Source organism: Echiichthys vipera (genome assembly GCF_963691815.1).
Source record: "Echiichthys vipera genome assembly, chromosome: 20".
Classification (NCBI taxonomy): domain Eukaryota; kingdom Metazoa; phylum Chordata; class Actinopteri; order Perciformes; family Trachinidae; genus Echiichthys; species Echiichthys vipera.
Window position 1 is genome coordinate 27337041 of NC_139845.1, and position 72089 is coordinate 27409129.

Consider the following 72089-nt stretch of genomic DNA (forward strand, 5'->3'; position numbering starts at 1 on the left):
CACCTACAGTTACAGAGCTGTTAGTGTTGTAGATTCAGAACAAACACATGTGCATTTACTCTGCTATCTAGCATGAACTGTTGACTGTACATTTACTTGTATAGTAAACAGATGTATCCACTCCACTGACATGATGCTGTGTAAAATAACACCACTGAGTATAATGCAGTCAGACACAACTCTACTAGTCCCTCTAATGAAATAATGTGATGAACTCATCTCAGTAAAGCTGGACTTATAAACACCTCAAATACGATTCAACTGCAGACACATAAAAAACAATAAAGATAAAAAATAAATTAATTCAACTCTATAACAGTTTGAACAAACACATTATAAACGTCATGCATATTGAATTCATTGCAGGGCCCTTGTGTTTGACTAGATTATTTATTTATTGTCAGTGTTTAATACAAATGTTTTATCAGAGTGGTAGTGATCCCCTAATCAAAATCAGAATCAGAAAACCTTTAATGTCCCGCAGACGGGGAAATACGTTTGTCACAGCACCAACAGAATATTACAGTTACATAATACAAAATAAGATAAAAGATAAAAAAATAAAAAAAGCAATAAAGTTAAATTTAAAAAGGGAAGAAATAGAAATAGACATATATACATATTCACATGATAAAGTGCAGTTGTTCTTGTTTTGTTTGTTTTGTAATAATATAGTATTGAATAAATAAATATGACCAAATAGTGCAAAAACAGAAGTGACCTTAAAAAAATGTGTTTTGTTCTACATACTGGATTTTATTTGTATACTATAATTTTTATACTTCGGTATTTCTTCACAAATGATCACATTGTGAACTGCATTATGTGCTTTTTCTCCAGGCTTCTCTTGGCAGTCCTGCTTTTAAACCATGATGGCAGCTGAGAGGTTGATGGACCAGTGATGGTCACGTCTGATCGCCCTATCAAGGAGACGCTGAATCCATGAATGTGATCTAAAAGCATGTGTTTGCTTCCTCAGCCTTCCCGTCTGCCCTAACAGAGTCACAGAGAGGTCTACATCACATCATCACCTCATCAAAGACTGCTGTACCAGAGAGCCGTGCTGCCTGCCCTTTCCACATCCTGCCAGAACATCACCGGGGACAGCTGGACAGCCTGTCTCTCACACAACATTTGCACTTTAACACAGGACATCAGTGTGAAAGTTTTAAGCTTAAGATTATTATTCGTCTAGAAAAAGTCAGACCAAAGTCTAAAATTCATATGAATAAAAAAAATGTTTTCTAAAACATTGCAAGATGTTTGTTTTTACCTTTGTCACTATTCACGTTTGCATATTTTACTACGTTGAGAAAAAAATGTTCCATATAACTCATGATTGTCTATGTATTTTGATCAATTAAAACATTTTTCTAATAATAAAATAGTTAATTTAGGATCGTCTAGTTTTAAATGGATACATCTTTCCTTTTTTTTTTTTTTTTACTTTTGACCATTTGGCACATCCACATTCATATTTCAAAAAGATCAGTTATACTTATTTTACATTTGTATTGCAGAATGTTTCTTATTGTTTTAACTGTAGTTCCTGAATATAAAAATACATCAATAGTTTGTATATTTTGGGATGTTGGTTAATAGTTTCATTTCTGTATGCAGACCTAACATTAATGCAGTAACTGATCTAAACTGCATAAAATGTTTTTATACAGTATGACACTTTGAGTATTTTTGTAGACTGTCACCCTAACGGGACATTTCATATTCTAAAGTCCTTCTCCTTCTGGAAACTCTCTCCTGATGATGGACCTAGTGAAGGCTTTCTGTGCCGGCCACAGGCCGAGCAGACAACCTGCATCTTAGCTGTGTTATAATACTGCCTGGTTATATGGACACAATATCTACAGATAATGAGAGAAACATTTCAAAGGTAGATATAGGTAATGATGATCTCATACTTAAAAAATATATACAGACAATAACCCAGATTCAGTTTTAAAATGGTCTTAAATTTACTGGTTTATTTATAGGATACCTTTTTAATGTTACTATTCATCTATTTAGTTGTATTTGCAAGTTCAGATAAGTACATTTCATATAAAACATGAGGTTTGTTACAAAACCTCGGTTTAAAAGCTGCTGGACACTCAGCATCAGTGTTAGATTCACTTGGTCTAGAAAATGTGATAAAGTAAAAATAATAAGAGTTCTCTCTCTGTCCTCGCTCTCCTGCTGTTCGTTAAAGCCCCATACACGTAGTGTAGCAGTACATAATGAAAGTCACGTTTGAGGAAAGCAGGGTTGTACAGAAGAAAACTGTTCACATCCAGATGAGGTGAGATGTGCCGTCCTCACGGAGCTGCATGGACCGGGGCAGCTCCTCGGCTATCTGCCGTTAGCAAAGGTTTAATTTAACATGAAGCTAGTGTTTTTGCTGAAGTACTTCCCACATAGTCCAATATACTCATCCTGATGTTTAGGTTGGTTGACAACATATCATCTGTCACGCCGTACTGATGCCCTGCTTCAAAAAAAAGTATCTTCGGAAATACTCATGCTTTGAAAATGGGCTCTTTTCCGGGGTTTCAGACAGTTCAATCAGGAGGGTCCATCCTCTGATCAGAGAGACCTACCCTTTCCGGTAGAAGTTAATGTTGTTGTGGTTTGGGATTTGTCGTTGTGGTTTGGGATTTGTCGTTGTGTTTTTCTATTTGCTGTAGTGATTTGCCCCTCAGCGCCACTGTACTCCCGTGTATTGTATACACGAACATCCCACAACCATACTCCATTACAAAAATCTGTTTTACTTTTTCATAAAGAAATCTCGCTTTCTCAAACATGAATTCGGCTTTATCTGAAACAGGAATATTGACTTAGAAATTCGACTTACAACCACCACAACAGTGAGCTCTTATTTTAATTAGATTGTAACTTTTAGAACCATTGATACCGCTGTTGTTCCAATAGAGTCTATGCCTACAATGCGTAAAATACACATTTGAGGCTGGTTACGAGTCATCATTGACAACCGTCCGATGCAGTTTCACAAACTCACCACCAGGTAGGGGTCTTTGACCAGTGTGAGGGTCCACCATCTGCACGCAATACCCAAACCATACTTCCATTAATAAAAACACAAACTTTATATTTGTTTTACTTTTTTTATATAGGAATATCGACTTTCTAAACATGAATTTTGCTTTACTTAATTGTGGAGTGTAGAGTGTAAAGCATATAACCAAAACACCAAGGAGCTCCAATTTGAATTATATCGCAATTTTAACATGTAGAAATCCGAAGCGGAGGGATACTGAGTGACTGAGTGAACAACATGAGTTAAACCCCAAAACATGAGTCACAACTTATTATTAACTTTTATGTCCTTAATGTCAACTCTATCATGTTTAAACATCGATTAATCCACTAAATATACCGTTAATTGATTGTGCAGAAATACCAGAACGATACTCCATTAATAAAACCAAAACAAAACAAATAATATTTACTTTACTTTTTCATACAATAATCTCGACTTTTCAAACATGATTTTGGATTTATTTTAAACAGGAGTGTTGACTAAAACATTCGGCTTACAAACAAAACACCAATGATTGCCTATTTTAATTTTTTTTTTTTTTAAAGAAACCCTTGCAACCGGTCTAAATACACAGTGGAGGGATACTGAGTGAAAAAGAGTGTAAAACAGTTTGAACAACAAGTTGTAGTTGTACTAAAAATATAGTATATTGTTGGTTTATAATTATTTTTAACGTGTGTCGGGTGCAGCAGGCCTTGGTTCCTGTAAATCCTCGCACTTCGAGACGATGAAAGCAGGTCCATGTCTGAACGTCGCCCTTCCTTGCACAGCAGACAGTCAGCCAATCACAGCCCGATCACACAAATCGTTAAACTGTGAAAGGTGGTTCATTGACGCTGTTTTTTTTTCGCCTGTGGCGCATCACACTGATTACTGCTGCAGGTAAGTGACTCAACACCAGTCAAAATAAAAGCATAAGAGTTAAATTGTGTAAATAATCTGACACAAACAAAACAAAAATGTGAAATGTAAAACCTTTTTTTTTAAATTAAGTGCACATTTAAGTTATTTTCAAAATATGATTATACACATTTAAAAACAATTTGTAATTCATACATATTAATATATAGAACAATAAAAACATACATGGGAAAAACAAGACAATTAAAATGTAACTAACTTTATGCAAAGGAATTCCTTCATTTAATTATTAATCTAGTTAAAACTGAGGTTAACTAAGGTTTCATAAACAATTGTATTATTTACCTTTTATTTCATCATAAAATAATTGCACCAAACACCAAGGACAATTCCTTACATGTGAAAAAACTAATGGCAATAAACTTTATTCTTTTTCTATTTTAGATGTTTTTAATTTTCTCTTCTCTGGAATCTTTAATTATTTAATTTTATCTATTTAAATGTTGTTTTATCATATGTTTTTTTATTGCAATTTGTCTCGATACGTTCATTGTTTCATATACAGTATATGTCTAGGGTATTAGTCTAATCAGGAACAAACTAATAGCAGACAAACCAAAATTGTTCAATAATTTTTATAAACATTTTTTTGGCAGTGTCAAAAGGTGCCAGCATTAAAAGACAGGTGTATGTAATAATACACTTCTGGCGTCTGGTTATGGCGCGTGGCTGACAGGACACAGCAACCGGGGTTTCCGCTAACTTTCTGAAAAAATACTTGAAACTTGACTGAGGCTCGGACAACATCCTCAGGTTTCGTGGTGGGAAAGTGTAATGGTCACCATGCCACCAAAAACTGCTAAAACTGGACAACAACCAGCTAAGGGGCAGCAAAATAGCACGACCAACACCGCCATCGACAAGGCTAGCAATGATGCTAGTGAAACAGTGTTATATTGGATGAGATCTGTTCAATGAAGGAAGGACTCGCCAAACACTCCAATGAGATGCTGGAAGCAATTAAAGGTATAAAGGGAGATTTATTGTTACACTCAAGAAGAATTGGGGAAACGGAGGAGAGAATCTCAAAGTCAGAGGAAGATGTGACCACACTCCAGCAAAAAGTGGAGCAGCTGGAAGGGACCTTGGCGATGTTAAACAATAAAATCCAAGAGCAGGAAGATCGCGAGAGACACTCAGTCTGAGACAAATTGGCCTCCCTGAAAAAACCGAGGGCTCAGACATGTAACTTTTTGGAAAACTGGCTTCCCAAAGTTTTGGGTGAAGGTCTCACCCCCACCCCAGTCATTGAACGAGCTCATCAGGTAGGTCAAATTAACTCAGGCCGGTCCTCAGCACCCAGACCGATCGTAATGAAGTTTCTGAATTATGAAGACCGTGAAAAGACACTGAGAACAGCCAGGAAACAGAAGGAAGTGCGGTATGGAAACCAACGAGTCAGCTTCTTCCCGGACCTATCGGCTGAAACCCGTCAACGTCAATGACAATTTGACGGAGTTAAGACACGATTTCGGGCTATGGATATCCGTTACCGACTGCTGTACCCAGCCCACCTGGTGGTCACTCACAACGCGAAGCGTCTGGTCTTCAAGTCCATCACGGAGGCGGAAGAATTTCTCCGTAAAATACAGACAACTCCAAAAGCTTCCCCGTGAGTGCTGAAATGTAACCTACTGAACACTTTATTCTCCTTTTCACACAACCTCATGCAAATATGTCTAAAAGTTTATTGGATGAGAACCTTGAACTGAGAATAATACCTAAAATACCCTCCTTTTAGTTTACAGTGAGTCTGTAGTTTCATTCCGCCGGTGTTAGAGATCTCGATCCATATCTGATCACTCACATTTTTCCACCTTGCTGCTGATAGAGGATTGCGCTGAGCCCTTTCTCCAATATATCGATGTGCAGGACGACTGGCTCCTTGAAGTTGGGGTAGTAGTGCTGGCGCTGTAAGACACTGCTGCCTCTCCAGTAGCCCCCTGGTTTTTAGCTCTTTGACCCTATTTTGACCTTTTTCTCTCTACTTTTTTATTCTTCTTGTAAAGAGATTGTGTGTTTTATATATATCCTATGGATATTTCTAACTTTAAAATGCAATAAAGAGCCAGTTTTCTCAATTACTCAAGAGAGGAACACAAAGGGACGAGTGGGGATACGACATCCCATCCCGACGCAGCTGAGGAGGAGACCAAGGGGCTGCAAGGCCAGGGCGAGGCTAAAGTCCAAGCAAACAGAGAATCGGAGGCGCTATAAGCCATCGATTCCCTAAGTAATCATGGGGAATGTGAACTCGCTGCCGAACAAGATCGACGAGCTGTCCACCCTGAACAACCAGTGGATCTACCGTGAGAGCAGCTTGTTCATCTTTACAGAGACATGGCTAAACCGTCTCGTACCGGATGCTAAAGTGGACCTGCCGGGATTCAGTACCTTGAGAGCCAACAGGGACACAAAAGCAAGCTCCGTAAAGAAAGTCTCATGTTGCCGGGACCTCGAGCTGATAGCTGTTAGCCTGTGGCCATGTTATCTGCCGAGGGAGTTCAGTCACGTGATCACGTCTGTGTTTATATCCCGGAGGCAAGCCACTGCCTCTGACAAGATCCACTCAGTCACTGCATGGCTGCAGACACAGCACCCGGAGGCAATTATAATCATCTCTGGGGACTTTAATCATGCAACCTTGGATTGTACTTTGGCTGTTTTTCACCAGGTTGTAGACTGTCCCACCAGAAAGAACTGGACAATTGATCTCCTGTATGCTAATGAAAGGGTTGCATACAGAGCGACTCCTCTCCCCCCACTGGGGAAGTCTGATCACAACTTGGTTCACCTATAGCCACTCTATACCCCCCTGGTCCAAAAACAGCCGGTGAAAACTTGCACCATTAGGAGGTGGTCCCCTGAGATGAAAAGTGTCCTGAGAGACTGTTACAATACCACAGTCTGGGATGTGCTGATCAACCCGCACAGTGAGGACATAGAGGGGGTGACACATTGTCTGACGGAGTACCTGAACTTCTGTGCGGATGTGGTCCTGTCAAGACTGTCCGATGTTATTCTAATAACAAGCAATGGGTAATGCGGGAAGTTAAGGCTGTCCTCAACAGGAAGAAGGCTGCCCTCAGGAGAAGGGAAAGGGAGGCCATGAAGGCAGCACAGCAGGAGGTGAAACACTGTGTGAGGGAAGCTAAGGACAGCTATAGGACAAAGGTGGAGGGGAAGCTGAGGGAGAACAACATGAGGGTGGTCTGGGAAGATGTTAGAACCATCACAAGTCACTACACATAGACCAGAGTTACAGGGGGGACAATGGAGAGGGCGAATGAGCTGAATGACTTCTTCAACGTGTCTAACCAGCCCCTGTCCCCGCCACCCCCACCCTCACTGCGGCCATCTCTCCTTTTTCCCTCTACACACCTCCCCCCGACATCAAAACAACACCCCCCTCCTCCTCCACCTCAACACAATCCCTGCCTCACATCACCACAGACCACGTCAGAGGACAACTGAGGAAGCTCCTGCCCAGGAAAGCAGCAGGCCGGGATAAAGTATGTCCCAGACTACTGATGACCTGCGCTGCAGAACAGGGGGAACCACTACAATGGATCTTCAACCTTAGCCTGCAGCTAGGTAGAGTGCCTACCCTCTGGAAGACATCCTGTATCGTTCCAGGTTCCCAAGAAGAACAGGCGCAGCGAACTGAATGACTTCTGACTGGTGGCACTCACTTCACACCTGATGAAGACGCTGGAGCGGCTCTTCCTCAGCCTTCTCAGACCCCAGGTACAACATGCCCAGGACCGCCTGCATACCAGCCAGAGGTTGGTGTGGAGGATGCTATCCTCTACATGCTGCACCGAGTCCACTCCCATCTGGATAAGGGAGCAAGGATTCTCTTCCTAGACTTCTCCAGTGCCTTTAATACCATCCAGCCCCCTATACTTCAGGACAAACTGAACAGGATGGGAGTGGACACCCTATCTGGTGGACTGGGTCAGAGACTACATCACCTACAGGCCACAGAATGTCAGGCTGAAGGACACCACGTCTGACACTGTGGTCAGCAGCACAGGGGCTGGCCCATCTTCTCTTCACCCTGTACACCTCGGACTTCTGCTACAACTTGGAGCTGTGTCACTTACAGAAGTACGCCGATGACACAGCCAGCATGGGATGTAGACGCTGGAGCGGCTCTTCCTCAGCCTTCTCAGACCCCAGGTACAACATGCCCAGGACCGCCTGCATACCAGCCAGAGGTTGGTGTGGAGGATGCTATCCTCTACATGCTGCACCGAGTCCACTCCCATCTGGATAAGGGAGCAAGGATTCTCTTCCTAGACTTCTCCAGTGCCTTTAATACCATCCAGCCCCCTATACTTCAGGACAAACTGAACAGGATGGGAGTGGACACCCTATCTGGTGGACTGGGTCAGAGACTACATCACCTACAGGCCACAGAATGTCAGGCTGAAGGACACCACGTCTGACACTGTGGTCAGCAGCACAGGGGCTGGCCCATCTTCTCTTCACCCTGTACACCTCGGACTTCTGCTACAACTTGGAGCTGTGTCACTTACAGAAGTACGCCGATGACACAGCCAGCATGGGATGTATCAGGGGTGACAGAGAGGAGGAGTATCAGAGTCTGGTGGGGGACTTTGCTCTCTGATGCCACACTAACCACCTACAGCTCAACACCGCCAAGATGAAAGAGCTGGTCATTGATTTTGGGAAGTCCAGACCAAGGCCACGACCAGTCCTGCTAGAGGGTGCTGAGGTGGACGCTGTGGCTGGGGGGGGGGGGCAGCATATCCAAGAAGATCACATCTAGACTGGATTAACTGATCAGGTGGGCCGGCTATGTAGTCGGCATAAAACTGGACTCGCTGGTGACGGGGGCAGAGAGGAGGACACTGGACAAACTGCTTCTTCTTTTTTGTGCAATAAATTTTCCCACCACTTCAGTGCAATAATTTAATCTTACTGCTCATTTCTGTCATATACAGTCATACATATTTTATCTTATACATTTCCACTACATTTAACTTATCTGATTTAATTTTCCGTGAATTTTATTTGACCTGTATTCCTACATCTACCTCATATACATTTGACTAGGAGTTTATTGCTTACTCTTCTAATTTCTGAACTATTCTTATGCAGTATGAAATCTTTGGACACTCCTTGTTCAGACATTTCCTGGTTATTACCTTCTTGCTACGTGCCAATAATAGTAGTAATATTTATCTATTTTGTATCCAATTCAGATTGGTATATTTCCTAAGTATATAACACTAAAGCTGAGATCAGGCTTGAACTCGATTATTGATTTGATTGCTTCTATTATGTCTCCCCAATAAGATAAAATAATAGGACATTTCCAGAATATGTGAAAGTGGCCAGCTGACATATTACCACATTCTCTCCAACATCGTCCCTGGGCAGGGTTCTTAGTCTGTAAGCTTTTGATTCTGGGAGTTATAAAGAATCTTAGAGTATTTGTCCAGGTACATACCCTCCACAGATATGAGCTAGAGGGAATGGACAATGTCCTACAAACATTTAGCCGGTCATCTTCAGTTAGCCGTATGTTAGCTTCTTTTTTGCACCTCGATTTAATATACATTGTGGAGTGACTTCTGTCCTTCTGTAAAGCTGAATAAATCCTGGAGATCAATTTTCTGTTCTATTTTCCCTTGTAATCATTGACAAATATTCCTAACAGGTTCATTCCTTCCTCTCCGATAGATTTGATATTTCTATTTAAATAATCTCTCAATTGAAAATATCAGAAAAGATCCTGTTTCTCCATATTGTGCTTTTCCCTTAGACATTCAAAGGAGTCTATGACAGTACTAGTAGAAATTATACAGTATGAGGTAGTGTTGTTTTTGGCACCCTGTTTTACTTTTAGTTTTAGTCTAGTCTTTGTGTCAAGCTTTCATTTTAGTTTTTATTAGTTTTAGACACGGTTAAATTCTTTTTAGTCTAGTCAAGTTTCAGTCGACTAAAAGTCTGAGCATTTTAGTCTTATTTTAGTCAGAATAGTCCATGACTATGTTTGTCTAGTTTTAGTCGACGAAAACTTTTTAGTTTAGTTTAGTTTTAGTAATGCAATTATATTTAATTAATATAATAAAAGTACCTAGCAGTATTGATGAAACCAACATTTTCTTTTAGCACAACCCATGCAAATATATTTTGTTTACATGCATGTACAGGTCTAGAATAAGTTATTCAAAGTCATGTTGATGCCAAATTCAGTTCAATGTGATTGCTATGTGAAAAACAAAACTAGTGGAAGTATTTGGCCAACAAGGGATGCTTAGTGCACTTATACAGTGAGTCAGTCAGATAGGAACTAAAAACCCCATCGGTCCCTTTTTTGGTGTTAGACTTTGTTCTCATTTTTCTTTCTTAGTTGTCGTTAATGCTAACCCACAGCAGCTGCATCTTCTGAATCGAAATAATGCCGCGTGTGGGGATTGAGGAAGTGACATCACCCAGATGCGAGACACAGGAAACAGAAAAACTGCAAGATAATAATAATAATAATGTGACTAAACAAGACGAAACAACATTATTTCGCTTCGTTTTGGTCAACGAAAATGAAGAGACATTTTAGCATAGTTTTTATTTTGTAAACCACATTTAATCTTGTTTTGATTCGGCAACAACATTGCATTATATATTTAATTTTAGTTATCGTCACATGACCTGCATTTACGTTGCGTCTTGTCTAGTTTTCCTCACGTGATAAAGGTTCGTTAACGACAATATTTTGTCATAATATTCATTGACAAAAGCAACACTAGTATGACGTAATACCCAGGTTTTTTCAATGCATGAAGCTGTTTTCCAGTCTGGTCGGTGTGAAATCTGTATTAGATTCTACCCAGCATAATAGTCGAGCATTTCTTTCAATCTTAAGGTTTTTTAGAATTTTGTACCATACATTTAGAGGGGTTACGATCCAATTAGTTAGCTTATCTATCAGTAAGTACTTTTTCAAGAGGGTTTTGTCTCCCAGCACAGGTGGGAGAGGTTCACATATGAAAGTTTGTTCTAACTCCTTCCATTTCGCATCACATTCCGGATCACACCAGCTGACCAGGAAGCGCAGCTGTGCTGCTCTGTAATAATCTTCCAAACAGGGTAAGACCCTTCTGCCTTTTTCTTTGGACAACTGTAGTGTCTGATATCTAATTTGTGGTCTGTGTTTCGCCAAGATAAAAGTAGATATTGTCATTAACTGTACTGAGAACAACACAGAGAGCTGGGACCCAAACGCAGACAAGGAAACTGAGTCAGGTTTAAATGAGTCTTTAATAAAATAACTATGCACAACAATGGCCAGGAAGCGGAGGATAAAGGAGTGAGGTCCAGGTGAAGGTGCAGCTCTCCAGAGCGAGTCCAGTGATGGTGAGGAAACAAACAAACAAACGAACACGAGGTGATAACAGGAAAAACACGAACGGGTGGTAGGCAAGCAGACGGGGATGCAGACAGGGTTACAGGATCACGGTTAACTAAAACAAAAAGAAACAATGAACAACAAAAACATGGAACTGAATATCTCTGTCAAGCACAAAGTGGAGCCAACGAATGAAACACGATACCGAGTAGATGATGAAACGATCTGGTATAAATAGAAGCCGGATGTTGGACACGTCCGGCTTATTATACTGTTTGGGAGGTGATTAGTGGGATTCGATTCAGCTGGTCCAGAACCACGCCTTCTGTCTCCAAATAGACAAACACAGAGAGGGGAGACACATACAGGGGAACACAGACAGAGAGAGACAAACACAAGCACACAAGGAAAAGGGAAGGGCTGCCAAAAGAGGTCTGGGATCCTGACAAGAAATCATCCTATTCCATTCCTTAAATTGCTTTGGCGGTATCTCAATTGGCAACGACTGGAAGAGATACAGGAGACTGGGCAGCACATTAACTTTAGTTATGTCTATCCAGGTGTACATACTTGTCGGTAATAACGACCAGCTATTTAAGTCTGCCTTGATGTCAGCTGTTATAGAAGTATAATTTTGGTCATAAATGGTAGTTAAATCTTTCAGTATTTGTAGAAGGTAATTAATTACATTATTTGTTAGTTCAAATTTACATGTTTTATAAATGTTTTCATGTGGTTTTAGATTAAAGGTTAGAGTTTGGGTTTTATGTAAATTTAGTTTATAACCGGAGAATGAGCCAAATTCTTCAAGTACGTACAGTAGTTTAGGGAGACTTACTTTGGCGTTGCTAAGGGTCAAAAGAATATCGTCCGCATATTAACAAATTTTATGTTTTGTGTTTCCAATCAATACACCAGTTATGTCCTTATCTTCTATTATCACCTGGGCCAGTGGCTCAATAAAAAGGGCGAAAAGTGTAGGGCTAAGGGGGCACCACTGATGACACCTCTTCTCAAGAGGTACTGAGTTAGACAGGGATCCATTCATTTTTTTTCTGGCGATGGGGGAATTCAGACATCCAATTACCTGAGCATTGAAGCCGTAACGTTTGAGAACCAAATACAAATATTCCCATCAAACGGAATCGAAAGCCTTTTTGGGATCACGGCTAATAGCTATAGATTCCCTGTCGTCACTTCTCATCCTATTAATGAGGTGAAGAGCATGGCGCATGCTATCAAGAGTTTACCTATGTTTCATAAAGCCCGTCTATCAGATCTGGGACAATAATCTCCAATCTCTTTGCTAGTAGTGATCCACATAATTTGTAGTCCATATTTAGTACTGATATAGTACGAGCTACATTCTGTCATTCTCTTTATTTGGTTTGGAAATTACTGAAATGATAGCTTGTCTCCAGGAAAGGGGTGTCTCCCCACCCCTGAGGACATCGTTAAAGCATTTGCTTTTTTTATTTCTTCATCCGTTATGTCATGGGTCATTATTTTATTCTGCTCTGTACCTACCGACAGAAAATCTAGAGATGATAAAAACTTTGAAACAATTAATGATTCAACCACCAGGGGTTGTGAGTATACGTTTTTATAATAAGTATCAAATGAGCGTTGAATACCTTCCAGTTCATAATGCATCTGACCAGTTTGTGGGTCTTTAATTTTGTGAATAAATCTCTCTGCCAATTGTTTGCATATCCTCCACGCTAGCCATTTTCATAGAATGTTTGCGTGATAAATTGAGCTCTTTTTTTCCGATTGACTTTCATTTATGTTATTCAGAGTTTGTTTTGTATCTCTGATTTGGTTTAGGACATCAATATCATTATATTTCATATGTTTGGTTTCCAGGGACTTCAGTTTTGCAGTCAAACCATTAATTTGTCTATCTTTTTCTTTCTTCTTGCGAGCTGACCACCCCTACTAACAGCTTACGCCGCATCCCATAATGTACTGTGAGACACCAACTCATTATTATTAAACAATAAATACTATTCAAATTCTTTCTCTATATATTTTCGGCATTGTGAGTCATTTAAGAGGCTAGTGTTTAGTCTCAACAGAGTCTCTTCAAGTCTGTTATCGACATGCAGTGTCATATATACCCCTGCATGGTAGGAAATGGCTCTTACCCCTATGTCACATTTTATAATCCTGTCTGTCAGTTTTAAAGATAAAAATATAATAAATTTTCGAATACATACAATGCGAGTGGGAGAAGAAGGTAAAATTCTTATTGGTTGCTTGTAATTCTCATTCATCTTATTCTCATTCATCCAACATGCTTATTTCTTGAAGCAGTTTTTTAGTGCCTGTGAAAGAAATTCTCTGGAGTCCTCAGTGTTTCTCAAATCATGTCTTTACTAAATACTGCATGCATACAGGAGAGGTCATACCAACAGCCGGGTCTCAACAATCTCCCTCTGTCTCCAAATTTCTTCAGCAGATATACAAGTCACATCAAAGCATCTTACAAACACAATGACATTAGAATAAACAAAAACACACTACTCAATGTTTATGTGGGTGTTATCAGTGTTTACGACCCCCCTTTTGTCACCATTTGCAATCCCCATGTGACTCCTATCCACAATCCCCAGCACTCATTTACAGCTTGATTCTTATGTTAAACAAGGATTTACATTATAAACAGAAAAAAAACACTTACAAAGAAACCCCACCCCAAGCCATTGGTTCAGATATGTGGACGACACATGGGTTAAGATCAAATCCAAAGAGGTGCAAACTTTTACTGAACATATCAACTCAGTGGACAGAAACATCAAGTTCACCAGAGAGGAAGTTAAGGACAACAGCTTGCCCTTCTTGGACTGTGACGTCCATATGGAGAATGACAGGAGCCTCCACATAGGGGTATACAGAAAACCCACTCACACGGATCAATATCTACTTTTTGACTCTCACCACCCTTTGGAACACAAGCTTGGCAGCATAGAGCTGATAACGTACCCACTAGCTCACAAGCTCAAGGGGAAGAACGCAAGCACCCGAGAGGCGCCCTCACAACTTGTGGCTACCCCAGCTGGACCTTTGTTAAAACGGCCGCTGCCTCCAGAAAGAAAACCAAAGTGGTTGAGAAAGAAAAAGATAACAGGAGAAACAACATAGTCATCCCATATGTGGCTGGGGTATCGGAGAAACTCAGGAGGATTTTCAACAAACACTGCATCCCTGTGTATTTCAAACCCGGTAACACACTCAGACAGAGACTAGTACATCCGAAGGACAGAACACCACACCACCACAAAAGCAACCTGGTTTATGCTGTCCAATGCAACGAGGAATGCAAAGATCTTTACATTGGTGAAACAAAACAACCACTGCATAAACGCATGGCCCAACACAGGAGAGCTAACTCCTCAGGCCTGGACTCGGCTGTCCACTTACACCTCAAGGAGAAAGCCCACTCCTTTGATGACAGCAATGTCCAAATCTTGGACAGAGAGGACAGATGGTTTGAAAGAGGAGTAAAAGAAGCCATCTATGTAAAAGTGGAGAAACCATCGCTAAACAGAGGAGGGGGTCTGAGACACCACTTATCTCCAATTTACAATGCCGCCCTTTCATCCCTTCCCAGGAGATTCAACAATCTAACCTCAAAGGACAACTGTTCACACATGGCCCGGGTGACCCCAACGACTGTCGTTCAGACTCAATAGAGCACTAACGAAGTCGAAACCAACTGCCCACCAACGACTGTCACTCTAACGACGGGCGTGGGCACTTGGAGCACAAAGGGTGTCAGTGACATCATCGGCCTTGTGAGAGGTTAAATACCTGGATCTCCACACCAGTTAGTTGGACCAGTCCCAGCCTGGTCAGATGCGTACATGAACTGATGAAGCCTCTTGGATGAGAGGTGAAACGTCTTCCTAGACAAACAACCAGTCCAATTGTTTTTGACTGAAATTGCTTTGAGGATAACGATGACCTGGACGAATGAGAACATTCACAGGCCTTACAAAGAAAGGAAAAATCCTGGTTAATTTCCACATGCCTTTCCGGGAACCATCACCTTATCGTGGTGGAGAGGTTTGAGTGTCCCTGTGAAACTGAGGGCTGTGTTGTCAAGAGCCTAGTGCTCCTGGTAGGGTCTCCCATGGCAGAATGGTCTCAGGCGAGGAGCCGGACTAAGAATGGTTCACAAAGACTCGGACGAGGAAGAGGAAGAGAGACCCTGCCCAGAGGAAGCCCGAGGCCCCCGTCTGGAGCCAGGCCCAGTGGGGCCCAGTGGTGAGCTGTGGCCTCAAGGTCTTAGGTGCCTCAAGGGGCGCTAACCTAAGCTGTCCGACTAAGGAAGGAGACCTTCCAGGATATGTTATCCCTGAAGACTCCAGAGGCAGTTGCCGATGGTACCGATGGGCCAGAAGGGCTGCAGCCTCTGCTGTGTCAAAGGCAAAGCAGCGGGTGTGGGAGGAGTTTGGAGAAAAACTTTCAGGCGGCACCAAGGTGCTTCTGGAAAACCATTCGAAGGAGCACTTTGAGGAACTCCTTAATCCGACTAACACACCCTCTTTTGTAGAGGCAGAGCCGGAGAATCATTGTCAATATTTCTGGAGGAAGTCACTGAGGTATTCAAACAACTCCACATTGGCAAAGCCCCAAGGAGATTGGTCCAGAAATGCTGAAAGCTTTGGGTTTGGAGGGGCCGACTTGGTTGACACGTCTCTTCAACATTGCGTGGAAATGTCAGACCGGGGTGGTGCTTCCCCTATTTAAAAAGGGGGACCAGAGGGTGTGTGCAAATTACAGGGATATCACACTACTCAGCCTCCCTGGTAAAGTCTACACCAAGGTCTGGAAAGGAGGGTTCGTCCTATAGTCGAACCTCAGATTGAAGAGGAACAATGCGGATTCCGTCCTGGACGTGGAACAACACTCTTTACTCTCGCAAGGAGTTGGAGGGGGCCTGGGAGTTTGCCCATCGAGTCTACATGTGCTTTGTGGATCTGTAGAAGGTATATGACTGGGTCCCCCGGGAGATACTGTGGGAGGTGCTGCGGGAGTATGGGGTGTGGGGGTCACTTCTGTGGGCCATCCAATCTTTGTATACTTAAAGCGAGAGCTGTGTCCGGATCCTCGGCAGTTAGTCGGATTCGTTCCTGTTGGGGGTTGGCCTCTGCCAGGGGTGCGCTTTGTCACCAATCCTGTTTGTGATTTTCATGGACAGGATATCAAGGCGTAGTCATGGTGGGGAGGGGTTGCAGTTTCCTGGGCTGAGGATCTTGTCGTTTTGCAGACGATGTGGCCCTGATGGTATCGTCGGTCAGTGACCTTCAGCACTCAGTGGATCGGTTCGCAGCCTAGTGTGAAACGGCTGGGATGAGGATCAGCACCTCTAAATCTGCTCTCGATCTACCGGTCAATCTTCGTTCCTACCCTCAACTATGGCCATGAAAACTGGGTCATGACCGAAAGAACGAGGTCGCGGGTACAAGTGGCCAAAATGGGTTTTCTCTGGAGGCTGGCTGGAGTCTCCCTTAGAGATAGGGTGATAAATGTTGCGCCATCCGTGAGGAATTCGGAGTAGAGCCGCTGCTCCTTTGCGTTGAAAGCAGTTGAGGTGGTTCAGGCATCTAGTAAGAATGCCCCCTGGGCGCCTTCCTAGGGAGGTGTTATAGGCACGTCCAGCTGGGAGGAGAGATTATAGGGTTGACTAGGTGGAGGGATTATATCTCCACACTGGCCTGGGAATGCCTCGGGATCCCCCAGTTAGAGCTGATTTCTGTTTGCAACCATCACTCACACAAATTTACAGATCATCTGCTGTGATCTGGTCCTTATAACCATCTAATCCAGAGGGAGAAGATACAATATTCAATGTTTGAAGATTGGAATCCAAAAAGAATGTTAACAGTTTGAAATTCAAAAATTAATGTTCAAAAGTTCGAAATTCAAAGATAACCGTTCAAGGGTCGGAAGTTCGAAATCCGCAAATAATTGCTCAAAGCCCTAAAGTTCGACAGATCGAACTGAGTGTTTAAATCCAAAGTTCAAAGTTTAGCGAGAAAGTCACAATGGCAGGAAGCTCGCACGAACCCTTTAAAAACTAATTGGGGGCTGACTTAATTGGTTACTAGCAGGGAATCCAACTGTCGTCCGTTTTCTTCAGATAATCAAACAAATTCGGTTTTCCAATCACCAGCTCAGCAACTGATACACCATCTCTGTCACATTCATCTGTTTGGCAAAGTTCTAGCAAGGACATTCCTCAATATGTGCATGATGCAACCAACTAACAGAATAACTACGATCAAAACTGTGAATGCAATTAATGCTACTTTAACTATTATTGCCCCTAAACGACCGCGTTTCAGATCCAACCAATCCCATGACCCCATAAATTTTCTTTCACTTCCTGTCCTAATTCTTTAAGTTTTGACATTGCCACTGAAAACGCTGTTGGTGTGTACCGTGCAACATTTTCCTCAAAACATTTCTCAAACATTACCTTTTTCATCCAATCTAAAGCTTGTCTATTCTGCTTTTTCCTGAAGTTGTTCTCCTAAGCGACTAAGGACCTTGTTCGTACAGTTCATAAACCATTGTTGATTATAATAAATGTAATTTAAAGAATTTACATTCTTGTTTGGCGTTACCCAGAGGAATATGGAATCTATCCCAGCTTTGACGTCATCTTCGCTTTACACTTATGGGGGATACAGGTTTGATCTATTGGACCAGGATTCTCATACCACACTGGTCTATTCAGGAAACTGGAAGTCGTCTTAGCATGTGGAAACCAAGAAAACCGCAAGTTGTTTTACAATTAACAGTTGCATTATCTACATGCACTCCCATCGGAATGGGAGTTCATGTAGATCATGCTTCCTGCTTGTTTCTGGACATCCTCCACTGACGAAACCTTCATATTCAGCCAGAGTATCTACTGTACTTTATAATTTGTGGGGGGCTCGTTCTGGGATGTTGCAATTTGAAAATCTACACATGCTTCTTGAAACTTAAAAAAAATGATTTTAACAAGTGGCGTATATGTTGTGATCCATAGATTAATCTACATTGGATGCCGTAATAGGCAGCCTGAAAATTCTGGGTGCTCTGGCTATGGGCGTGAAGTTACCTTCTCTACACTCCTTCTGTTGTGGGTTGGCCCACTCCTGAAAGCTATACGACTCTGGGATTACTGTTGGAAGAGTATTAGGGCCTTCTGCACAAACAACACACTCACTTGATGTTATTTCTCAAGCTGTATACCAAGCCCACTTATACCAGCTATTGTGTGAAGCGCGCTCCTAAACTAAATCCTTCACTGGCCTAAAACTCCTTCACTGTGGTTTATATTTGTCATGCTGATCTTTATTGTGAGGGTTAAAGTTTCCAGTGGCTGGGTCATTGTGTGGATCCAGCCCTTCAGGCACTTCTGTTCCCCGCTGGTCCCCCCAATGCTCTTCTTCCTGGCAACATCCATATCAGAAAGCACATTAGTGTCAGCAGATGAATCGGCAGCATTTTGCTTTTACTCTCACATGCCTCTGTTTCTTTTTGATTAGCTGTTACCCAGGCCCTCGTGCAGTGGTTCAGATTGTACCATGTTGGGCTACCCTCCACTTGGACCGCCGTAAGGACCCTCCCTCCTTGGCTCATACCACCAGAATATCTCTGTGTACACCTGGTCCCCTGGTCTCAGGATCTCTGAGCCGGAGCCTGGTACCCTGTTGTTCTCTCACAAATAGATAACACTATGTACACTGTTAATCGCTACATTCATTGTATGTACATTCACATGTTTTCCAAACTTAATTTGCAGCTGTTGGAAAGTTAATGCTCAGCCTGTTAACATGCAGTGTTAAATATATGTCTTTGCTAGGTTTCATATGATAGCTTATCAGTATAGACAGCAAAACAAAACATTTTTTGAACTTTGATGGTTAACTACCTCCATTAACTTACTCACCTTACCTCTGCAGGTCTAAACACTCTTATGCCTGTTATTTGATCTCCCTAGTTACTTTTGTGTACTTGCTGATTTAATATCTAAACTTATTTCATAAGATATCTTAATACTTACTAGATTTTTGAAACTTTGGCATTAGAATTTACTTTTTTATTAATTTATTTTCCACTCATTGTTTAAGGACCAAATTCACCTTATTGTTTTACTGTTCTCATTCTCTCCCCCCTCACACAGTGATTCATCCTGACAGTATATTCTTTTCTCAGGACTGCCCACAGGCGGTTTCTGTGAGCACTGAACTCAGTCCCATTGGCCCTTGGATCTGCCATCAATGCATATCCATTGTCTCGCAGAAGATTTTCCATCGTGGTTATGCCCAAAACTCCTGCCAACACTGATTTAATGTCACAAAGTCGCCCAATTCTGAATTCAGCACAACTTCAGTTGACTCCACAGAGTCTGTTGAACAGCGACAACTCTTAAGAAGCGTTTATTGGAAAAAAAAAAAGATCTGTAAAAGCACAGAAATTATGTAGATCCACAGAGTATGACTGATATGTCAGTCATATTCATGCATTTACGGACCCGTTTCTACATGTCAAACTGTGTTTGCATATTTGTGGATCGCCTCCTGTGAGTTTGTAAGCAATGTACATTTGTGGTTTCTTTTTCATTTATTTGCATAATTATGTCCAACTTTTACCACCGCCGATCTGTAAAATAAACCTCACAAATGTGAGGTGCATTAAATTGTACGTGTATATTTTTGTTTTGTAAATTTTGATCCACAAAAACAAATAGTGATTCGCAAATATGTAGAACTCAGGCTGTAAATGTGTATTTTAATCTCACATAAAAATAATAGATGTTATCATAGATGTCACAAAAATATACAAGTCAACTTATTTTTGCGCATTTACAGATCCATTTCTACACGTGAAACTGGGTTTTGCATATTCGTGCATCGCTTCCTATGAGTTTGTAAGTCACTTGTATCCGTGACGTAATATTGTCCAATTCCTACTGCGGGGATCTGTAGAATTTAATTCTGTAGTTAAGGTGCAGTTAGACAGCAGGTGGTGATCGTGTGCAATGAAGAGGTCAGCGTTCATTCAACGGAAGACCAATGGTGTCCTTCACCAAAAAAGTATGCATATGTAATGTGTTGCAAGCTAGCGAGGTTATTACAGTTAAATAAAACTAACAAAACTAAAGACAATGTTAAAAAATTATTTTTAGCTGAAATGAAAAAAAAAAAACGAATGACAAATACAGAACTATAGGGACTGATATATTATTTTATTTCCATCCTTAGGCAAGCTGACGCTTCCCCTCTCTACCGACAGATACAGTGCTGAGACAATAACTCTGAAGTCACTAAACTTACATTACTGAGTAGCACGGTACTTTATTATTATCTCCGCCACCTATCAGGTGTATCTGAGGGGATGATGGTTCAGTGTCCATACAATCTATGGTGTCCACAACTGGCTTGTCTGGACTGCGCTAATCCAGCTCTTTCGCCATTTAACTGCAATAAAACCTTTGCGGGTAAAAAGCAAATATATCTTTAAACAGTATCTGCACATGGCTAATTGACAGCAGCAGCAGAAGACAGTCTGTAATATAATGTCAGCAATATGATCTATTTTATTGCACTGTAGATAAGTTAACAGTGACATATATTTGAGTTTATAAAGTGACTTGCTGGTGTAAACATTTAGTTAAATTATTTAGGCTAAAATGATTGTCTATTATCCTGTTCATAATTTATTCTTTTATAAAAAATAATATTTAAAAATGTTTAAAAAATTTAAAAATAACTAAACCAATAAGCAATACACTGCACCTTCTTCTGTATCATCATCGACCCTCAGCTCAGAGTCAAACCTGCAGGACCTTCTGTTTTACTCTGCTGTCAGCTTCTCAGCAGCTCTGACAACTCAAATCACAGATTTCATAGCACAAGAACTGAACACTGTCATATGTAGGCTTACAGGTAAAAAAAATTATTTACCACTGTACTTTACAATTAGTGAACACTGTTTTATGAGATTGTATCTACCTGAAACATGGAGAGCACAGCTACTCACAAGAGATTTCTTACATCAATCTCCCTTTACACATGTTGATGCATTGCATGATGTTAATTTTATTTGCTATTTGATGGTTTATTTGGAACCTAGTTATTTAGCTATACTCACATGAGATTTCTCACATGCATATTTTATGTTTACATTTCAGTGTATTAAAGACAGCAAGTTAAGATAATCCAAACGTTTAAACAATGTATTCAAAGTAGGAACACATTCAATGGTATGAATAAACTTTATAATGTTAACATAATTGTAGAGGGGAAGGAAATGGTGGTGGCAGAGGTGACAAGGTTGGAGGAAGAGCGGTATAAGATAAAGGCAATGTCAGGACAGACCTTTGGAAGATCCCGCAGGCAAGGCTCAGCTTCCTTACTCGGGCAACATATAACACGTTTCCCTGTCCTCTGAACCTTCACCAGTGGTTTGGGAGCGAGGAATGCTGCACACTCTGCAACACCCCTAATGCAAACCTCCAGCACATCCTGTCAGGCTGTATGATCACGCTCTCACAGGGTGCAGGTGGCGCCATGACCAGGTCCTGAGGAATCTAGCAGAGGTGTTGGAGGGCAGTAGACAGGGCAGCAGAGGGGCACCACCTGCAGAGAACCACAGCTTCATCAACTTCGTTACAGAAGGTGGGGGGAGAAGAGACGCCAGGCCAAAAGAAACACTGAGGCTGTTTTCCCCTAACCAGAAGTGGAACATGAGAGTCGACCGCGACAGGCAGCTTCGCTTCCAGGTCGGGATCACTGCTACATTGCTCCGCCCGGTTTTAGTTGCGTGGTTCTCTTAGGAAAAATCCCTGCTCCTCTTTGAGCTCATGGTACCAGCGGAGGAGGGGATCGAGGCCTCCTACCAACGAAAAAAGGCCAAGTACTCAGAGTTGACTGCTGAGTGCCGGATGGCTGGCTGGAAGACCTCCATCTATCCAGTCAAAGTTGGATGCCCAGGCTATGTGGATTCCAGGACGTTCCAGGATTAAAGAAGCGAAACGTTGGTGAATGGTGGTTCCTGGCTGATGACCCTGCAGCTGACCTGTGGGCACCAGAGGGGGTGCGACCGGCAGCAATGCCTAGCAGATGATTCCATCACCCTGTTATCTCTACTAGCATACAAATGGACAAATGAAATTATGGCTGCAGAACATTGACTTGAAAACTAAAAAGGAAGAACATTTTACAAGATCATGATCAGCATGCCTGTAAAAAGCCCCACCAAATAAAGAGGCTTTCTACACTGAAAATGTCAATCAGGCCTATTAGCCCACCTTTTATTTGCAAAGGCTGATAATAAACAATAGCATGCATACATCTGGGTACATGCAAACTAAACTAAAAGCATTTAATACTACAAAAAAAGATATACAGATAATACAAGATAATAATCTTGGTTTATTTGCCAGACTTCAAGTCATGAATATGTAGCTGAACAGCCACACAGTATATTGACTGCTGTTTTTCAAATATCTGTATTTTGGTTGTGATTTTTTTTAACATCATTTGAACCAGCTAGTGTTGTTTTTGGCGGCATGTTTTACTTTTAATTTTAGTCTAGTCTTTGTCACAAGCTGTCATGTCAGTCTTTTTAGTCTGGTCAAGTTTTAGTCGACTAAAAGTCTGAGCATTTTAGTCTTATTTTAGTCAGAATTGTCCATGTCTATTTTAGTCTAGTTTTTGTCGACGAAAACTTATGACATTTTAGTCTAGTTTTAGTCAAAGAAAATTGTACATTAGTCTCTTTTGTAATGCAATTATATTTAGTCAATATAATAAAGGTACCTAGTAGTATTGACGAAACCAACATTTTCTTTTAGCCAAACCCATGCAAATATCTTTTGTTTACATGCATGTACGGGTCTAAAGTAAGTTATTCAAAGTTATGTTGATGCCAAATTCAGTTCAGTGTGACTGCTCTGTGAATAACAAAACTAGTGAAAGTATTTGGACAACAAGGGATGCTTAGTGCACTTATACAGTGAGTCAGTAAGGTAGAAACTAAAAACCCACTTTACACACTCACACACGTTAACCCACGTTACACTCTCTCACAAACAAATATACTTACACACGCTAGTCACACACACACACGCTAGTCACACACACACACACACACACACGCTAGTCACACACACACACACACACACACGCTAGTCACACACACACACAAACACACACGCTAGTCAAACACATTTGTTCTCAGCTCCAGTGGCTAACGTCTAAAGCTAGCCTTAAAATCCGACACATTAACCGTAGCCTCGTGAGTTGGCATGTCGCATGAGCTTTCTAAAACAGAAAGTACCATTATGTTAATGTCTTGACTTACCTAAATTTCATTATGGGATGCCCTGATATGTCTCTTAAGAGTTTTTTCCTGTGATTTTGTGGCCGCATTTCTCCCTTTCTTTTTCCACAACACATTCTGTTTTCCTTTCCACGTGTATGTAATGGAAGTGTTTCTGCTTTTTCTCCCAAAGACGACCCCCGACTGGCCGGTCATCGGTCCCTTTCTCGGTGTCAGACTTTGTTCCCATTGTTCTTTCTTAGTTGTCGTTAACGCTAACCCACAGCAGCGGCATTTTCTGAACCTAAATAATGCCACAGTTGGGGTTTAAGGAAGTGACGTCGCCCAGACGCGAGACTGGGAGAAAAACTCCAAAAATAATAATAATAATACCGTGACTAAACGAGAGGAAAAAACGTTATTTCTTCTCGTTTGGAACATCGAAAATGAAGAGACATTTTAGCATATTTTTTATTTCTGTAAACAACATTTCGTCTCGTTTTTATTAGTCAACGACATTGCATTATATATTTAGTTATAGTTATCGTCACATGACCAGCATTTTCGTTTAATCTCGTCTAGTTTTCCTCACGTGATAAAGGTTCGTTGACGACAATATTTCATCATAATTTTAGTTGACGAAAGCAACACTAGAACCAGCCAGCTATAGGTCAAGGGTGACAATTCTATACCTGACCCATTCATCCATAATAACTTCTTCCACCTACCTATATCTAAGGCTATGACAGAGTTAGGAAGTTATAGACCTAAAGCCAGATGTCAGTCAGTCAGTCAGTCATAATGATGAATATGCAGAATACACATTAAGGGGTTAAATTCTGAAACATGTAATTCAATTCAATTTTATTTATAGTGCCAAGTCGTAACAAAAGTTATCTCAGGACACTTTACAGAGTAGGTATAGACCACACTCTAGAACGTATTTATGATTTACATTGGCCCAAAAAATTCCCCCATTGAGTATGGTGGCAACGAAAACCATCCCTACAACTGGCAGGAATGGAGGATGGCCATCTGTCTTGACCGGTTGGGGAGTAAGAAAAGAAGAGAGAAAGAGAGAAAAGATGGACAGATGTACAGCGAGAGACAAAGACAGACGGACAGACACACTTCCAGAGATGCTAGCAACCACAAAAGTAACAGTTACTATAGTGGTAGCTAAAGTAATGTGAATATGACTTCCAAGTTATAGAATAGAATAGAATAGAATTACTTTAATTACCCCAAACTGGGAAATTATTTTGTAACAGCAGTAGTGGGTCAGCAAATAAAACACTTTGTACATAACATACATAGAATCCAATATATACATAGTGTATATATACAGTGCACAGTGTGCTATACACAATAAACAATAATAATATATACAACAAAATATGCAAAACATACTATAACAATAATAATAATACAACAAAACCGTAGAGAGACCAGAGTTCTCTGTCAGGCAGAGGTGAGAGAGTTATTATATACAGTGATGGATTGTGATTTCCTGTATCAATTGCTACGACAGCGAAGCTGAAGCAGCCTTCTGGAGAAGGTGCTCCGCTGTCTGACCAGTGTGAGTTGGAGAGGGTGGAGAGGATTATTCATGTTGGATAACATTTTTTTCAGTGTCCTCCTCTCCACCACAGCCTCCAGAGTGTCCTGTTTGCAGCCAATCACGCACATGTTGAAGGATCTCAGCTTCCTCAGGAAGTAAAGTCTAATCATCCCCTTCTTGTAAACAGCTTCAGTGTTAGATCTCCAGTCCAGTCTGTGGTTGATGGTAACACCCAGGTACTTGTAATCCTCCACCGCCTTCACATCCTTTCCCAGAATGCACAGAGGTCCGAAAGCCGTTTTCCTCGTCTTCCTGAAATCTATCACCAGGAAAGGAGACAGTACAGTCCCCTGAACACTGCCCATACGGGCAAACTGTGGCCTGCCTGTCAGGTAGTCAGTAATCCAGAAGATCATTGTGTCGTCTACTCCCCTCACCCGCAGCTTCTCCCCCAGTAGCAGTGGCTGAATGGTGTTAAAAGCACTAGAGTAATCAAAGAATGTGATTCTCACAGTACCTCCTCCACCATCCAGGTGCTAATGGATTCGTTGCAGCAGGTAGATGACAGCGTCATCAACTCCCAAGTGGGGCTGGTAAGCAAATTGTAGACGGTCTAGCAGGGCTCTCACCTGTGGCCTAAGGTTGGCCAAAACCAGTCTCTCCAGCACCTTCATACAAAAGATGTGAGGGCCACTGGTCAATAGTCACTGAGGTCTGATGGTGTCGACTTCTTTGGCCAGGCAGGAAATCTTCCAAAGCACTGGTATTCTCTCCTGACCAAGGCTCAGGTTGTAGAGGTGTTGTAGGACAGGAGACAGCTGTATTATGGCAGTTAATACAGCAGAACAGCAAGAAACAAGCACAGCTAAAGTGAAAGAACATGGCAATGATAATAATTATGGTGGCAAACATGGAGTTGAAATAGTTACATGCATTGATGAGAAATGAATGATACAGACAGAGAAAATGACGGAGTCCGACATAGTTTTAGACCACTAACAACTGTGTCCAGGTTCTTTGATATGAGAGCAGCACCCTCCAAAGTAGGATGAATACCATCTCTCCTAATAAGACCAGGTTTTCCCCAGAAAGACTGCCAATTATCTACGAAGCCCACATTATTTACCGGGCACCATCCAGACAGCAAGCGACAGAATGATGATATGTGGCTATACATGTCATCGCAAGTGTGAAAGAAATTCTCTGGAGTCCTCAGTGTTTCTCAAATCATGTCTTTACTAAATACTGCATGCAGACAGGAGAGAGGTCCTACTAACAATCGGATCTCCAACCATCTCTGCCTTCCTCCTAATCACTTCAGCAGATACACTCACATCAAAGCACCTTACAAACACAAGGACATCAAAGTAAAAAAACACACTACCCAATGTTTATGACCCCAGTGGATGTTATCAGTGTTTTACGACAACCAAATGTCACCATTTGCAACCCATGTGACTCCTATCCACAATCCCCCCAGCACTCATTCACAGCTTGAATGTTATGTTAATCAACATACAGGACAAAGATAGAAGGAAAACTCTGGTTATTTCCCACATTTTCCCCTTTTGACACAAAGTGTCAAATTATTTTTTGGAAATAACACAATATCATCAACTAACTCTTTCTTTGACTATACACTGCAAACATTAGTATAGGTTAACTTTTAACTCTGCGAATATAACAAGAGGGAAAAATAAAAACAACGAAAAACATTAAAACAAACACAATTCTATTCACACGGTTTCTTCATCTGAGCCACTATAAAGGTTTCTTTGCTTTATTTTGCCTAATTCGATGCCATGGACGCCATTTTCTTCTCTCTTCCATGTCCTGGTGTCAGAGGTTACCAGCACTTAACACACCGTCGGAAACAAGTCTTTACCACTGTCTCATTTATTTTCTTCTTAAGCACCATCATCTGCTGTAGGAATTTTACACACAATACTTTAGTCAAATCAGAAGGACCTCACAGAGTGTATATTGCGTAATTCAAATTCTACAGGAGGCTTTCTGGAGTCAGCAGAGTCGTTGGCAGTTTAGTGCGCCAGCAGGCATTTATTAGCAGAAGGACATCGGATGAAACAGACGTCTGGAGAAATGTTCTATTCTCTATCTAGAGTAACTGTGTGCAACACAGTACCCGTGATCAGAGGCAAGAAGTTCTGATATCTATTCTAACTACTCCAGCATTTATGCTTGTTACAAAGGCGTGGTTTATGTGTCTGCTTGTGCATGCATATGTGTATTTCAAAAGTAGATGTTCCGATTCCTCCATCTTCCACCCCCGCATGTCAGGGTATCATCTGTGGCGCATGACTCTTCTTCTTTATCTGTGAACGAGGCACATACTCTCATCCTCCCTGTCCCTGCCTCCTTATATGGTTGCTCCTGTCTCCTTATATGGTTGTTGTTTGCGAACGGCAATTCTCTAATCTCAACTAGTTGCCAGGTGCGTTTGTGCTAGCTGGCTATTTCATTGTCTTTGTGACCTTGACTGACTTCCAAAAGTTCGTGTGCTTTGCAGAAAGCAGAAAGTTTGAGCCTGGCAGAGGCACATACTATCACACTCTTAAATGATTATACTTATTGCGTCTTATTATGACACTCTCATTAATCCTTACTAATACAAATGCTAACACATGATGATGATACTTCACTCATTGATTATTAATTCTTCAATTCCCCCTGTTGATCACTCATCAGAGTGATCATACCTCAGAGATCACACAATCCTTGGTGTCTAAAGGGATGCCACGGATGTGGCCTGCCAAGCTCCATAACTCTAACAATTATCTGACCATGCACATATAAGATAGATTCCCATGAAGAAAATGAATACTACAATAAACACACTAAGTGTCCACACACACACTGTTTGTTTTTCTGCTCCTTTTTTTTTTTTACCCTATTTATCCACTCTATATACTGTGGTGTTTTTACTAATGGTTTTGTGGGTCAATCATAGATTATATGTTTTTACAGAAGTCCCTTAACCCTGTTCGGTTAGATCTGTTTTGACTTGGTCTAGGGGCCTTTTGGGCTCCTCCCCCTGTCTACACCTTGAAAGGTGAATCCACTTGTCACTGCCCTGCACTTTTACTGCTGTGGAGGTTCTCTCCACCACCTTATGTGGTCCTGTCCACCTGGGGTGTGTCCACTTTCTTTTCAAGGTCTTCACATACACCCAAGGTTCACCTAACAGAGTCAATGGGGCCGGTACTGGTCGTGACCCCCCTTGGCTTCCTGCCAATTTCTTTACCCAGCCTTGGAGTTGAGTCACGTGGGACCGTGCCAGTCCTGGTGTGGCCCCTGGCTGCAGCGGTTCCTGTTGTCTTGGTCCAGGGATGGTGCGACCTGTAAGTAACTCATAAGGGGTAAATTTCTTTTCTCTGTTCACACTAGCCCACATAGAGTGTAATGCCATAGGCAAACAGTCTAACCATGATAGACCTGTAGTTGCCATCATTTTTGCTATTTTCTCTTTCTGGCTATTACATTGTCTTTGTGACCTTGACTGACTGCCAAAACTCCGTGTGCTTTGCAGAAAGCAGAAAGTTTGAGCCTGGCAGAGGCACATACTATCACACTCTTAAATGATTATACTTATTGCGTCTTATTATCACACTCTCATTAATCATTACTAATACACACACTAACACATGATTACGATACTTCACTCATTGCTTATTAATTCTTCACTGCTATGGCATTGCCCTGTGAAAACTGAGTTGTTACAGTCAGCGTGAACTCTTAACTGTAAACAGGTAAAAGTGTTGGAGACAAAAGGTTAAGGACGAGTGGTCTGGGAACAAAAGGTTTTCCTGTAGGAGTGAGAATGCCACAGTTTTTCCCAGAGTGTGAAAGTTATGGACAATATTAAAGCATATTGTGACTCTGACACTGTATCATCTGTTGCGCCTAGAAAGAAAACCACAGATTAATACAAATAACTCTGTCGCCTTAGCAGACAAGTTATTTGGCAGTTTAGTTCAAAGGCAAACACAGAAAGAGCAGTCAGATGGATTCCTTGCAGAACCATCTATAAAGAAAAACAGAATCATTGTTAGACACTATGTATCAAACAATGCATCCCATGGTTTTGATCCACCGTTAAACATTTCCATCCAAGAATGGTTCTCCATCTTTAGCTGTAGGATCAAAAGCTCAAAGATTAAGACAGTACAGCTTCAAGCTGACATAAAACATTAGTGTGACAATGAGTATCATGCAGAACGTGCACACTTCGAAAATACAATAGGGTCAGATGTTAGTGTTTGTTCGACATAAAACTACTGACATACAACTATCATGCAAAAATTAAAAAGAAACAATCAGAGCTTGATCAGATAGGTCAGTTTAAGTCTGTACAGGCTATTTGCCTCAGCAGTCACAGTCTAAAAAGTCAGTCATTGGCCAAGTTTCTTTATACAGGGTTTGGGAGATCTCCACAAAAAAATAAAATAATCTTTTTATTTATTTTTTTAAAAAACCCATCCAGTTCCTATGGATGCAGTCAGGACCCACTTATTATCATTATTATTATTATTATCCTTTTTATTATTGTTATATCTAATGCTTCAGTTTGCAAAAACCAGACGTATGTTTTTTTTAAAACTTCACCATCACTATGGCAGTTTTTTAAACCAGGTTTTCCGGAAAACTGTACCATCAATTTCCAAAAATTTCAAATACCATTGAGAATGAAAGCAAAAAAAAACAGAATAAAGAGTCAGGATTTACCGTGATGCATCAGTATTGCAAAAATCAATCACCAGATCCTCCAACCTGTGACATCTATGATGCCTCTTCAGGTAAAATGGGAGGTATATTTGAGACATTCCACAATGGCATGTTTGTTTTATAAGAAAGAATCAGTGTTGCTCTCAATAACTTGAATTTTGTCTTATGTGAGCTAAAAAAGATTTTGTCTGGGTGAAGTAATCAAAACCTTAACTTTCTTTCTTGTCTAATGATCAACTCTCACTGCAAAATCCTAACCTCCCCTATTGATACCAATACCTATTCTTAATAAATGTTCCTATATGTATATGCAAGTGTATGTATGTGTTGAACATTAACATCCTGTTCATTCTAAGTTCTAAGTTCAACGGTGTCATCTAGTGTGGATGTTTTTATCTTTAATTTCTAATTTGTGATTTTCAAATACTCTGACCTTCCTTTGCTGTCTGTATGGCCTGTTCACTGGAAACATGAAAACCCCAGGCAGAAAACACGCAACCAGGACTTCTCTGGATCTTGTCCCAGTCTCCTTCTTTCTCTCCTTCTGATGTTGTCTTGATGAGGCCATCTTTGTCCAGGATTCTGTGCCCCATTCTGCTGGTATAGTGAACCAAATGGCCGGTCGAATGTTAGCCCATCAGAGTTCACACCTCTCCAGCTCCCACCTCCTTGCAATCTTTTAGTTCCTCTGGCTGCCATGTCCTGGACACAAGCTCTTCGGTGTTCAATTCAACTGAACATCTGGTGCGGTGGATATCCTCTCTGTTTCCTTTTCTTCAGGCCAGTAGTCAAAAAAGGAGTTGCTGTTTGGAGAGAAAACTTTCTGGAGAAGCAATGCTAGCTTCGTCTATTTTCCTCAGTCACTGGTGTTGTAAAAACTGACACATCAGATGCGGGTTCAGTCTCCCCACCCCCTCATTGACAGAGTCCTTCTGGGCTGTTTGGAACATGCATAGGGTCTTGTTGGAGGGAACGACAGCCTGGAGACAGCATGAGGTGGCCCTGTCTTTTATCCCTAATCTCTGCTCCTCATCATTCATTCACTTCTTCCCTTTCTGTCACACATACTTATTTCTTTAATTTCTTATCTTCCGATAACTGAGTATGCTTTCCTCCTATTTTCCCCTACTCGCTGTCCCTTTCTCTCTCATCACTTTAACCTCTTCACTATATATGTACCTAATATGTGCCTAATAAAAGACGGAAAAAAATAAAAACTCCCTTAGTCTAGTGATGCCAAAATAGAACTTCTCAACCACATTTACCCATTTATCTGCTATAAATTTAGCAGGATCTGTAAAAAATTTAACTTTCCCATTTTGTTTCCCATTTTTCTATTGACTCACTGGGATGTGCTTTTACTTTCAATGGGCTTATTGTTCACTCAGACAGATTTCACATATGCTGATCTTTCCATACGAACATGGTTAGATCTTATCACACAGACACTAACTTTGGATAATCATTCAGCCAGGTGGTTTGTACGACACCTTCGTTCCGAGCAACCCACCCTTTAATATCCAAACTGGATATTTAGATACTGAAATTAGTTACCACAAAGTTTATTTTTCTTACCACATTCATATGCCCATTTTATTGTAGTTGGGAATCCCTACACTCATGCAAATTATATTTGCATTTCAAAAATTTCTACTCCTTTAAATAATTTATTCAGAAATCATTAATTAACTCACTAAATGCTTGTGTATTTTCCAAAACACCTCTCTCATTTGTTAGGTTGCACCAACCTCTCACAACACATTACATTCCTTTCTGTCTAGTTTAAGACATCACTTATATACCTTGAAGTGCATATATATATATATTTTATTTTTTATTTTTTTAACTAGTCTACAAAATAAAATTACACAGAAAATATGAAGACGGTCACGACCTCCGAAAGGGAATCATCGGACCTTGATATTCAACCCTATAGGATTTATAGAATATCAGACAGCAGAACACATCGTCTCGAACTGTCACCTAGGTTTCCACACCTTCTCAGAGCCTCAAAATCACACAGAAAATGAAACTAGTCTTCAAAACCACAAAGGACATATGAAGACGGTCACAACCTCCACAAAAGGACTTGTTGGACGTCATATTCATACTCACAGGAATTACAGAATATCTTGACAGCAGACCACACACACGTTCTCGAACTGTCGTCCTAGGTTTCACACACCTTCTTATGAGCTTCAAAACCGTACAGGTAAATGAAGCTTGTCTTCAAAATTACACATGAGACATGATCTAAAATACACTGTACTCACGTTTAAAATGGATGGAGCGTCCGCTGTCCAGCACCCGTTCCTGACATCAGGCGGAATACTGTCCTCCTGGATGGAGCGGAATTTTTCCTTACCAGTTTTACCTTCAGTCAGGACTCAGGCCTGATCAGCGGAGCGTCCATTCCATCCTCGTTGCCTAATTGTGAAAGAAATTCTCTGGAGTCCTCAGTGTTTCTCAAATCATGTCTTAACTAAATACTGCATGCATACAGGAGATAGGTCCTACCAACAATCGGGTCTCCAACAATCTCTGCCTTCCTCCAAATCACTTCAGCAGATATACACTCACATTAAAGCACCTTACAAACACAAGGACATCAAAGTAACAAAAACACACTACTGTTTATAACCCCAGTGGATGTTATCAGTGTTTGACGACAATCAAATGTCACCATTTGCAACCCCCATGTGACTCCTCTCTGCAATCCCCCCAGCACTCATTCACAGCTTGACTGTTATGTTAATCAACACAACGGAATGAAGGATTTATATTATAAACTAGAAAACACTTACAAAGAAAGAAGAAATCTCTGGTTATTTCCCACAGCAAGTCAAGTTGGGCAGGGGACCAGAGAAAATTACGGAGTCCGACATTTTTTTTGTATATGCACACTCCGTCTCCACATTAGTTTTGGTGACCTCCGATTGATGTAATCGGGTGTCATTACCGCCAACGTGAATAAAAATCTTATCATATTTACGTTAATCCTTAGCCATCAGTTTCAAATAGGACTCAATATCGGCATTTTACTAAGGTCCCTGGTGTCGCTAAGTTTAGTTTCTCAGAATGGAGCTGGCAATAACCAGTGTTGTTTCCTCAGCATGTGTGTCACTGAGTGGAGAAAACTTATTTGAAACGTGAACGGTTGGATGGTTAACAGTGGGCTTCGATTTAGAACTATGCTTTCCTCTCACAGTCACCCAGGAGGACCCTGGCTGCTCAGGGATTGCCGGGGGAGGGTTAGCAGAAGTTAACGCTACACTATGTGGCTTTGCATCGGCTAAAGATATAGGTGGCCGGCTAGCTACCGTAGCACAAGACTGAGCTTCCATTGTGCTGAGCTGTGCCTCTAACTCACTGAGCCTCGCCTCCAGCGCTCCACTTATTACATTTACCATCATCACTAAAGGAGGCAGCGGAGTAGCTAGACATAAGACACTCCGAGCAAGAGAGAGCAGGAGAGAGAGCGGGGGAAGCCATCACCAGCCGAGAAGCTAACTGCTAAGCTAAAGTGGCTAACAGCGTGTAACGTTTAATTAGCAAGAAAGCGGCTGAAAGAAGGAGAGCTTTGAGTGCTTGGGTAGAACTAGTTTATGTTTAAATGTTAAGCGGTTACTCTCTCTCTTCCTGTTACCGTAACAACAAGCAACAAATAGAACACGACTGACACATTTACTCAAACAAAACTATAAAGACTGATCAGATAGGTAAAGTTATGTTTGACACCTACATGAGAAACTAAACATAGAGGCATCCAGGAGGACAGCTAATGTTACTCAGTCTCTTCCTGTTTAACCGTCACTACGTTAACCTCGTTATTGGTTTTGTTTTATGAATGTACTAAAGTAGATTTACTACATTGACTAAATGAATTTAAAAATAAACAATAAAAAATAGATTTAGTACATTGACCCAATTAATTCAAAAATAAATAAAAATCTGATTTATTACATTGACTAAATTAATTCAAAAATAAACTAAAGCAGATTTAGTACATTGACCAAACTAATTTAAAAATAAACACACAAAAAGCAGATTTAGTACATCGACTAAATTAATTTAACAATAAAAAAAACAAAAAGCAGAATTTAGGACATTGACCAAATTAATTTAAAATAAAAAGTAGACCTCTCCGGGAACCATCACCTTATCGTGGTGGAGAGATTTGTGTGTCCCTGTGAACCTGAGGGCTGTGTTGTCTGGAGCTTAGTGCTCCTGGTAGGGTCTCCCATGGCAAAGTGGTCTCAGGCGAGGGGCCGGACTAAGAATGGTTCACAAAGACTCAATGGACAAACAAGGAAGAGGAAGAGAGACCCTGCCCGGAGGAAGCCCGGGGCCCCCGTCTGGAGCCAGGCCCAGACGAAGGGGCTCACCAGCAAGCGCCTGGTGGCCGGGTTTGCCATGGAGCCCGGCCGGGCACAGCCCGAAAAAGTTACGTGGCACCTCCCTCCTCTCCATCCTGTGGGCCACCACTCGCAGGAGGAACCCCTCGGGTCGGGTGCGCTGCTGCACGGGTGGCAGTGAAGGTGAGGGGCCTCGACGGACCAGACACGGGCAGCAGAAGCTGGCTCTTGGGACGTGGAATGTCACCTCTCTGTTGGGGAAGGAGCCGGAGCTTGTGCGGGAGGTGGAGCGCTACCAGTTAGATATGGTGGGGCTTACCTCCACACACAGTCTCGGTTCTGGAACCGTAGTCCTGGATAGGGGTTGGACCCTATTCTTCTCTGGAGTTGCCCAGGGTGTGAGGCGCCGGGCAGGTGTGGGGATACTCACAAACCCCCGGCTGAGCGCCGCGGTGTTGGAGTTCACCCCGGTGGACGAGAGGGTCGCCTCCTTACGCCTGCGGGTTGTAGAGAGGAAAACTCTGACTGTTGTTTGTGCATATGCACCGAACAGCAGTTCAGTGTATTCGGCCTTCTTGGAGACCCTGAATGGAGTCCTGTATGGGGCTCCGGTAGGAGACTCCATAGTTCTGCTGGGAGACTTCAACGCCCGGGTGGGCAATGATGGAGACACCTAGAGAGGCGTGATTGGGAGGAACTCAATTCAATTCAATTTCAATTCAATTTTATTTATAGTGTCGAATCATAACAAAAGTTATCTCAGGACACTTTACAGAGTAGGTAAAGACCGCACTCAATTACTTATTTATGATTTACATAGACCCAACAATTCCTCTGTAGAGTACGGTGGCAACGAAAACCTTCCCTATAACAGGCAGGAACGTCAGACAGACCCAGCTCTGTGGAGGACGGCCATCTGTCTTGACCGGTTGGGGAGGAAGAAAAGGAGAGAGAAAGAGAGAAAAGACACACAGATGGACAGAGGGAGACAGACAGACACACTTCCAGAGATGCAAGCAAAGCCTAACAGTAACTATAATAATATTTATAGTAATGTGAATATAACGTATATGTTAAGACAGTTAATACAACAGAATAGTAGAAACAAGCACAGCTAAGGTGACAGAATATGAAAATGATAATAATTATGGTGGCAAACATGATCAATGATGAGTACTGGCAATAGCAGCTACGATACAGCTACACATTTCATAGTTTATTATACTAGTGATAGTATATATGAGTAACAGTGATAATAGCAGCAGGAAGCGTCATGTAGGACCACGGCAGCAGGCACCACCACGATCAGCAGAGACCTGCGAGACGACAAAGCACAAACAGCTCCGGGGAAGAAGCTGAATTAGTAACATGCATTGATGAGACATGAATGGTACAGACAGAGAGGAGAGAAGCTCAGAGTATCAGGAAAAGTATTATCCCCCGGCAGACTAGGCCTATAGCAGCATAATTAAGCAGAATAAAGTCTTATCGTAAGCCCTAGCTGTAAGCTTTATCAAAAAGGAAAGTTTTAAGTTTACTTTTAAATAAGGGGACAGTGTCTGCCTCCCGAATAACATTTGGGAGTTTGTTCCACAGGAGAGGAGCTTGGTAGCTGAAGGCTCTGCCTCCACTTCTACTTTTGGAGACTCTAGGAACGACGAGTAGCCCTGCATTCTCAGAGCGCAGAGATCTAGTTGGGTGATGTGGTACTATGAGCTCTTTAAGATATGACGGAGCCTGACCAATAGGAGCTTTGTACGTAAGGAGAAGGATTTTAAATTCTATTCTAGATTTTGCAGGTAGCCAGTGCAGAGAAGCTAATACAGGAGAAATATGTTCTCTTCTATTTGTTTTAGTTAGTACACGAGCTGCAGCATTTTGGACCAACTGGAGACTCGTAACAGACTTATTGGAGCAGCCTGATAATAAGGAGTTGCAATAGTCCAGCCTAGAAGTAACAAATGCATGGACAAGTTTCTCTGCATCTTTCTGAGACACAATGTTCTTAATTTTTGCAATATTTCGCAGGTGAAAATATGCAGTCCTTGTTGTTAGTTTTATGTGAGAATCGAAGGACATATCCTGATCAAAAATAACACCCAGATTCCTAACTGTGGTGCTGGAGGACAACACAACATCATCCAGAGTAACAATGTCTTTAGCTATTGAGTTTCGGAGGCCTTTGGGGCCAAGTACAATAACTTCAGTTTTGTCTGAGTATAACATCACAAAGTTGCAGGTCATCCAGCTTTTTATTTCCTTAATGCACATTTGAACTTTATCTAACTGATGGGTTTCTTCTGGTTTGATCGACAAATATAATTGTGTATCATCAGCATAACAATGAAAATTTATGGAGTGCTTCCTTATAATATTTCCTAAGGGAAGCATATATAAGGTGAAAAGAATCGGTCCAAGGACAGAACCCTGTGGGACTCCGTGACTAACTTTAGTGTGCATGAAGGATTTGTCATTAACATGCACAAACTGAGATCTTTCTGATAAATAGGACTTAAACCAGCTCAGTGCGGTTCCTTTAATGCCAATTAGATGCTCCAGTCTCTGTAGCAGGATGTGATGGTCAAAAGTGACGAAGGCAGCACTAAGATCTAGTAAAACAAGTACAGAGACAAGTCCTTTGTTTGAAGCTATTAGAAGGTCGTTAGTAATTTTCACCAGTGCTGTCTCAGTGCTATGATTTGCTCTAAATCCTGACTGGAAATCCTCAAATATCTCATTATTATGTAAAAAGTCACACAACTGATTGGCAACTAATTTCTCGAGGATCTTAGAGAGAAAAGGAAGGTTAGATATAGGTCTATAGTTGGCTAATACCTCAGGATCAAGACTGGGCTTTTTAAGAAGAGGTTTAATTACAGCTACTTTAAAAGACTGTGGTACATAACCTGCTGATAAAGACATGTTAATCATATCTAATACAGGAGTGCTAATTAAAGGTAACCCTTCTTTAAGTAACCTAGTTGGAATAGAGTCTAGGAGACAAGTAGAAGGTTTTGATGCTGAAATAGTAGAGTTTAATTTGTTAAGGTCGACTGTAGAAAAGCAGTCCAAGAATATATCAGGTCGTACAGTTTGTAAGGTTCCTGGGTTTGATGAAAAATTGGTTCCAAGCGAGTTGATTTTGTCTCTAATAGTTATTAGTTACTACTGAGGGTTATAGGAATACATGGCTCAATAGAGCTGTGGCTCTCTGTCAGCCTGGCTACAGTGCTGAAAAGAAATCTAGGATTGTTCTTATTCTCTATTAAAGATGAGTAGTATGCTGCTCTGGTATTACGGAGGTCCTTCCTATAGGTTTTAAGACTTTCTTGCCAAACTAAGTGAGATTCCTCCAGTTTAGTGGATCGCCATTTACTTTCCAACTTTCGCGATATTTGTTTTATTTCACAGGTTTGTGAGTTATACCACGGAGCTAACTTCCTCTGTTTTATTATCTTCTTTTTTAAAGGAGCAACAGAGTCGAGTGTTGTTCTTAGAGACCCTGCAACACTTTCAGAGAAACTAACGTTAGTGCAGGAATCTTGAATATTAGGATAAGGCATTAAAGTAAATGCAGATGGAATCGCTTCCTTAAATTTAGTTCAGATAAACATCTAGTGTAGACACTTTTACCCAGAGGTGAGTAGTCCTGTAATATGAATTCAAAAGTTATTAAATAATGGTCTGATAAAATAGGATTCTGTGGAAAGACCATTAAGTCATTCATTTCCACACCATAAACCAAAACAAGGTCGAGGGTGTGATTAAAACAGTGGTTAGGTTTATGTACACTCTGACTAAAACCAATCGAATCTAATAGACTGTTATTGAGACTATTATTATCGCTGTCCACATGAATATTAAAATCACCTACAATGATTACTTTGTCAGATTTAAGGACTAAATTTGACAGAAACTCTGAGAATTCAGACAGAAATTCAGAGTACGGACCAGGAGCACGGTACACTATAACAAATATAATTGGCTGCACAGTTTTCCAGGTTGAATGTGAAAGACTATGAACAAGACTTTCAAATGAATTATAATTTAGTTTAGGTTTAGGGTTTATTAATAGGCCTGAGTCATAAATAGCTGCAACCCCTCCTCCTCAACCACTGCCTCGAGGAATATGAGTATTAATATGATGGGAGGAGTGGATTCATTTAGGCTAACATATTCTTCGGGACGCAGCCATGTTTCGGTCAGACAGAGTAAATCAATATGGTTATCTGATATCGGATCGTTTACTAATACAGCATTAGATGACAGAGATCTGATGTTTAAAAGTCCACATTTTATTTTCTGATATTGTTGCATTGTCGCAGATTTTGCGTTGATTTGTATCAAGTTTTTCTTTATAGCTCCTCTTCTGTTCATTTTTGATCTGTTTAATTTAAATGATCGTGGGGCAGACAGTGTTTGTATACTAAACTGAGCTGGAAAATGCTCCACAGGGAGCGCAGAGAGGTGTGTAAGACTGCCATTCTGCTTCCTGGGCACCTTCGATAAGGGCAGCGCAGAGAGGTGTATTAAACTGCGACTCTGCTTCCTGATCCCATCACTGGGTTGTCATGGTTTTAGACCGCTAACAACTGCGTCCAGGTTCTTAGATATGAGAGCGGCACCCTCCAAAGTAGGATGAATACCATCTCTCCTAATAAGACCAGGTTTTCCCAGAAAGACTGCCAATTATCTACGAAGCCCACATTATTTACCGGGCACCATCCAGACAGCCAGCGACGGAATGATGACATGCGGCTATACATGTCATCGCAAGTCAAGTTGGGCAGGGGACCAGAGAAAATTACGGAGTCCGACATAGTTTTTGCATAAGCACACACTGACTCCACATTAATTTTAGTGACCTCCGATTGACGTAATCGGGTGTCATTACCGCCGACGTGAATAACAATCCTACCATATTTGCGTTTATCCTTAGCCAGAAGTTTCAAATAGGATTCAATGTTGCCCGCTCTGGCCCCTGGGATGCATTTTACTACGGTCCCTGGTGTCACTAAGTTCACGTTTCTCAGAATGGAGCTGCCAATAACCAGTGTTGTTTCCTCAGCAGGTGAGTCACTGAGTGGAGAAAACTTGTTTGAAACGTGAACGGGCGGATGGTTAACCATGGGCTTCGATTTAGAACTATGCTTTCCTCTCACAGTCACCCAGGAGGGCCCTGGCTGCTCAGGGATTGACGGGGGAGGGCTAGCAGTAGCTAACGCTACACTATGTGGCTTCGCACCGGCTAAAGTTGTAGGTGGCTGGCTAGCTACTGTAGCGTAAGACTGAGCTTCCATGGTGCGGAGCCGTGCCTATAACTCACTGAGCCTCGCCTCCAGCGCTACAAATACACTACACCTATGACACTTACCATTATCACTAAAGGAGGCAGAGGAGTAGCTAAACATACGACACTCCGAGCAAGAGAGAGCAGGAGAGAGAGCGGGGGAAGTCATCACCAGCCGTGAAGCTAACTGCTAAGCTAAAGTGGCTAACAGCGTGTAACGATTAATTAGCAAGAAAGCGGCTGAAAGAAGGAGAGCTGTGAGTGCTTGAGTAGAACTAGTGGATGTTTAAATGTTAAGCGGTAGTTAGCCGCTGTGGTGAATATTATAGCAAAAACAGTTGAATTTAGTGAGAGCAGCTAACAGTGAAATAACAACGAGTGACCAACACACAAGCACAGGAAACAACGTAATACGTCACCGTAACACGTCAGCACGTACCAGAGCAGGAGGCGGGCCGAGATCTCAGCATACAATGACTCACTGAAGCCTTGCGAACGTCGTGTTGACTGGTCTAAATCCGAGTGGTCGTCAGTTATTAGATCCGAGTGGTCTAAATCCGAGTGGTCGTCAGTTATTAGACTTCTGTGCTAGTCACGGATTATCTATAACTAACACCATGTTCAAACATAAGGATACCCATAAGTGTACGTAGTACCAGAGCACCCTAGGCCAAAGGTCGATGATCGATTTTGTGATCGTATCATCTGACCTGAGGCCGTATGTTTTGGACACTGGAGTGAAGAGAGGGGCAGAGCTGTCAACTGATCACCATCTGATGAGTTGGATCAGAGGATGGGGGAAGATTCTGGACAGACCAGGTAAACCCAAACGAGTAGTACGGGTGCACTAGGAACGTCTGGAGGAGGCCCCTGTCCAAGAGATCTTCAACTCACACCTCCGGCGGAGCTTTTCTGGCATCCCTGTGGAGGTTGGGGGCATTGAACCCGAGTGGGCAATGTTCAAAGCTTCCATTGCTGAAGCTGCAGCGGTGAGCTGTGGCCTCAAGGTCTTAGGTGCCTCAAGGGGCGGTAACCCTCAAACACCGCGGTGGACACCGGTGGTCAGGGAAGCTGTCCGACTGAAGAAGGAGGCCTTCCGGAATATACTATCCCAGAAGACTCTGGAGGCAGTTGCAAGGTACCGACAGGCCAGAAGGGCTGCAGCCTCTGCTGTGTCAGAGGCAAAGCAGCGGGTGTGGGAGGAGTTCGGAGAAGTCATGGAGAAGGACTTTCGGGCGGCACCAAGGTGCTTCTAGAAAACCATTCGACATCTCAGGAGGGGGAAACGGGGAACCGTCCAAGCTGTTTACAGAAAGGACGGGACGCTGGTGACCTAAGCCGATGAGGTAATCGGGCGGTGGAAGGAGCTCTTTGAGGAACTCCTTAATCCGACTAACACGCCCTCTTTTGTAGAGGCAGAGCTGGAGGCTGATGGGGAATCATTGTCAATATCTCTGGCAGAAGTCACTGAGGTAGTCAAACAACTCCACAGTGGCAAAGCCCCAGGGGTTGATGAGATTCGTCCAGAAATGCTGAAAGCTTTGGGTTTGGAGGGGCTGTCTTGGTTGACACACCTCTTGTGTAGGCCACCCAATCTCTGTAAACCCAAAGCGAGAGCTGTGTCCCGATCCTCGTCAGTAAGTCGGATTCGTTCTCGTGGGGGTTGGCCTCCGCCAGGGGTGCGCTTTGTCACCAATCCTGTTCGTGATTTTCACGGACAGGATATCGAGGCGTAGTAGTGGTGGGGAGGGGTGTCAGTTCGGTGGGCTGAGGATCTCGTCTCTGCTTTTCGCAGATGATGTGGTCCTGATGGCATCGTCGGTCAGTGACCTTCAGCACTCACTGGATCGGTTCGCAGCCGAGTGTGAAACGGCTGGGATGAGGATCAGCACCTCCAAATCTGAGGCCATGGCTCTCAGCAGGAAACCGGTGGATTGCCTACTCCAGGTAGGGAATGAGTCCTTACCCCAAGTGAAGGAGTTCAAGTACCTCAGGATCATGTGAGTGGACAGCGGGGGCGGTGCTGCAGTGGCTCTACCGCACCGTTGTGACAAAAAGAGAGCTGAGCCGGAAGGAAAAGCTCTGGATTTACCGGTCAATCTTCGTTCCTACCCTCACCTATGGTCATGAAAGCTGGGTCATGACCGAAAGAACGAGGTTGCGTGTACCAGCGGCCGAAATGGGTTTTCTCAGGAGGGTGGCTGGAGTCTCCCTTAGAGATAGGGTGAGAAGTTCTGCCATCTGTGAGGAACTCGGAGTAGAGCCGCTGCTCCTTTGCGTTGAAAGGAGCCAGTTGAGGTGGTTCGGAATCTAGTAAGGATGCCCCCTGGGCGCCTCCCTAGGGAGGTGTTCCAGGCACGTCCAGCTGGGAGGAGGCCTCGGGGAACTAGGTCTAGGTGGAGAGATTATATCTCCACACTGGCCTGGGAACGCCTCGGGATCCCCCAGTTTGAGCTGGTTAACGTGGCCCGGGAAAGGGAAGTTTGGGGTCCCCTGCTAAAGCTGCTGCCGACCCGACCCCGGATAAGCGTTGACGATGAGATGAGACGAGATGAGATAAAAAGTAGATTCAGTACTTTGACTAAATTATTTGAAAATAAATAAATATAAAGCAGATTTAGTACATTGGCTAAATTAAATTAAAAATAAATAAGAAGCAGATTTGGTACATTGACTAAATGAATTTAAAAGTACATTAATAAAAAACGATAATGCTAAAGTAATCCTGTGTTTCCACTGCAGCTTTGATACACACACTTACCAGCCGCTCCTTACTCCTTCACGTGACGGAATCTATTCTCTACAATTATTCTCATGTGACTTTAAGGGGTCAAACACTGTTTGATTAGGGAGGAGACCCCGGAAGATTAGTTTAGTGGTTAGTTCGAGCTAGAGAGCTCAGTGTTTTTTCTATGGGAGTAGCCCTCAGATTGGTCAAATTGTTACTGTCTTGTTTTATGTTGTTTTTGTTATGCTTTATGTGCGTCTGGGCCTTTTTTTGTGTGTTTTTGTTAGTTTTTTTACCCTTCCTCCCCACTCACTTCCTCCACTACTACAGATTACTTTAAGGTCATGCAGTGTCATTCTAACTTATTATTATTGTTCCTATGGCCAATGCTGTAAAGACAGGTACTGGAGTGCGTCTGATTTCCTGGAATACTAAGGGAATGAACAAAGCAATCAAAATAGGTAAGGTCCTGACACAGTTGCAGCAGCTTCAGGGGGATGGGATGTTTCTGCAGGAAACACATCTCAAAACAGCCGACACCTCACGTATTAAGAGGGCATGAGCCACTTATTCCATTCCAAATTGACAGATAGAGTTAGAGGGGCAGCTATCATCATTCATTAAAGGTTCCTGTTTGAGCCAACAAATGTAATCCTAGATACTGAATGCCACTATGTCATAGTTTCAGGCACACTCCAGAACACACCAGTGGTCTTAGTTTCGGTATATGCAAGTTCAAAGACACCACTGATGTCAGCAGCGGCACTCTATTGGAAGCACTTAAAGCTACTGTTCGAGGACAAATGATATCCTATGTTTCTCAAATGAGAAGGGCGGAACGGGCTTGCCTTGTGGAAATTCCGAAGGAACTAGTAAAACTCGATGGAACTTACTCTATCTCTCCTGAAGGCAGACTGCCAGCGACCTTGTATGAGGCATCTTTTTCGTTGCTACTGAAGAAAGACAGGGATCCTACTTCATGTGGCAGCTACAGACCGGTCTCACTTTTAAACATAGATTGTAAGATTCTTGCTAAGGTCCTTACCATCTGCCTCCAAAGTTTGATGTCATCAATAATTTCACAAGACCAGACCGGCTTCATATTAGGGAAACATCCATTCTTCAACACCGGAAGGCAACATTATATTCTCACATGGTTCGGACACTCCTGAGGTCGTAGTGGCGCTATATGCGGAGAAAGCCTTTGACCAGGTAGAGTGGGGCTTCCTATTTTATATTTTGGGGAAATTTGGCTTTGATTCTAATTTTATTTCTTGGGTTAAGCTTCTGTATGCAACTCTCTCTGCATCTGGAAACACTAACGGCGTCCGTTGAGCATGTTTCCCTCTTAGGCGTGGGACCCGGCAGGGCTGCCCACTCTCCCCCTTGTTGTTCAACATAGCCATCAAGCCGTTAGCCATCTGGCTTAGAACCCAGAATGAGTTTGAAAGCATCACTTGTGATGGCGTGGTCCACAAACACACCTTATATGCCGATGACCTTCTCTTATTTAATTCAAACCCCACAACCTCCCTCCCCCCAGTTTTATCAATCCTTAATCAGTTTGGACACCTATCGGGTATTAAATGAATATTCAGAAAAGTAAGTTATTCTTCATCAAAAACTTGGCGAGATCACTCCTACAATCTATATTCCCCTTTAAAACAGATGACGAGGGGTTCAAGTATTTGGGGGTGTTTATCACCAGCTCCTTCAGGGACCATTTTCAAAAGAAAGGATTGGATAAATGCAAGTCAGACTTGTCTAGATGGGCAGGCCTCCCCCTGTCCCTTGCATGCCGGGTTAATCTTATTAAAATGGTCATTTTACCAAAGTTTCTGTACCTTTTTCAACACCTCCCAATTTGTCTCAACAAATCGTTCTTTACTAACCTGGACCAACAACTTACGGCCTTTATCTGGCAAAATAAGCCAGCCCGTATCAAAAAACATATTCTTCAACTCCCTAAAAATGAAGGTGGACTAGCACTCCTTAGTTTCCACCACCACTTCTGGGCTTGCAACATTAATAAACTTTTATATTGGCTCCGCGGTAAAGTGGCAGACGCCTGCCCGCCATGGGCTCATACTGAGATAGCATCAACCTACTGTTCTTTGCACTCTAAGATTTGCTCACAGCTCCCCATAACTGCCCACAAGGTCTCATCCAATCCAGTTGTCGTTAATGCCATCAAAGTTTGGATCCAGTTCAGGAAGCAGTACCGCTTGCTAAGAGCTTCGGTCCTTGCCCCAGTTTTGAATAATCATGCCTTTCTCCTTTCCTGCAACGACCCTGCATATGGTCAGATAAGGGCCTCAAAACTCTTAAAGACCTGTATGACAAAGGGGTTTTTGTGTCCTTTGCATTTATGTCATACAAATACAGCCTGACTAATAGAAACTTTTTTCGGTACCTTCAAATAAGCCTTTTTGTCCAAAAGCAATCCTCACATTTTCCGAACCGCTCCCCTGAAGCTGAGATGGACCAGTTCCTGTCTCTCAACATACAACACAAACGACTGATATCTGTCATTTATAATAAGATTCCTCCTCTGAGCCGAGTCCCCATTTCCTCACCTAAAAGTGCATGGGAAAAGGATTTGGGGGTAGACATTACTGATGACCAGTGGAGGGACATTCTGAAACTGGTCCACTCGTCTTTGATTTGTGCCAGGCACGGCCTATTACAGTGGAAGGTCCTCCATAGAGCCCATTTCACCAACACTAAATTGGCTAAGATATACCCTAGCCACAGTGACGCTTGTAACTGCTGTAAGCAGTCCCCAGCCGACCGCGCACACATGTTCTGGATGTGCCAGACGCTTGCTGAATTTTGGTCTGATATATTTCAAACCCTCAAACAGGCTCTTAACACAAATTTGAAACCAAATCCCTTGACTGTTCTTTTTGGGCTCCCTTCGTCTAAAAATCTGCCCATTATTACACAACGTGTCGTGGCCTTCACCACCCTGCTCGCCAGATGTAACATTCTCCTTAAATGGAAATTAGTCTCTCCACCGACTCATAATAGTTGGATCTGTGAAATTTCACAGAGAGACCCCCCCCCCATTTATTTAATTTATTTTTTGTTGTCTTTCTCTTTCTTGAATTACGTTAATTATTTTTGCTATTAGTTTTAGTGTGTTTTTCTCTTTCTTTTCCTTTTTATTTTTATTGGCCTTATATTGCTCAGGTAAAACCAGCTGAGTGTGATTTGCTATCTTACGATAGAGGACGCCGTTCTCGCCTAAATGCAGTTCCTCCCAGCTACGTACAAGGCACTTACTCTGATCACTCAGGGCTCTTACTTCACATGCTAATGGTTTTATATTTGTAAGTTTGAACTAAATCACTGGGCTAATGTGCTGGTCATTCCGCTGCGCTTGCGGGATATCAGCTGTTGAGAGTGATTTGAAACTGTCTTCACAGTCAGCGGTGCACAACAAGGGTGACGTGATCATTGTGCGGGCCCAGGGTGGAGAGTCTTGGGTCTGAATAGCTTGAGTTGCTGCTGCCACACATTAAGATGCCGGGGATAATACTTTTCCTGATACCCTGAGCTTCTCTCCTCTCTGTCTGTATCATTCATGTCTCATCAATGCATGTAACTAATTCAACTTCTTCCTCAGAGTTGTTTGTGCTTTTTCGTCTCGCAGCTCTCTGCTGATCGTGGTGGTACCTGCTGCCGTGGTCCTGCATGACGCTTCCTGCTACTACTATAACTATTAGTCATATATACTATCACTAGTCTAATAAAATATAAAATTTGTAGCCTTAAAAACACCATCAGTGGTATGTCTCGCTGTATCAGAATCAGAATCAGAATCAGAATCAGGTTTATTGCCAGACATTTTTCATTGCAAGGAATTTGTGCCTACATAAATATAAACATGAACACAAGCAAACTAAACATATGGCATTGAATTATATACATGAAATATAAGTGACTGTATTTGTGTGACCAGTGCAGGTGGTAATGTGCAAGTTAAAGTGTCCAGTGAAAAAAAAGTGTGGGGGGGGGGGGGGGTTAATATAACACCTGTGATTTGGGTACGTTAATATAACGTGTGAGTTCCAGATGTCGTTAATATAACGAATGACAGTTAAGTGTCTTTAACAGAATTCCAGAGCCTGACGGCAGAGGGGAAGAAACTGTTCTTGTGGCGGGAGGTTTTGGTCCTGATGGACCGCAGCCTCCGGCCAGGGGGGAGAGGTTCAAATAGATAGTGTCCAGGGTGGGAGGGATCAGCAGCTATCCTCCCTGCTCTCCTCAGGGTCCTGGAAGAGTAGAGTTCTGGGAGAGAAGGGACGTTGCAGTCAATCACCTTTTCTGCAGAACGTATGATACGCTGCAGTCTGCGCCTGTCCTTGGCAGAGGCAGCAGCGTACCAGACGGTGATGGAGGAGGTGAGGATGGACTCGATGATGGCAGTGTAGAAGTGGACCAGCATTGTCCGTGGTAGATTGAACTTCTTCAGCTGCCTCAGGAAGTACGTCCTCTGCTGAGCCTTCTTGATGAGGGAGCTGATGTTTGGCTCCCACCTGAGGTCCTGGGAGATGATGGTTCCCAGGAAGCGGAAGGACTCCACAGTGTCCACTGGAGAGTCACACAGGATGATGGGGGAGGGTGGGGCTGTGCTCTTCCTGAAATCTATAGTCATCTCCACTGTTTTTGAAGCATTTAGCTCCAGGTTGTTCTCCCTGCACCAAGTCACCAGTTGGTCGATCTCCCATCTGTAGGCAGACTCATCCCCACCAGAGATGAGTCCAATGAGGGTGGTGTCATCCGCAAACTTAAGGAGCTTGACGGACTGGTGACTGGAGGTGCAGTTGTTAGTGTACAGGGAGAAGACCAGGGGAGAAAGAACACAGCCCTGCGGAGAGCCGGTGCTGATCGTCCTGGAGTCTGGTGGAGTCTGGTATGTTGAGTTGAGAAAGCTTGTCCTGCAGACGAGCCGGGATGATTGTGTTGAATGCAGAGCTGATGTCCACAAACAGGATCCTGATGTAGGATCCTGCAGAGTCCAGATGCTGGAGGATGAAGTGTGTAGCCATGTTAACAGCATCGTCTACCGACCTGTTGGCTCTGTAGGCAAACTGCAGGGGGTCCAGGAGTGAGTCTGTGATGGATTTGAGGTGGGACAAAACCAGGCGCTCAAAGGATTTCATGACCACAGAGGTCAGGGCGACAGGTCTGTAGTCGTTTAATCCAGTGGGTCCTGGTTTTTTGGGGACTGGTATGATGGTGGAGGCCTTGAAGCAAGCTGGCACACGGCATCTCTCCAGTGAGGTGTTAAAGATGTCCGTGAACAGAGGAGACAGCTGGTCTGCACAGTGCTTCAGGCAGGATGGCGACACGGAATCTGGCCCAGCAGCTTTGCGGGGGTTCTGTCTCTTGAAGAGCCGGTTAACGTCTCTCTCAAGGACAGACAGAGGTGTCGGTGGAGGGGGGGTGGGGAGGGTCAGCTGTGGTGGTAGGAGGTTTACAGTCTCTATTGTGGTGGTGGGGGGGAGAAGGGCTGATGGGCTGGAGCTGGTGGGTAGTGTGTTGGGGGGTGGTGTGAGTACTGTCCAGGTGATCTTCAAAGCGACAGTAGAAGTCGTTGAGGTTGTTGGCAAGTCGTTGATCGTTAGCAGCAGGGGGGGCTCTTGGCTTGTAGTTGTGGTGATCTGCCTGAGCCCCCTCCAGACAGAGGCAGAGTCGCTAGAGGAGAACTGATGTTGTAGCTTCTTGGAGTACAGCTGTTTAGCGTCCCTCACCGCCCTGCTAAACCTGTACTTGGCCTCTTTGTACTCTGCTCTGTTGACACTTTTGAAAGCCCTTTCCTTGTCAGACCTCAACTGTCGCAGTCTGGGTGTGAACCAGGGCTTGTCATTGTTATAAGTCACCCTGGTGCGTGTTGGTACACAGCAGTCCTCACAGAAGCTGATGTATGACGTCACAGCTTCTGTGTACTCATCCAGACTGGTGGAAGCAGTCCTGAAAACATCCCAGTCAGTACAGTCCAGACACGCCTTTAACAGCGTGATCACACTGTCCTTTTGGCCGCGGCCAAAACCGTTTTTTCAGCTAAAGTCTAGTACCTTTAAGTAGTGTGAGCGCACCCACTCCGCGCTCAACTGGGGCCAGCTGGGCCGCCACGGCCCGCTTGAAAGAGGTGGGCTTTAGCGGAGCCGTTTGCACATGTACGAGCACGAGCGTGCGCACGTGTACGAGCACGAGCCCTACGGCAGTAGCGTTATGTCCGCCTGTTCGGACATGTAAATAGAAGGACGGACCATGCGCGGATATTTAACAACAACAACAATGGTGGTGAAAGGTTCACGTTGTGTTTACTGCAGATTTGGTCGGATGAAAATATTCAAAAACAGTCGACAAGACGCACAAAAACTCCGACGTCTGTGGAAAGATTTGTAAACAAAGCCACACACACGCGATCAATGCGTGTGACGTGTTACGGCTTGAAGGCGTATGGACAGCAAGAAGCATTGGCCGAGGCCCTGGTAGTGTGAGTACAAACGGGGCTGGGGCGCGGGGGGGAGAGGGAGGGGGGACAAGTACCCTAAAGTCCGGGTCGTGGTCTGGGAGGACAGTGTGATCACGCCCTAAGTCCTCTGCAGCTTCACTGGTCCACTTTTTTGATGTCCTCACCACAGGTTTAGAGAGTTTTAGTCTTTGTCTGTGGGCAGGAATCAGGTGGACCATGTTGTGGTCAGAGTGTCCCAGTGCAGCGCGGGTGACGGCGTGATAATTCAATTCAATTCAATTCAAAAAACTTTATTTGTCCCCGGGGGGCAATTCAGGTAAGATAAGCGATAAGCGTTGCTGACTGATCCAGAGTGTTCCCCTCCCTGGTTGCACATTTAATAAACTGTCTGTATTTGGGCAATTCGTGACTGAGGTTACCTTTGTTAAAATCCCCGAGGACAATAACTAAGGAGTCCGGGTTGGTCCGCTCCACTTCCAGTATCTGGTCGGCGAGTGCGCGCTGTGCGTCCTGCACGTTGGCCTCCGGTGGAATGTAAACACCGACCAGAATGAAGGAAGCGAACTCACGGGGGGAGTAGAATGGTTTGCAGTTAATAATAAAAGTTTCCAGGAGGGGAGAACAGTGCCGTTGTATCACCGTTACGTCGTTGCACCAGCCGCTGTTGATGTGGAAACAAATACCTCCACCCTTTGTTTTGCCAGAGAGCCGCGTGTAACGGTCCGCTCGGTGAAGCTGGAATCCATCCAGCTGTAGCGCAAAGTCCGGGATGTTCTCACACAGCCATGACTCGGTGAAGCACAAAACAGAGGATGAATTAAAGTCCTTGTCTCTCCTCAACAGTAGCTGAAGTTCGTCCATTTTATTGCTCAGTGAGCGCACGTTAGAGAGAGATATTCCAGGTAGCGGCGTGCGTCTTCCCTTCTGGCGAAGGCGCACATGCGTACCGGCTCGTTTCCCCCTGCGACGGCGTAAAGTTGTAAAGGCGAGGGCACCTTGGACTAAAAAGTTCACCAGAACCGATGTGGGAGCCAGAAATTCGGGAAACAAATCCCGCGGAGTTGTTATCCGAATGTTCATTAGCTGTTCTCTGGTGAAAGAGAGCCGTGAATCCAGACAAAAAACACTGTTTACAAACAAAACAAGACAAAACAAAGCGCACCAACAAATCGAGGCAGCCATCTTGAACAACATCTTAGCTGCTATTGCCACTACTCATCATTGATCATGTTTGCCACCATAATTATTATTATTGTCATATTCTTTCACCTTAGCTTTGCTTGTTTCTACTATTCTGCTATATTAACTGCCATAACATATAAGTCATATTCACATACTATAGATATTATTATGGTTACTGTTACTCTTTGGCTGCTTGCATCTCTGGAAGTGTGTCTGTCTCTCTGTCTTCGTGTCTGTCCTTGTCTCTCTCTGTCTATCTGTCCGTCTTTTCTCTCTTTCTTCCTCCCAAAGCAGTTAAGACAGATGGCCGTCCTCCACAGAGCTGGGTCTGTGCGACGTTCCTGCCTGTTCTACGGAAGGTTTTCGTTGACACCGTACTCTACGGGGGAATTGTTGGGTCTATGCAAATCAGAAATAAGTCATTGAGTGCGGTCTTTACCTTACCTGTAAAGTGTCCTGAGATAACTTTTGTTATGATTTGGCACGATAAATAAAACTGAATTGAATTGAAATTGAATCATTGTTTCTATGTCATTCTGGGCAAACTGTCTGCACCCACATTCTCTCTTCCTGGACGGTAGTGAATGGTGAAGTGAAAGTCTGCAAGTTCCGCCACCCACCTGTGTCCGGTGGCATTGAGCTTGGTGCTGGAGAGCACATATGTCAAGGGGTTATTGTCACTAAAGACAGTAAACGTGGGGGCATAGTACAAAAAACCTCTAAATTGTCCCGTGACTGCCCAATTTAATGCCAAGAACTCCAATTTACCTGAATGTAAATGGTTGTTCTGTTCTGCTGTAGTCAGTGTCCTTGACCCATAAGCTATTACTCAAAGTTTTCCCTTGTGATGTTGATACAGGATGGCCCCAAGTCCCTGGTTTGAAGCGTCAGTATGCAAAATAAATGGTTTTGAGAAATCTGGGAACCCTAACAGTGGAGGCTCAACCAGACAATCTATTAACTGTTCAAGTATAGCTTGATGTCTGTCAGCCCATACAATTGGTGTATGGGAGGGCACACCTTTGTCTTTACTTTTTGCATGTCTTGTATTTGTGTTTGCCCTGTTCCGTAGCTCCTTGTCACTGTCTCGTGTTCTTTTTAACAGGTTGTAAAGTGGCCCTGCAATCCTAGAGAAATCTTTTATGCACTGTCTGTAATAACATAGTAACCCCATTATTGCTCTAAGCTGTACTCGGTCTCTTACCTTTCAATGACCTCACAGCTTCTGTATCAGCTGGGTCGATTTTGCTCCCTTCAGCCGAGACGACTCTCAACGGACCTCACGTCTGAATAGCTGGCATTTTCTTGGCTTCAGTTTTATTCCATGCTCTCTCAATCTTTGCAGCACCTGTCTAACATGACTCGAATGGCTCTCAAATGATTGGCTGTACACCAATATGTCATCTAGGTATGGCACACAAATATTGTCCCGCATATCCCCCAGACATTCTTCCATACGGCGTTGAAACACCGCTTGGGCGTCCAATATGTGCAATGAAAAAGGAGCGTGCAATGAGAAAGGGCACAGCAAATTTCTAAGAGAACATCTTTTGTCAAAGTATACAGTGTTCTTATCACTTCAAGTTTCAAGTCTCTATTGCTGACAAATCCATTTTTTTCAATTGTAGGAGAGTAAGCCTACCTTTATTATGGCTAGAATATATTAGTAGTCGAATTAAATATGAATAACTCGACTCGTTAAAATTTAGGATTTAATTATCCTTGAAGTAGGGCACCACACCAAAATAAGACAGGATGTTTATTAAACTTAGGTGAAGGTTTAATACCTGTTAGCATTTAAAGTAATTGTTTGTTTAAACCTTTATCAGTCTCGTCTTGAACGCGTTAGTGCGTACCACAGCCTTATCAGGGACCAACACTTTCTGTACAGAACGGAAGACTCTCACAACGACGTAAAGTTATAAACATTTATTTGACTAACTAGCAAGGAGGATACAGGATAGTGCAACACTGAATAGAGAAGTGAAAAGGGGTTAAATGTGGATATAAAAAAAGTTTAAGACCAGAGTGATTCAAACCTACGGTGCTGGTTTATAATAAATAAACTGGTTCTAATTAGCCGGCCAACAGAACTCGGATCAGACTTTAATTAAGGTTTTACGATACTTATAAAAGATAAAAATGTGGCGTAGAAAGAATAAAGTTGCGCGATAATAATAGATAAAAAACGAAAATATTTTAACAAGAAAACAAATATAAAGTAACATCTCCTGCAAGTCGAACAAAAGAAACAAAACGCAGGAAGTGCAGAAGAGGGGAAGAAGAGAGGAGTGCAGGAGGTAAAGTAAAAGAGAGTGAAGCGAGAAGAAGAGAGCAGAAAAATGAAGAACACCTCTGTCTGTGTTACATTCCGGTGGAATGTAAACACCGACCAGAATGAAGGAAGCGAACTCACGGGGGGAGTAGAATGGTTTGCAGTTAATAATAAAAGTTTCCAGGAGGGGAGAACAGTGCCGTTGTATCACCGTTACGTCGTTGCACCAGCCGCTGTTGATGTGGAAACAAATACCTCCACCCTTTGTTTTGCCAGAGAGCCGCGTGTAACGGTCCGCTCGGTGAAGCTGGAATCCATCCAGCTGTAGCGCAAAGTCCGGGATGTTCTCACACAGCCATGACTCGGTGAAGCACAAAACAGAGGATGAATTAAAGTCCTTGTCTCTCCTCAACAGTAGCTGAAGTTCGTCCATTTTATTGCTCAGTGAGCGCACGTTAGAGAGAGATATTCCAGGTAGCGGCGTGCGTCTTCCCCTCTGGCGAAGGCGCACGAGTGTACCGGCTCGTTTCCCCCTGCGACGGCGTAAAGTTGTAAAGGCGAGGGCACCTTGGACTAAAAAGTTCACCAGAACCGATGTGGGAGCCAGATATTCGGGAAACAAATCCCGCGGAGTTGTTATCCGAATGTTCATGAGCTGTTCTCTGGTGAAAGACAGCCGTGAATCCAGACAAAAAACACTGTTTACAAACAAAACAAGACAAAACAAAGCGCACCAACAAATCGAGGCAGCCATCTTGAACAACATCTTAGCTGCTATTGCCACTACTCATCATTGATCATGTTTGCCACCATAATTATTATTATTGTCATATTCTTTCACCTTAGCTTTGCTTGTTTCTACTATTCTGCTATATTAACTGCCATAACATATAAGTCATATTCACATACTATAGATATTATTATGGTTACTGTTACTCTTTGGCTGCTTGCATCTCTGGAAGTGTGTCTGTCTCTCTGTCTTCGTGTCTGTCCTTGTCTCTCTCTGTCTATCTGTCCATCTTTTCTCTCTTTCTTCCTCCCAAAGCAGTTAAGACAGATGGCCGTCCTCCACAGAGCTGGGTCTGTGCGACGTTCCTGCCTGTTCTACGGAAGGTTTTCGTTGACACCGTACTCTACGGGGGAATTGTTGGGTCTATGCAAATCAGAAATAAGTCATTGAGTGCGGTCTTTACCTTACCTGTAAAGTGTCCTGAGATAACTTTTGTTATGATTTGGCACGATAAATAAAACTGAATTGAATTGAAATTGAATCATTGTTTCTATGTCATTCTGGGCAAACTGTCTGCACCCACATTCTCTCTTCCTGGACGGTAGTGAATGGTGAAGTGAAAGTCTGCAAGTTCCGCCACCCACCTGTGTCCGGTGGCATTGAGCTTGGTGCTGGAGAGCACATATGTCAAGGGGTTATTGTCACTAAAGACAGTAAACGTGGGGGCATAGTACAAAAAACCTCTAAATTGTCCCGTGACTGCCCAATTTAATGCCAAGAACTCCAATTTACCTGAATGTAAATGGTAGTTCTGTTCTGCTGTAGTCAGTGTCCTTGACCCATAAGCTATTACTCAAAGTTTTCCCTTGTGATGTTGATACAGGATGGCCCCAAGTCCCTGGTTTGAAGCGTCAGTATGCAAAATAAATGGTTTTGAGAAATCTGGGAACCCTAACAGTGGAGGCTCAACCAGACAATCTATTAACTGTTCAAGTATAGCTTGATGTCTGTCAGCCCATACAATTGGTGTATGGGAGGGCACACCTTTGTCTTTACTTTTTGCATGTCTTGTATTTGTGTTTGCCCTGTTCCGTAGCTCCTTGTCACTGTCTCGTGTTCTTTTTAACAGGTTGTAAAGTGGCCCTGCAATCCTAGAGAAATCTTTTATGCACTGTCTGTAATAACATAGTAACCCCATTATTGCTCTAAGCTGTACTCGGTCTCTTACCTTTCAATGACCTCACAGCTTCTGTATCAGCTGGGTCGATTTTGCTCCCTTCAGCCGAGACGACTCTCAACGGACCTCACGTCTGAATAGCTGGCATTTTCTTGGCTTCAGTTTTATTCCATGCTCTCTCAATCTTTGCAGCACCTGTCTAACATGACTCGAATGGCTCTCAAATGATTGGCTGTACACCAATATGTCATCTAGGTATGGCACACAAATATTGTCCCGCATATCCCCCAGACATTCTTCCATACGGCGTTGAAACACCGCTTGGGCGTCCAATATGTGCAATGAAAAAGGAGCGTGCAATGAGAAAGGGCACAGCAAATTTCTAAGAGAACATCTTTTGTCAAAGTATACAGTGTTCTTATCACTTCAAGTTTCAAGTCTCTATTGCTGACAAATCCATTTTTTTCAATTGTAGGAGAGTAAGCCTACCTTTATTATGGCTAGAATATATTAGTAGTCGAATTAAATATGAATAACTCGACTCGTTAAAATTTAGGATTTAATTAACCTTGAAGTAGGGCACCACACCAAAATAAGACAGGATGTTTATTAAACTTTGGTGAAGGTTTAATACCTGTTAGCATTTAAAGTAATTGTTTGTTTAAACCTTTATCAGTCTCGTCTTGAACGCGTTAGTGCGTACCACAGCCTTATCAGGGACCAACACTTTCTGTACAGAACGGAAGACTCTCACAACGACGTAAAGTTATAAACATTTATTTGACTAACTAGCAAGGAGGATACAGGATAGTGCAACACTGAATAGAGAAGTGAAAAGGGGTTAAATGTGGATATAAAAAAGTTTAAGACCAGAGTGATTCAAACCTACGGGGCTGGTTTATAATAAATAAACTGGTTCTAATTAGCCGGCCAACAGAACTCGGATCAGACTTTAATTAAGGTTTTACGATACTTATAAAAGATAAAAATGTGGCGTAGAAAGAATAAAGTTGCGCGATAATAATAGATAAAAAACGAAAATATTTTAACAAGAAAACAAATATAAAGTAACATCTCCTGCAAGTCGAACAAAAGAAACAAAACGCAGGAAGTGCAGAAGAGGGGAAGAAGAGAGGAGTGCAGGAGGTAAAGTAAAAGAGAGTGAAGCGAGAAGAAGAGAGCAGAAAAATGAAGAACACCTCTGTCTGTTCTTTTATCTCACGGATGAACGAAAAGGGGGGGGGGGGTCTTGGCATAACCCAACCCTCTAGTTCTGAGCGAATTAACTGCTTTATATGCTGGAATTCTAACAGGGAAGATTAACCTATTAACCTATCTCTGGTTGATTTTCCGTTATTAATCTTTCTGATATCCAATTTAACCAAAATCTTGAGGCAGGCAGTTTTAACAGATACCCCTTCTGAGTGAAGGGGATTATTATTGAAACACAGAATATTTCAGGAATTAGTTTCTGTCTGGGTCTCACTTATCTCCTGGTTATTTTTTTTCAATGCCTTTGCTGTAGCTGGTCTCCTAAAGCTGAATTTCCATGGGCCGGTGTCAGGGTTCTGTGCACTATCGTCGGTTGCCAGATGTCGTTGCTGTTGTCTACCCGCTGCTCCAGAGCACTGCCTGCTGTTGATGGTCTACTGCTCACCGTTACCAGGCCTCACCTGCTGCTATTGGAACACTGCCGGACGCTGCCAAACCGCCGCACACCGTCGTTGCTGAACCACCGCCAAACTGCTGCCACTGGACCGCTACACACAGCTGCCGCTGAACCACTGTACACTCTGCCTCATTGTTGTGGGTAGGGATGAATAGAGAGAGGGCAGTCACCGTCTGGGAAACTGGCCCTGGTCTCTTTCTATCCCAGCGGTGCCTCCAAATGTAATGTCCCTGGAGAGGGAAATGTGAATGAATAAAACAGACACGATGTTGAACCTTTTGCCAACTTTATCAAACAGAGTACAATGGTGTGTTCAGAAACCAGAATCAACGATGAAATTCATGAAAAATGAAATTTTGTATTTGTGACATTACTACACAAATTATTATTATAGATAGTAAATAAAATTGGTCCCATAATGGACCCTTGGGGGACACCATTTTGTGTAGTCATGAAGTCAGAAAATATTCTGTCGCTTGGACACATTGTGTCCTATCGCTCAAGTAATTTTCAAACCATTTAACTGTTTTAGAAACCTTACCTAAGTTAACAAGCTTCTCTAATAGAACAGAGTGTATGTAGATGTAGGGTGCAATGGCCCTGTGTCAGATGGTGGGGTTTTCAGGGGGTCCTCACTCCAGGACTCTCTTAAGTGGAAAACTGCTAAAATTCCAGACCCTGCTCCACTTCCAGGAACCCAGCAGATCTCACCATACACCATAGTGACAGATGAGGCATTCCCACTCAAAAGTTACATGCTCAAACCCTACTCTATATATTTATTTTGTAAACATGTATTGTTATAAATAGTATAACTATATAACTATATACTATTACTTACCCCACTGCTGCCTACAAACTTCTGCAGCAGTCACCACTCTGCACTACCTCCCGTCACAACATCACAGCCAGCCAGGTGAGGAGAGAACTGGAGAAGCTCAGTCAGAGAAAAGCTGCCGGACCGCATCAGCCCTCGCGTGCTGAAGGCCTGTGCCAGCCAGCTCTGCAGAGTTCTCCAGCACCTCTTTAACCTGAGCCTCCACCTTCAGAGTGCCAGTGCTCTGGAAAACATCCTGCCTTGTTCCAGTGTCCAAAAAAGGACATCCTGTGGCACTGGATGACTACAGGCCGATTGCACTGACCTCTCACATTATGAAGGTCATGGAGAGGCTGGTTCTTGCACACCTCAGACCCCCTATCACAGGACCCCCTACAATTTGCATATCAGCCCCATGTTGGGGTCGATGATGCACTCATTTACCTGCTGCAGGAAGCCTACTCCTCCCTGGACAGACCCAACACTGCTGTCCGCGTCATGTTCTTTGATTTCTCCAGCGCCTTTAACACCATCCAGCCCAAGCTACTGAAGGCCAAACTGGAGAACATGCGGGTGGATTCTCCTCTCGTCACATGGGTAAATGACTATCTGTGAGATTACGAAACTGTGTGTCCGACCGCCTGATCAGTAACATCGGCGCCCCCCAGGGAACTGTGCTGTCGCCCTTCCTCTTCACCACCTACACCACAGATTTTAAGTACCGCACTGAGTCGTGTCATCTGCAGAAATTCTCTGATGACACGGCCATTGCGGGGCGTTTAGAGGGTGGAAGGGAGGATGAGTACAGGGACCTGGTCGGCAATTTTGTCAAGTGGTGTGAGGAGAACCACCTGCAGCTGAACGTGACAAAGACTAAAGAGATGGTGGTGGACTTAAGGAGGAACAAGCCCCCGCCCTCTCCAGTCTGCATTGGTGGGACGGACATAAACATTGTGGACTCCTACAAGTACCTGGGTGTGGTAACTATAAACTGGAGTGGACCACAAACACACAGTCTACAAGAAGGGCCTGAGCCGGCTTTACTTCCTGAGGAGGCTCAGGTCCTTCAATGTCTGCAACCGGATGCTTCAGATGTTTTATCAGTCTGTTGTCGCGAGCACCATCTTCTTCGCTGTGGTGTCCTGGGGTGCGGGCATCAAAGCAAAAGACGCGAACACTCTGAACAAACTCATAAAGAAGGCAGGGTCTGTTGTTGGCTCTAAGCTTGTCACCCTGGAGGAGGTTGTGGAGCACAGGATGCTGACAAAACTGCTGGTGATCATGGACAATGTCTCCCATCCCCTCCATGAAACTCTGGACAAGCTTCAGAGCAGCTTCAGCAGCAGACTCATCCAACCTCGCTGCCTTAAAGAACGGCACAGGAAATCATTCCTACCTGCTGCCATCAGACTTTACAACGCTGCACAGCAACGCTCAGGGAATAAACACACACTACTCGAAGTGACCTATCACTGAAATGCACCTTTATCTCTCTTGCATATTAAAATCCACATAGCATACTGTACTTTTAATTTATTGTTGTTCATATTTCGTATTTTATCTTATTTTTAGTACTGCTGATTGCTTTGTACCGCTGCTACGATGACCTAATTTCCCCTTGGGGATAAATAAAGTTATCTATCTATCTATCTATCTATTAGTATTAGCAGTAGTATTAGTATTATTGGTGTTGTTATTATTATTGTTAGTATTACTATGTTTCAACTATAGGTAATTATTGTTTTCGAAAATGTTAAAACTAAGCCACTACTGAAATAAATACATACCATGTCTTCCATATTCCACATGGATGGCCTTTTTTTAATGTGTGGCTCTGGAAAAGTCAGGGCGCACTCACACTGTCCATCCGTACCATGCCCCGTGCTTTAGGGTACTTCCTCCCTCGCTCTCCCGCCGTGCCCCAGGCCCGTTTGTACTCACACTGCCTGGGGCTCGAGCGAATGCTTCTTGCCTGCCTATACCTCATCACGCCGTAACACGTCACACAATGATTGACGTCATCGCGATGCGTAGCTTTGTTTACAAATCTTTCCATAGACCTCAGAGTTTTTGTGCGTCTTGTCCAACTGTTTTTGAATATTTTCATCCGACTAAATATGCAGTAAACAATCCACCTCCGCATCACACCAACGTGAACCTTTCGCCGCCATTGTTTTAAAAGTCTGCGCACGGTCCGTCCTTCTTTTTTCTATGTCTGAATAGGCGCACATAAAATGACTTCAGAACCGCCGTAGGCCTCATGCTCGAACAGCAGAGTTAACGTTAATAGCCTAACTGGTTATTGAGGGTTGTTACATTTGATATAACAGTAAAAGACGAGAAGTTGCACAGCATTAAACGCTGGCATAACGAAGACATTACATTACTTTACAGAGCCTATTATCAAAATTGGCAATCAAGTTGATTAAAAAAGAAAAGTTTTAGTTATAAACGTTAGTAACGTTGGCAGTAACAGTTGAAATGGCTATTTTCATTGGACAGAACAAGCATTAAAAGGCACTTACCGCTAATACTCAGCAGTAGTGCAATGTGATGAAGGGCCGTTTGTTTGTTGACTTTGTTGGAGTAGCTTATTAGGCTTATATCATATAAACACGGCTGTTCTTTAAACAGACAGATTGATCCTCCATCCAAAATGTTTGAAATCATTACCTCATGCACTCACTCACTATTCCCTTTAAAGTGTTTGTTCACTATACAGTGAACAAAATAAACCACGGAGAATTCGAACACCACTACTAAATGGCGTACACACTATATAGTGCGCTACTTCTATGATAGGGAACAATTTTGAACACAGCTAATGTCTCAGCACGATATCTGTCAGTAGAGAGGGGAAACGTCTACTGTACCGGAGGGTAAACATCAGCCTATAGTTCTGTATTTTTCATCCGTTTTTATTTTCATTTCAGCTAAAAATCGTTTAGTTTTGTTAGTTTAATTTAACTTTAATAACCTTGCTACCTTGCAACACATTACAAAGGCATACTTCTATTTTGAAGGACACCATTGATCTTACGTTGACCTCTTCATTGCACACAATCGCCCTCGCTGGTGGAGCTGTCTAACTGCACCTTAACTACAGAATTAAATTCTACAGATCCCCGCGGCAGGAATTGGACAATATTACATCACAAATACACATTACTCACAAAGGAAGGAACAGGAAGCGATGCACGAATATGCAAACCAAGTTTCACATGTAGAAATGGATCCATAAAACATTCTACATATTTGCGAATCAGTATTTATTTTTATGGATCAAAATTTTACCAACAAAAATACACACGTACAAATTAATACAAAATTATGCAAATAAATAAAAGAGAAGCAACAAATGTTACGTTGCTCACAAACTCACTGGAGGAGATCCACAAATAGGCAAACCCGCTTTCACATTTAGAAACGCGTCATGTGTAAATATGACTACGTATTTTCAGAGTAAGATATATGTATCTGTGAGTGAACAAATACAAAGTTGTGGATAGTCAAATACATGTGAGTCGTACTCTCGTGGATTTACAACATTGCTGTGCTTTTACAGATAATTTTGTCCGATAAAAGCTTCCATACCACTCAACCCACTCTAATGCCCGGTTTATTCAGGGCGCTCTCTCTCTCGCTCTCTCTCTCAATCTTTCTCTCTCTGCATCTCTCTCTCTCTCTCTCTCAACCTCTCTCTCTCTCAACCTCTTTCTTCCTACTTCTAGGATACTAACGAGGACCTGCCGGGATTCACTGCTGTGAGAGGCATTTATGATCTATTCTGGGGACTTTAATCCTGCAACTTTGGACTCTACTTTGGCTGTTTTTCACCAGGTTGTAGACTGTCCCACCAGAAACAACAGGACAATCAGTCTCCTGTATGCTAATGTAAGGGATGCATACAGAGCGATTCCCCCCACTGGGGAAGTCTAACCACAACCTGGTTCAACTGCAGCCACTGTATACCCCCCTGCTCCAAAAAAAGCCGCTGAAAACTCGCACCATCAGGAGGTGGTCCCTTGAGATGGAAAGTGCCCTGAGAGACTGTGACAACACCACAGTCTGGGATGTGCTGATCAACCTGCACGGTGAGGACATAGAGGGCATGACACAAAGTGTGCCCGAGACTACTGAAGACCTGCGCTGCAGAACTGGGGGAACCACTACAACGGATCTTCAATCTTAGCCTGCAGCTAGGAAGAGTGCCTACCCTCTGGAAGACATCCTGCATCCTTTCGGTTCCCAAGAAGAAAAGGCCCAGCGAGCTGAATGAAGCTTTTTCAGCCTCCTCAGAAACCAGGTACAACACGTCCAGGACCGTCTGTAGTTTGTGTACCAGCCAGATGTTGGTGTGGAAGATACCATCATGCTGCACCGAGTCTGATCCCATCTGGATAAGGGGAGCGGCACAGCATGGATTCTCTTCTTGAACTTCTCCAATACCTTTAATACAATACAGCCCCCTATATGTCAGGATAAACTGAAAAGGATGGGAGTGGGAACGACCAGTCCTGCTAGAGGGAGCTGAGGTGGAGGTACAAATACCTCAGGCTGTGGCTGGACAATAAACTGGACTGGACAACACACACCAGCCACCAGTTGTACTTCCTGAGGAGACTGCGGTCCTTCAAAATCTGCAGCAAACTGCTGTGGATGTTTTACCAGTCTGTGGTCACCAGTGTCCTCTTCTACACTGTTGTGTGCTGGGGGGGCAGCATATCCAAGAAGGACACCTTCAGACTGCATAAACTGATCAGGCGGGCCGGCTCTGTGGTCAGTATAAAACTGAACTCGCTGGTGTCCACTGGACAAACTGTTGGACATTATGGACAATGCCATACCGTCATCAGCAACCAGAGGGGCCTGTTCACTGGGAGGCTGCTCCTTGTTTAAGTGTAGGACCAACAGGCTCAAGAACTCCTTTGTCCCTCAAGCCATCATCCTCTACAACTCCTCATTCGGGGGGAGGAGGAAATAAAGAGGTCAGAAGGAGTGGGAGCCACTCACTGCGCAATTAATCTACTCTAACACACCTGGACACTTATTTTCTTTTCTTTGTGCAATAACTTAATCCACCACTTGTTGTTTCTCATATACTGTATTTTTTATGCCTCCCTTGTGTTTTTGTAAACTGCTGGAAACTCAATTTCCTTGCGAGAGTCATCCAAAGGGATCAATAAAGAGAAGTTTAATTCTAGCTTTTAAAATGTGGGGCTTTTCATCTTAGTCATGAACGTTCCTGTGCTTAAGATTTCTGGTTGGTTGGTTTTTCTCCAGTATGAGTTTTCATGTGTGTTTTGAGTTGCTTTTTCCATGTAAATCCATTATTACAAACTAAGCAGGTGAATGGTTTCTCTCCTGTGTGGATTCTCAAGTGTTCGTTTAGAATTTGCTGCGTTGTAAATCCTTTTTTGCAAACAGAGCATGTGAACGGTTTCTCTCCTGTGTGAATTCTCATATGTGCCTTCAATTTTGCTGCCTCTGTGAATGCTTTATTACAAACTGAGCAGGTGAAAGGTTTCTCTCCTGTGTGAACACTCATATGTTTCTTCAGAGTTTGCTTTATTGTAAATCCTTTATTGCAAACAGAGCAGGTGAAAGGTTTCTCTCCTGTGTGAATTCTCATATGTTCCTTCAGAGTTTTCTTCATTGTAAATCCTTTATTGCAAACAGAGCAAGTGAAAGGTTTCTCTCCTGTGTGAATTATCATATGTGTCTTCAATTTTGCTGCTTCGGTGAATGCTTTATTGCAATCTGAGCAGCTGAAAGGATACTCTCCCGTGTGGATACTCATATGTTTCTTCAGAGTTTGCTTTATTGTAAACCCTTTATTGCAAACAGAGCAGGTGAATGGTTTCTCTCCTGTGTGAATTCTCATATGTTCCTTCAGAGATTTCTTCATTGTAAATCCTTTATTGCAAAGAGAGCAGGTGAACGGTCTCTCTCCTGTGTGAATTCTCATATGTTCCTTCAGACTTTTCTTAATTGTAAATCCTTTATTGCAAATAGAGCAGCTGAAAGGTTTCTCTCCTGTGTGGATTCTCATATGTGTCTTCAGATTTTGTTTCATTGTAAATCCTTTATTGCAAACAGAGCATGTGAACGGTTTCTCTCCTGTGTGGATTCTCATATGTGCCTTCAATTTTGCTGCCTCTGTGAATGCTTTATTACAAATTGAGCAGCTGAAAGGATACTCTCCTGTGTGGATACTCATATGTTTCTTCAGAGTTTGCTTTATTGTAAATCCTTTATTGCAAACAGAGCAGGTGAACGGTTTCTCTCCTGTGTGGATTCTCATGTGTCTCTTCAGAGTTTGCTTTATTGTAAATCCTTTATTGCAAACAGAGCAGGTGAAAGGTTTCTCTCCTGTGTGAATTCTCATATGTTCCTTCAGATGAGCATTGGTTTTAAATCTTTTCCCACACTCAGAACAGCTAAATGCTTTCTCACCAGCACGACATCTCCGATTATTGACACAAACTTCATCATTTTCTAGTGAGTTTAAACCTGACTGAGGTTCTTTTGTCTCCTTCCAATCATCACTGTCATCAGTCTCAGGTTCAGAAGAGTCTCCAGTCTTGTCAACAGTATCAGGTTGTGGATGTCTATTTAGATCTGAGTTTCTGGCTGGTTCCGGTCCACCACAGTCCTCTCCATCATATTCTGTTTCCATCTCTTCAGTTTGACTTTGATGAAGCTGTGAGGACTGAAGTTTCTCTTCGTCATCTTCTTCTCTCTTCACAGGGACAGGAGTAAATGGGATCTTGATATCAGCCTCCTCCAGTCCCTGAAGCTGCTCTCCCTCCTGACTGATCAAGAGTTCTTCCTGTTCCTCTTTAATGTGTGGGGGCTCTGGGTCCTCCTGGTCCAGACTGGAGCTCCACTCCTGCTGATCAGTGGGAGCCTCTTCTTTAACCACCAACAGCTGCTGGTCGTCTGCAGTAATGATGAAACAATAATTAGTGCAAACATCAGATGTAGTTGTTTCCTCATGAAAAATGAAGAGATTCAGAAATATATGTTTCTAAGTTTTTCCACTAGGAGCAATGTGGCCCCCAACTGAAAGTTTTAGGGGCGCAACCAGAAATTTGAGGGTCACATACCGTAAAGCAATTATAGACGCATACATTACAATGTGCCGTTTCAAATTCAGTATCACATTTTTTTGAGCACTTTTTAAGATGCAACATATCGCTGTCATGACAGTACAATATTAAAAAATATACTGTACATTCAGAATAAGGGGTGTGATGAGACCCTCAGCTCACAAGACGAGAGGATACACAATTTTGAGTCCACAAGAAGTAGACGTGACGAGATTTTAACACTATTTAATAGTGCCGACATGACAACTATTTGGGTTTAGTACATTTCTGCTGTCACTCGGCTCGGGTTCTCCCCCAATTAGGATATTCCAATTGGAAACAATGTGATCAGAGTGATTTGATCGCTAACACTCACTTACGTCGCCTGCTGTTAGGACACAGTATTGCTCATATATATATATATACATATATATATATATATATATATATATATATATATACATATATATATATATATATATATATATATATATATATATTGTTTTTGGAAGACGTTAGTTAAGGAGGCAGGCATGTGTTGCTTTGCTGTAAAGTGCTGCGGAAAACCCTGAACATTAATATTGATGATCCAAAAGATGGCAGCACTAAAGCACTTTTGTACATCCTGGACAACGTTGGCTTTCCCCAGCATGCACCACATTTAACACTTAATAAGCCATAGTTTTTTGCTAATTGTTTCCAAAGAGCTACACATTTCAGAGGTTGTGCTGACTGATTCTGTAATTAAAACAGAGGTCATCAAAAATCACAAATTATCACTATTTTTTTTTTCAGTTTTAATTTTTCAGATCACATCAGACTTGAATCAAATGTGTTAAGTCACTGAGGCCATTACATTTTTTTTTTAACTCATCTCATCTTCAACCGCTTATCCGGGGTCGGGTCGTGGGGGCAGCAGCTTTAGCAGGGGACTTCCCTTTCCCGGGCCACATTAACCAGCTCTAACTGGGGGACCCCTAGGCGTTCCCAGGCCAGTTTGGAGATATAATCTCTCCACCTAGTCCTGGGTCTTCCCCGAGGCCTCCTCCCAGCTGGACGTGCCTGGAACACCTCCCTACCACCGCCCATCTCCTTACTAGATGCCCGAACCACTTCAACTGGTTTCTTTTTAAAGGAGCCAGTTCAAAGGAGCAGCGGCTTTACTCCGAGTTCCTCACGGATTGCTGAACTTCTCAACCTATCTCTAAGGGAGACTCCAGCCACCCTCCTGAGAAAACCCATTTCGGCCGCTTATACCTACGACCTCGTTGTTTTGCTCATGACCCAGCTTTCATGTCGATAGGATTGGTGACAAAGCGCACCCCTGGCGAAGAACAACCCCTACCGAGAACGAAGCCGACTTGGTCCCCCTTTTTAAATAGGGGAACCACCACCCCGGTCTACCACTCCCTTGGCACTGTCCCAGACTTCGATGCAATGTTGAAGAGACGTGTCAACCAAGACAGCCCCTCCAAACCCAAAGCTTTCAGCATTTCTGGACGAATCTCATCAATCCCTGGGGCTTTGCCACTGTGGAATTGTTTGACTACCTCAGTGACTTCCGCCAGAGATATTGACAATGATTCCGCATCAGCCTCCAGCTCTGCCTCAACCTACAAAAGAGGATAGTCGGATTTAGGAGTTCCTCAAAGCGCCCCTTCCACTGCCCGATTACCTCATCAGCTGAGGTCACCAGCGTCCCATCCTTACTGTAAATAGCTTGGACAGTTTCCCCCTCCTGAGATGTCGAACGGTTTTCCAGAAGCACCTTGGTGCCGCCGAAAGTCCTTCTACATGACTTCTCCGAACTCCTCCCACACCTGCTGCATTGCCTCTGACACAGCTGAGGCTGCAGCCCTTCTGGCCCATCGGTACCTTGCAACTGCCTCCGGAGTCTTCTGGGATAACATATCCCGAAAGGCCTCCTTCTTCAGTCGGACAGCTTCTCTCACCACCGGTGTCCACCACGGTGTTCGAGGGTTACCGCCCCTTGAGGCACCTAAGACCTTGAGGCCACAGCTCACCGCTGCAGCTTCAGCAATGGAAGCTTTGAACATTGCCCACTGTGATTTAATGCCCCGAACCTCCACAGGGATGCCAGAAAAGCTCCGCCGGAGGTGTGAGTTGAAGATCTCTCGGACAGGGGTCTCCTCCAGACGTTCCCAGTTCACCCGCACTCCTCGTTTGGGCTTACCTGGTCTGTCTAGAATCTTCAAATTTTTTTTTTGCTTTTGATAAATACGTCATATTATTAACAGGATGCTGCCACCTAGTGGTGTCCTGTAGTCCACAACGGTGCAGGATTATATTTCCCATTGTGCTCCAGCTAATTTAATAGGAGACAGGTTTGTACAATGGTGTGGAAAGACGCAGACGAGAAACAGTTCTCAACAGCTGACATAAGTGCTTATCTTAAGGCAAAAACGATAAGCAAAAAAAGTTTGCTCATCATTTTTTTATAGGTTTAGTAGAACAATATTTTATTTTGGTTGACCCAAGCCGTTCAGCATTAATCCAGCCTGTTGAGAAAAAAATTCAACAAAAACATGAGTTAATTAGAACACTCAAAAGATAAGTCGTTAAAAATGTCCTATAAAAAGAGTCTAAAGTGGTTTTGATGATTCAGAGAAGGAAGCCGCAACAGGTTTTTTTTCTAATACCGGTGCTAAAACAATGCCGGTGCCTAAACAGTGCTGATATAGATACCTTAAAAAAAGGGAAGCTTGTTCCTTTCTTCATCTGATTTTATTATTAGCCTATAATAATTACAATTATTAATCCAAGGTCTGGCAGCGGTTTTCCCTTGTCATATGATTATGAAGGATTGGTTGAAATGCATATGAACACATTTTATTTCCTTTAAATTCTTAACAATAGAAGCCCCGCATTACTTTTTTTACATCCTTGTCTTTATGCTGACTTAACATGTCAACCGAGGAGTCAGAAGCTGCACTGTTGATACTTTTACAGGTTAGTAACTAATCTGATACAAATTTTCAGCATTGATTATTTTCCGAGTTGCGATTTTTTTGACTACCTTAAATGTCAGCTTGCAGATTCAGTATAAAATCAATTCTAATTAAATCCTCCTTCACCAGCGTGCAACATTTAAGTGATGAACACATTAATGCATCATTATAATGCTATATATACATAAGGAAATGTATGCCACAGCGATTGCTCTAAGACTGTATGGGAAGCTCAGCTTCCCCTAAAATGTCACCAAAAAAAAAAGAAAGAAATGAATGAAAGAAATGTACTGCTGTGTGTACATTTCATTGACTAATTACGCACTAGCAAGCCTTCATCTTTTGTTCAGAATCAGCTACTTATCACAGGTAACCGGCACAACCTCGGACGCTCAGCTTCTACTGACTTGAGTGGGGAAGCGTAGAACTGGTTCTTCCACTACAGCGAATCTAGACGCTCATTGGATAAATGCTGGACTAGTTGGTACGATAAGGTCACAGATCATTTTCTTGAAAAGAAACGAAGGGTAGAATTTACATATATGCAAATAAACAAACAGATTTATGATGTAGGCTGGAAAAATTAGCTTCCCCTCCTTGAAAGACTGGCTGCTGTTTGAATTATTTACAATTACATTATGATATCTTTGTCATTTTTGGTCCAAACTAAATCGCTGATGCACACCTTTGCCATGTGGAAAATCACTCTAAACCTGATCTGCAGAGATATTATACATACACATAGACGGACACTCCTTGGTTATATTGATATCTTCTCACAACGAGAAAGTAAAAACAATAACATGATAAATATCTTATTAAACTGAGCTGGTGTTTGCAGCAATAGGCTTCAGTACAAATAAACTATAATTTCCAGATGTGTGTAGAAAACATGATGAGAAATAAACCATAAGCCTTTCTTATATTTTTCTACTTTCTTCTCCAGGTTTAAGTTGGATCATATTTCTGTTATTATTCTCAAGTTATTTTCATGAGGTGGTGTAACATGAGTGTGAGTCCACTTTAAGTGGATCTTTCACAGCCCCTGAAGACTTGAAGTGGAAACATTCACCGCTGCTTTGATTGCTCCTTTAACTCACAAACACATCAAATCATTAACAGTAAAAACTCTTCATGAATCCTGGAGGATCAATACAAATGCTCTGAGAAACTTCAGGATCTAGCTGCGGCTAACATGCTGCATGTGAATGCTGTAGCTAACGTTAGCTTAGCATCATTAGCAGAGCAGTAGATGGAAAACAAACCTCCTCGCAGCTTCGTCTCCGGTTTTATAAGCACCTCCAGCTGTTTCCGGTGTCGGTCCATCTGTGATAAGCAATCATCGGGTTTTCTGCCGTTATTTGGATTCAACTAAATGCTTCTCTCCGCTCACTGCTCCGGTGTTTAGGTCTGCGAATATCAAACGTCACTTCCGGGGACGAAATGCAATGGCGTACTGCTGTCCTATACAGTTTTTTATATTTATATCTACAGTCCAATACTGTGCAGATATCCCATGAGTTTCTTTATCTCAGTCCAGTCTTCCAGGTGAAATTAAGATGGCAAAGTCAAAAGTGTTTGACTGCCTCTGAAAAGCTTCCTCCTTTGTAATGTGTCCTTCTGACACTGGATGAGGAGGTTTTACTGTGTCTGTTCCTCCACATTCACATTTGGGTGGATGACGTGACATGGCAATTTTGCTGTCTTCAGTGTCAAACGTGAATGAAAGAAAAAAATATTTGTAAAAAACCTTCTCAATCTTGTGCAGAACATTATGCTTTATGTGAACATACTCAACAGTAAAACAGTTCATCACTCTTTTTTTCAAAATCTTCAACCAAACACAACAAAAGTCATATGGTGTGACTGTCCGGCACTTGTTTCTCAAAGTCAGAACTTGAATAAAAGTAAGAAAAATAAATGCAAAAATTATTTTAAAAAATGCAAAAAAATAATACACATGTCTATTTGTGAGCCGACTCGTTTCAAAGTCCAAGCATAATGTTTTGAGTCAGTCATAATTAAAAAGATTTTGTCCCAAAAACCAAAATCACATGGTGTGACACTATTTTGGGATATTTTAACGGGCAATTGCTTTGACACCCTTGGGAAGGAGAGGACCTTCTTCAGCAAAGTTACACACACTAGCAATCTATTGCTAGTACTGTACAACCTGAGGTGAGTCATCATTTTTATATTTACAATAAATCAGATCTTGTTGGCACTCTGACAAAAGTCCCACTTCGAGATGTCTTTTGGTGTGACACATTTTTCATAAAAACGTGAAAGAAATGTTACTATTTTGTCATAATTACATGTAAATCTATGCTGCTTTCTAATAACTAGCATGTTGTCTGTATGCTAATGTATAGCTACAAGACTCAAGGTTGTGCTAAGTGCAGAAAACGTCATATAGTGTGACACTTCATCATATGGTGTGACATGTCTGCTTATTACACCACATGGTATGAATTGTAATTTCCTGCAGAATAACAATAAATAACAAAGTCCAATGTATGTTTTGTCATTGTAAACATGTATTTAAGTCCATCATCACACCAAATTATATATAAAATAATTATATTATATTATAAAATTATCCACAATCGAAGAAGAAGAAAAGGGGGACAGTAGGAGAGCTAACTAGTGTGTTCAACCAGAGGCTCAATGCAATTGGGAGTCATCAGTTAAACTGGCTTCATCAGGTGAAACAGTTCAGACACATCAAGGAGAACATCCATCCCAATGAAATGGTTTTACATATAGACTTTTCAGAGAACTATGCGTGTAAACTCAACACTGAGATTCAGGCCTTTCATTTCGGTGGCAATAGGCAGCAGGCAACAATGCATACTGGAGTTGCCTACTCAGTCAGTAGCTCCCAGTGCTATGCCACCATTTCCAAGTCCTTGCGTCATGATGAGCGTGCTGTGTGGGCACACATCAATCCAGTTATTGATGATTTCCGAAGAAAACATGAAAATGCAATCGACACCCAGCATGTCCTCAGTGATGGGCCAGCCACCCAGTACCGAAATCGATCAAACTGCTTCCTCATGAGCAGCGTTCCCATGGGAAGGGTGCACCTGATGGTGTGGGAGGAGTGCTGAAGCGTAAGGCAGACATGTATGTCCTTGGAGGCAGTGACCTACAAACACCGAGAGATCTGTATGAGTATTTACAAAAGTCCTCTGAAAAAGTCACCATCATGTGGATTGAAGAAGAGCAGATCTCCACCATGGATGAAATGCTCCCTCCTTCAGTGCGCCAAGTGACTGGAATCAGCAGTACACACCAAGTTCTGTCTTTTGCTCCAGGAGAGATATTTTACAGAGATCTTAGTTGTTTCTGCCAGCATCCAGGGATGTGCACTTGTCACAAGCTGCACCAGCTTGAGTTTGACCATGTATCCCCAGGTGACAAGACAAGTGATGAGTAAGTATTATGACTTTAAATTATTTACATTTTACAATAAATAAATAAATAAATAAATCTCTTCCTTTGACTTTGAAGTGGTGGCTCATCTGCTGAAGTGCCCTCTGTCCAACCCAGCTGGCCCACTACAGATGCCCAAGCCCAGTAAGTATAACATATTTAGCTAACTTTAGGACCTGCTGGTGATAACATTTCACTGCCAGTCCAGTCAGTACAAACCCTACATATTTGTAAATTGTGCAAACCAAATTTAATGGAGTAGAAGCTAGTTATTGCAGTCACTGCAGACAATCGTGTCAATAACATATAACTCTCTCCTTTTGAAGCTCTTCTACTCAGGTGCTGTATGCAAGTGCCCAACCAAGTGCATCAATTGGAGAGGCCCAAGCTGAAGATATAGACACCACTTCAGATGAAGAATACACCAAGGACAGTTTGTCTTACTTAAGTATGAGGGAAAACCATATGTGGGGCAAATTGTTGACATCAGTATGGAGGGGCTGCAGGTAAACTGCATGAAACATCTTGGAGACAAAAATGGTTTTGTCTGGCCAAATAGGCGAGACTGCATTTACTACCAAGATCAGGAAGTTGTTGGTGGCATATCACGACCTCAGCAAGGCAGTCGGTTTGCTACTCTCTCCAAATTTGACTGGCTTATGTACAATGAAGTCTAGATTAATTGAATTATCAATGGATCCACCCAGCTGCCCTGTATGTTCACAGTTCATATGATGTGAAAAAATGTGTTTGTTTTACTTATATTGATACATATTGCAGACCTGTTTTAAATTGAAATGAAATAACATTTGATACACAAATATATGTTCATATGGTTAATATTGTTAAATATCAAATAATCAACATTTTTTTAATATTAATTAAAATATTACCTTCCAGCATTTAAGAGTGGTTAAATGTTTCCTGCCATATTAGTGATCAGAACTCACCAATGAGTAGGATTATTTCATGGTTTGCATTGACACATGGCGACATTATCATATGGTGTGACACTATATCATTTGGTGTGACATTACAAATTGTGAAAATAACAAACCTTCATTAATGATAAAACTTGAAAATGTTCATGGAATACATGGAAAATAGTGTCAGCAAGAGTCACAAATATTTTCATAATTTTATAGCAAGGTTTGTCACAATAAATAGAAAATATGTTTAAAGATTGACGGCATAGGTCTCACATTGAGCAATGATTTAGAAAATAATACACAAGTTTTATTAATTTTCACAAAACTATAATGGATTACAGTTTAGTTATGATAAATGACTTTGATGAAGTGAGTAACTTAAGAAAGGTATACCCCATATTCAGTTTATATACAATTACTTTCATGTCACACCATATGACGATTTTAGGCACTATTACAACAAATTGTTACATAAATTGTGATTCCAATTGAAAATCTAAAAACAACATATGTTTCTATAAAGATTGGAGTTAGTAGAACAAAAGTCAATCATTTCTATGCCTGTTATTTCACATTTTTGAAAAAAAACTTTTTTGTGGTATATATGTCACTGACCCATTTCCATCCATTCAGAGCCAGGCCACAATACAACCAGATACTGAAGACATGGATGGAGACTCTTCTTGGTTATTTTTTATTTTACTTGTCTAAAGTATTAGTAGTCTATTTGATAGTGCTGCTGGAGGTTGAATGGGGCAATAGGGGGGAGAGAGGGTGAGACAGGCAGCAAAGTGCTGCAGGTGGGAGTTGAACCTGAGCTGCTGCGGTGAGGACATTTACCCTCTGTATAAACTATCATTAAATCTTTGTAAAGTACCTTGAGTGGCAACTGTGGGCTGTAAATGAAGCAAAGCTTTGTCCTAGAAGAGGGAGAATGAGTGGTAGTGTCTATCAATGACACAGCAAT

General features: G+C 42.5%; 1 long non-coding RNA gene across 1 annotated transcript in view; it reads left to right on the forward strand.

Annotated features, from left to right (window-relative positions):
- Positions 1-1254, forward strand: part of LOC310962761 — a 1919-nt gene extending 665 nt beyond the window's left edge. Inside the window, exon 2 of the long non-coding RNA XR_014593672.1 lies at positions 841-1254. This is a non-coding gene — a long non-coding RNA (uncharacterized lncRNA). The remainder of the gene's footprint in view (positions 1-840) is intronic.
- Positions 1255-72089: the final 70835 nt, after the last annotated feature.